The sequence below is a fragment of the Vigna angularis genome, chromosome 1 (genome assembly GCF_016808095.1).
Source record: "Vigna angularis cultivar LongXiaoDou No.4 chromosome 1, ASM1680809v1, whole genome shotgun sequence".
Taxonomy (NCBI): Eukaryota; Viridiplantae; Streptophyta; class Magnoliopsida; order Fabales; family Fabaceae; genus Vigna; species Vigna angularis.
Window position 1 is genome coordinate 7,005,619 of NC_068970.1, and position 72,089 is coordinate 7,077,707.

Sequence of the window (72,089 nt, forward strand, 5' to 3'; positions counted from 1 at the left end):
GACGACAAGAGGAAGGGACACAAGTATAAAGTTGTAAAGGTGTGTGAGGTGCCACAAATACGCCTTTTCTCTTTTTCTCTTTGTTCCATTTTTCAAAAAACTAGACAAAACCAAATGCACCTTTTCTTTTTATTAATTATTATTCTTCTCTTTTTGTATCACTTCGCCACACCATAAACGCAGTACAGAACAACCATATTTTTTTAATGCTCTTAATCTTTTTTCTGTTTCTCTTCTTAATCTTGCATATGCATACAGCGCAACATGTCATGTGAGGGATATCTAGACCCGTCTACAAAAACCTTTTGCATTATTTTACTTTTCAAGTTAACATAACACAACATTTACTGAAACTACCATTCATTGGATTTCATTGAATCTGTCTCTTCAACATCTTCAACAAGTCAAAAATCTTTTACTTCCTTCGATTACAATTTTCTTTTTGTTAATTTATCGATCATATTTCATTTCATCAAATCAATTCTGTTAATCAAAAGTTGAGTTTAGCCTAAAACAGAAAAAAAAAATTCAGTTTTGAAAGTGTACATTTTCAAATAGCATTTTGATAACACTTTTGAATTATGTACTATATATTACTTTAAGTTTTTTCCGTTACAAATATATTCCCATTTGTTTACAAAATAAAAGAATTGTTCAGAATGCTCACAATATTTTTTTCTTTATATCTTTATTGTTTATATCTCTACAAATCTCGTGTTTTAAATCACTGCTTTTAGTTTTTAATATTTATTTTAAGATAAAACATACTTTTAAAAAAATAAATATATCATATGTTAATATTAATATAACATTAATATTTAATTTAAGATAAAACATTTCTTTTTTTAAAAACATATATCATATGTTAAAATATATTAACGAAAACATATAGATTATATCATATGTTTGTTTCTGTAATTAAATAAAAACTTATACAGTGGCTATGGAGTAAAGATTTTTTTTAATAACATTTGATTATTTTATTATTAAAAAAAGTTAAATTATAAATTAATTAATCGAAATTTATTTTATAAAAGTTACATTTACTTTACCAGTTATTTTTTAATTTAGATTTTTGATTTTATTCTCCATTTATTTGAATATTAAAAACTACTAGAGATCTCCCCTAATTAAGAGTATAAGCAACCTAATTAGATTTGTAAATAGATTAAGTTCAAATTGTTTTTTAGTCGATTTTTAAATTTTGACGTTTACTATGTTTGTATTTGCATGTGACTCAAGTGAGTTTAAGATGAATATGAGTCATTGTGTACATTCAAATCATTTATTAAAATTTTGTTTGTATAGATAGAACAATATGTGAGAGTTAGAAAGTTAAAAGCAAAATTGAGTTAGAATCTCCCAACAAAAGTAAGGAAAACTAATATTTTTATTTATTAATGCCTTAATTAAAATAATTTAATGAAAGAGAAAGTGTGATTTCTATTATACTATGTTATAATTTGGTCATCTCTTTTATACTCTCTCACACATTAAGGATTTGAAGCGTAGAGAATGACTAGTAAGTAACATAATAAGTCTAATTAATATTAAGTGGGATAAGATTTTAATAAATGTAATACTATTTTAATGAGAGATGAAAGTCTAAATTAATCTACAAAATTAACTTAATAAAACAAAATTTACATCCAAATATATATTATAATTTAATTATATTTCTAATTTATAGAGATTGTAGTGGAAGAAATTTTCATGTGTATAATCTAAAAAAAACTAATGATAGAGAGACATATTAAAAATGTTAAATGAGAATGTTCTTATAATAGAGAGGACAATTTATTTTTCATTAAAGTTCGCGATTATATTTTGATGGAAGAAATGTCACTAAAAAAATAATTTTAATAGGAGTTTATTCAGAGAGGATTATAACCTCCAAGAGCAAGTATGCATAGTGAAATTTTTCCAAACCCTCGAAAAATGTCAAATGATTTTTTCACGAAGCACGACAAAGTTTCATGTTCTCACCTTATTTTTACCTTTCTTCTTTTCTATTTCTCGCGAAACAAAAACGTTATAAAGTCAAAAGGATTTCAAAATGGAAGGAAGTAGTGGGGGTTTACAAAACCTCTATTAAGTAACAGGGTTTATAAAGTCGGAAGTAATATTTGTTTTTCCGGAGATTAACGACATCGGTTTTACTGAAAAAAGAAAACGTAGGTAATACATTCAGAGTGTGTTTGTTTGAGAAAATGAATTTAGAGAAGTAAATTTGAAGAAAAAAAAGGAGTGAAAATGGTAAAGAATTAATTGACAATAAACATAGCATTAGCGGGGTTAAAACCGTCATAAACACTAGCATAATTCCTTTAAATACAATTTTTGATATATTATGTATCCGGAGCTGTAAAGTATAAAAGTCTTCTATGTCTTCTCAATATTGTATTTGACATGCACACCAAAAAGTTATAAAGATGGTGTGAAAATAATATTTTTCGATTGAAAGGAAATTATATAGACTAAATGAATAATGGTTTGAAATGCGTAAAATTAAATTCATTGCATTAATAAGGATTTAAAATATATTTATGGTAATAAAGATGCAAAATCAAATTTAGTTACAGATCCCAATATGATTGAATTCAACAGAAAACTGGAAGGAGAAGAAAATAAGGAAGTATATTTGTTTTTCTATTAACATTTGCGTTTTTTTATAATAACGTAAATAATTAATACAATATTATTAAGATAAAAATAATAAAAAATTAATAAAATTAATCATATTAATTATCAATATTTTACTTAAATATATTTATTTATTTAATTCAAATATCCTTTTTTCTGACTTTTTCTTTACCGCATTTCAAGCTAAATAAATAAGAGCATCTGACAGCAGAGGCAAAGCATTAGATTATAGATGTTATATGACATAGATATCGATAGTGAAAAAAAGAAAGTAAAGAAAGAGAACAGAAACGATGTTTGATAAATGTGTTACATGGGAATCTACAGCGAGTGTGAATGTGTGAAAAAGGTAGTTTGATGTGTAGTAGACATATGAGGAGGGAGTGGAAGATAAAAGAAAAGTAGGCGATGCTTTTTGAGAACCCCAACTTTATATCTGTCTGAATCCCTTCATAGTGCACGCCTCCTCAAAAAGTAATAACTATCCTTAGAACTTCACAAAAGATTCATTATATATATCTTCTTCACTTTTCACCGTGAAAGGCCACATATAAGATCATCGGAATCTCAGCTACTCTTCTTTCTTACAATCAACTGATTCACCAATCACTCCCTTCTTCCAATTTTTAAATTAATAAATAATAATGTCTCTTTTAAGCCACGTACAATCATACACTTTTAACTTAGCTTTGAAAATCTAATAACCTTCATCATGTTAACTTTTATCAAACACTTATCTCAAACTTTTGTAAAGAACCAATCTTTTACATGTTTGCCACTAAAAAAATAATTTAAAAATCGTTAATATTAGTAAACAACTCTCATAACAACTTTGTTTTTACTTTTTTTAACTTAATATGAATGGCAACATATTTCAGAAATTAACATTTCACAGGAACCACGACTCATTTTAAACAATAAATATATATATATATATATATATATATATATATATATATATATATTAATAGCCAAGTTAAAAATTAATATATTATTTCTTAAAAGTTGTTATACTTTTTATTTGATGATTGTTAAAATATTATCTATTAAAAGTTTCATCGACTAGAAATAAAACCAATTCATAATTTATAATTTAGTTAGACTTAAAATTACTTTCTAATATTATTTTTCTTTCAGAAACAAAAAGAATGATCTAATGAAGAGAATATATTAGTACAACAATACTAACACATTTTGAAATTATGTAATTATTATACTTATAGTATCTATAATCATAGATGACAGCTAAATCTGAAATTAATATTGCTCTTTCCGCCTTAGACTATATAGACTTAAATAGATCTTTATTTGAAAGGAAGGAAATTACAGCAATGTGGGTGACTGCTGGTGAGAGGTAAGACTACAGAGGCGAGCAATTGCTTGATTGGCGGGGAATCATTTCTATTCATTTCAATTTATGTGAAGCTTAATGCATTTAAAATTGGAGTATCTTTCTTGTACATAAAAAGTCAAAACCAAAACCTAAATTGAAAGAGATGAGTGAACAGGAAGGCGTGGTGTTTTCTTTAAAGCAACAGGCTTGAAACAAAGGATGTCAAAGATTGTTTTTATTGCAAAGACGAACAAGTGGATATTGTGGACGGAAACATATATGTCTAAGATTCGTACAACTGTTGTGATGTTAGAAATTATTAAAATGATGTTTATTATTAATGAGCACGATCAAAACGTTTATAACACTTGTTAAATACTTTATAAAAACATAATCTTTTAGTTTCAAATTTATTATTTATTTTATTTTATTTTTAATCTTTGATAATTATAATATTTAGTATGATTTTAAAAAAAATAGAAAAGATCGCAATTAATCCTCCATAATCAATATTTCTAATATTTTTCTTTTTACTTTTCAAATTTACTTATTTATTATATTGATTTGATTCTCACTTAAAATGACGATTTCTTTTAGTTTTGATATTAACTTTAATTTTTTTCTTAACAATTGTTTATAGGTGAAATTCTCAATATTCATGGGAAGACATGCAATAAGAAAATTTAATTTTTCTTGTGAGATTTACTATGCATAGGATCTAAATGTTATGCTGGTATTTAAATTATTTATAAATTTGTAAATAACTAAATCATACATAGTTTTTTCTTAATTTGAAGTATGAACCAAAAAATTATCAAGTAAATTATTAATTAATCTAACAATACGTAGTCTTTTTAATTTTCAACATGAACAAAGAAAAACTAGTACATAATTTAACATATAATCTCATCACACACAACTTATTAGTCTGAAACAAATATACTATCATATATGTTACTAAATTATCTTTAGATTTGTGTTATTTTTTTTAAGAGATTTAAAAGTGAATATGAATGATAAGACTTACAAAACTGTTTAAGCTCAAAAATAAAATAATTATATAATTGATTTTAATTAAAGTTATATTATAATAGATAAAATATACTGATAAAAACTAAAACTAATTTTAGTGATCGGATTTGAACATTAAATTTTTAATTTATGAATAACCCATCCCATTCTATATTTATATTATAATACTATAATTTTTAAATATAAAAGCGTAAAAGAGAAATTTAAAAAGAAGAGAGGTTTATATATAGAAGGAAAAATAAATTTCAATTACTAATGCGTGAAAGCACATGACAAGGATATTATATTATGATGAAAAAAAACTAATTTATATGCAAAATCTCTTTTCTTGACCATATTGTCATTTTACGTATTCGCACTCTCCTTCTCTTTGAAAAGAACATAATTAAATCTCATAAATTTGTACAGTCAAATCTAGGGATATACTAAATTCGTGCAATCTAAATAAATCCTTATTCTCCAAGGAAAAATGAAAAGATATCATAAACTTAACAATTAATTCGACCTTATTTTCATCCAATCACTTGTTATTGAAAAACCTTACTCTTTCAAACTTTAAGAAGCTCCTTTTTGTGAGAAAGAACAATGCCCTTGTTTTTCAGCCTCTTTGATTTCATTTTGTGAGTGGTTTAACTTTTTTCTCGCAAGTATCAATGTCACCTCCCATTTAACAAATAATAGGACATTTTCATCATTTTAATCTCACTAGTAAAAAATGTGGATTCTGACGTCCCATATACGCTTCGGTTATCCAAAAACCGAAGCGTACAAGGTTATATACCTCGGTCACTATTTAACTCGTGCTGGAACAACTATATTGCTTCGGTTAAGACGAAACCCGAGGCCTATACACCTCTGTTGCTTAGTCTGAGAAGTCTGAAAGGGGCTTGAGAAGTCTGACAACTACCTACTGCCTCGGTTTGCGCGGAAACCGATGCCTAAACCCCTTCCTATTGTCTCGGTTAGGATGAGACCGAAGCCTATACACTTTTGTTGCTCACCTGAAAAGTCTGAAAGGGGCTGAGAACTCCCTACTGCCTCGGTTTGTTTGGAAACTAGTGCCTAAACCACTTCCTATTGCTTCGGGCTGTAGGGGAACCGATGCCCACTGCTACACCTGCTCCAACTACTGCTACGCCTGCTCCAGCTGCTACTTGCCTGCTAATAGACCTCGGTTTAGCACTGAACTGAGGTCTATTAGCCACACGTTCTACACTGTTCTTGCTTTTAACCGATGCTATATGAAGCTATTACCTCGCGTGTTTGAGTAACCGAGGTAGTAGCTCAACTTCATATTTTCAAATCTCGCAGAACCTCAATTTACGTCGACAACTTCTTCTTCCTCGTATATGGTCTTCTTCTTCATTTGCGCTTTCGTCCACCAGTGCCACTCCTTGGCTCGTCGCACCACCGCTTTGCTGCCAGTTGTCTCGCCTGCCTCAGTCTTGGTAGTGCCACTACTCGTCGTCGTTCTTGGTCGCGCCTCCTCCCTTCGCCCTCGAGCCATTGGTGCCTCGTCGGTGCTACCTCTGCCACTGCTGCTGCCAGTGGTCTCGCCTGCCTCGGTCTTGCCAGTGCTTGCGCATTCCTGCTCGTCCTCGTTCTTGGCTGCGCCTCGTCCCTTCACCGTCGCGCCACTGTTGCCCTGCCGGTGCTGCCTCCGCCACTGTTGCCTCCGCCGGTACTGCCTCCAACGTTGTTTCAATCTTGCTGTCTGCATTGAGGTTGGTTGATTGTGTTTTTGCTGATAATAACTGGTGGAGGCCGAAAGAGAAACAAATTGTATGTATTGGTTGTTTTGATTTTTTTAATATTGTTGGCAGTGTATTGGCTGTTTGGCAATTGGATTGTTAGGATAAGTATTTTTGAAGGCTGAGTATTTTTCAAGGAATTGATTCAAAGAGTGTAACTCAAGGTAGTTAACAAAATATAAGACATAAAAAAATAACAAGATAGATAGATTTTGAGACCAATTGAACGCATTTGGTGTAGATAAAAATAAGGAAAAGTAGACAAAAAAGAGAGAGTTAATTTTGGATAGTTTAGTTTAGAAGAAATAACAAGAAAGAAATTTAAAAAAAAAAGACTTGTTGGGTTTTAGATGGAAGGAAGGGAGATACGTTAATTTAAACAATATTCAAATAAGGTTTGAGAAACATGTTGTAAACAAGTGAAATAAACTCAAGTATCTAAACCCTAAAGTTAATTGAAATGACATTATTTACTCTTGGTTGAATATATTGTTTGGTTGAATATATTACATGTTGCATATGTAATTATTTGTTTGCTTGAATATATATTGTTGTTGTGAATTAGCCTTAGTTTCCCGTTTGAGATTCAATACAAAAATTATTTACTATCTCCAGATTTTTTGAACAAACATACTTTTTACAAATGAAAATAGAGGAGATGGTAATAATAATTTACAAGTATTGAATCTTGAATTGTCGGGTTGGACAGTTTAAGAAGAGTAATAACTTTTTCATAGTTTATTATAACATATCAATTTTAATATACATGTCTTAAATTTCACGAAAATTTTTCGTTGTCTTTTGTATTGATCTTCGGGTGCATATTTGATTGTGATTTATAATCACTTTCATTTCGTGTAACCTGAAGACCAATGCGAAATGCTCGCAAAATTTCGTGAAATTTAAGATATGTTGTTTAAAATTGATATGTTTAATAAACTAAAAAAAGTGAATCTTCTTGAATGGGATAGAGTCACACCTTGAATACAAACACGATCAAAGTGATCATCCAAGATTATTGAAATTGTGTAAACAATTTCAGTAAACATGCGTACGAATAGAGGGTGGATTAATTTACCACGCATCAGCACTGAGTACGAGAGAGGGGTAGAAGAATTTATAGAGTTTGCGCAACGTAATGCGAGTACAAGTGGTGATGATGAAATCAAGTTCAGATGTCCTTGTGTGAACTGTTTGAATGGGAGGAAGTTGAACGCAACTGATATTAGGGAACATCTTATCTGTGATGGTTTCATACGAAGTTATACAACATGGATATGGCACGGCGAATTAACAAACTTTCCAACTATCTCTCCAACTGAAAATGTTGATGATTCCACAATGGAAATGGAAGATCAAGCAGAAGAAGACAACTTAGAGGACATGATCCGCGATGTTGGCGTAGAAGCTTTTGCCCAAGCGCATGTGTATGAAACGATGTCCACTAATGGGGAGACTCCTTTGTATGCGGGTTCAACTAAGTTCACACGGTTGTCAGCGGTGTTAAGACTCATGAATTTAAAGGTAAGCAATGGATGGAGTGATAAGAGTTTTACAGAATTGTTATCGTTATTGAATGAAATGCTGCCAGATAGAAATATGTTACCCAATCGTAATTATGATGCAAAAGAAATTCTATCAAACCTATGTCACCACTTATCAAAATATGAATCCTTTGACTGGGTAGAGAAAAATAAATTAAACATATCTTTTATCATATCAAACTTCACGACAAACTTTATGTTTTAAGATGACGGAGATGGTTTTATTTTTTCTTTTCACCTCTAAAGAAACGCGAGACAAATGAAAATCATAAATTATGTTACTTGCACTATCAAACCCATGTCACCACTTATCAAAATATGAATGTTTTTAGCACGGATGTTTTTATTGATTAGTTTTCTAAATAATGACAATAAAAATATTTATCAATTTATCATTAATTATTTTTAAAATAATTAAATAAATGAATGACATGATTTATTAAGACCGTGATAAAATATTTTAATAAAATATTTTATAATTTCCGATTTATTTTAAAACAAATGTTTGTATATAAAAGAATTATTAAATTACAATAGAGTAATTATAGCTAATTTGAAGTTAAAAAAGACAGTAAAATAGAAACAAAAGTTTTCTTATAATGAAATTTATTTTTTATTGGACTATTAATTAACTCGTTAATATAATAATTGAAATAAAGTGCATATAACTATGACAAATTTAGATAACTGAAATTTCTACCATTTAAAGTGACTATAGTTGATACATAACACAAGAATAAGAGGTGTAGAAAAGATCAATTAGTTCTAATTGAAAAATATAACGTTAGTAGAAAAACTCATTCACACATAGAACACTCCTAAAAAAAATAAAACACAAAAAATAGTTCTAAATATATAAAGAAAAAAGGATTAATATAGTACAATATAACCTCTAGGAAAATAGTAGTTTGGTACACATATATTGGTGATGTACTTATTTTTAATTTAACAAGTTCATTAATTTTTAAAATGTTTTATTAATAATTAGGTCTTTAAGAAGATTCTTAAAAAAGTTTGTTGATTCAACAGGTTGCTCTAGTTATTGCAAATCTCTTCGTGTATTCAGTTTTTTCTTTTTTATAAATCAAAAGTATATTTAAAAATTTTAAAATAAATATTTATACCATGAAAATGTGTAAAAAATAAATTTCAACATACAAAATGTAAATATTAGTATCAAATAGTATATATATATATATATATATATATATATATATATATATATATATATATATATATATATATAAAGATTGTGCATTTATGTAATAGTTAGTTAGTTTAAAAGTATGTATAAAATACTTTTTATTAAATTATTGTGTAAACATTTTGCACTAGTTTTATACAAAAAAAAAAATAAATTCAGATATATAGACCTAGCATAAAAAATAATTAGTCAAACCAATATTAAATTGACATCAAAAGTATCTTTACTCTTTAATTACGGCACGGCAGCCGGTATTTGGAAGAGTACTTTAATCATATATTCAGATTTTAAAATAAGTTTAAATGTAAATAACACTATTATATATATATATATATATTGATTAAATGTTTTAAAATAAAAGTTTTCATTACTTAAGAAGAAATCAAACATGCATATAGATATAAACTCTATATCGCATTATCACTTGTGAGCATCTTCAGTTCATATACTTTGCTTTTGTAGAATATATAATTAATTTCAAATAATAAAAACAATAAAATTGGATAAGTTAGTCTTTATAAAAGTTTAAATATATTTTAATTTTTTAAATTTTGATGCAAAATTAAAATTTATTTTTTTCAAAATTTTAATACATTTTAGTTATTAAACTTTAAAAATAAATTAATATTGTTTTTTTAACCAACTACGTTAAATAGCATATCAAATACATTTCACCTTATTATTTAAAATATTTACACTGTTTAACATGTTTTCGTTTTGAGAAACATATTTAACACGTCTAAAAAATTTAAAGTATTAAATTAAAAGAATATATTCAACAATTTATATAAATTTAAAAAATTTATAGGTATATCAAAATTTCAAATTAGTTCCAACCGAGTTTTTTTATGATCATGTCAAACCAACCAAACTAATATTATATCTCCAAATTATTAATGAGAAGAGTTGAATTAAAAACCTTTCATACCTTCCCTTCTAACTTTACAGTTATCCACCCCACAATTTAGTTTGTTGTTAGAGGAAAAATTGCTAAATCTAGAATGCATTAGTAATGAGTGATTTTTTTTTTTAAATCTTAAAATATCTAGACTTCAAAATTATAATTTGAAAAATAAAAATCTAATTTTTATAAGTGAAATTGATCTTGAGTTATTTTTCTTGAAAATAGAGAAAAGAAAAGGCTAGAAGCGTCATATGTGACAGATATTGAAATAAAGTTATAAAGATAAATTCTAAAAGAAAATAGTGAAGTTGGTAGAATGAAAAATGTCATAGAATTATTTTTAAATGAACATATGTAAATGAAAAGAGTATTATTAGACGTAATTAGTTTTGAAAAGTAGGAAGTGAGAAGAAAATGGTGAGATATGGACAAAAATGATTGGAAAGCATGGAGAGAGAGAGAGAGAGAGAGCAGACAAGACAAAAGAATGGAGCGAATGAAGCGGTGTTAGTATTAGTTAAGCATATGCTTTTAACCTGCTTCAATTATGCTAAGCTTTTGTAATGTTCTATAAAGTAGAAGATCAAAGTCCATTCTAAAAAAGCACTCAAAGGCACCAACCAACCCAATTAACCATCATAACACTCACTCACACTCCTCCAATCATGTGCATCTCTATCTTTTCATTCTTTACCTAAACCCTTTAAAAGGCAAAGGATTGTCTTCCAAGGAATGACGTATGAATCAACTTTTTCTGTTACCTTTTAAAAGCAGATGCTGACATCTGAAGCTTTCTTTCTTCTTATTATTATTATTATTTTATTTTCGAAGATAAAAGGTCTGCAACTCAGGTTCCTCAAATATTCCTCTCTCCTCCCTATTAATAATTATCAACCAATATGCTTTTATCTATTTATGTTATGTAATATTATAATATAATATAATATAATATAGGTGATGGAATAATTGGTGGGGGTGATAATAAATAGATATTGTGTTGTGTGGCATGGATGACGGAAGAAGTAGCCGACTAAGCAAAACATGCCTTTTTGGATTGGTCATCTTTTGGTAGATATGCAGGCTTTTAGAGCACCATGCTTACCTGTTCCCTCCTCTCACTCTGTTTAGAATAACATTTTAATAAACTTTTTGATTTGGGTGGACCCCTTCTCCACCATCACCTTTGCAGTTTTAGCTACATTGCCACCATTCTTTTCTCATCTTAATTAAAACTGCTCCTCCTCCTTTCATAATTCCCCATTCAACAACCACTTTCTATAAAGTTAACCATTCACATTTCTCTCTGGTAGGTATCTGATGCCTATCATTTGCATATCCATCACTCCCTAATTCTTTTTAATTATCTTCTCCCTACAAAATCATCTAACCAACATCTTCTCTCTCTTCCTTCCATTTCACATAATTTCGCCATATCCAACATCCAATTTAATAATCCTCAAAAGCTGCAAGGATAATGTGTGCACCTAATTCATAAAAAATAAAACTACATCTATTATTATTAAACACAGGAAATATTCAGTAGCAGCTGGAACGAACTTCCTTCTACTAACCTTTCACATCATCTTCGTCACCTTCATCTTCTACGTGAAACTTCCACATCGATTAATATAAAATTAATTTAATGATTTATCTTAATTTTTTTTCCTAAAATTAAATTAGACTTAAGATCGTTACCTTAAATTTTATAGACTATATATGGTTATCTTCTTCTTTTTTCACTCACGTTATTATTCATAAGAAACATCCATCAGTTTCGTAATATATTATAACATTATTACGTGTCAAATCCTAATGAAGAAAAGATAGTTAAATAGAAAAGGTTAACATGTCTGAAGACATAATTAGCAAAACCAAGTTTAACTTTCGAAGAATTTCTTTTTCGACTATATTTTAGAAGTTGTGAACGTAGTTATCTAAAAAGCAGCGTGTGCTTGACTTATGATTCGAAAAAGGTGAATTATATATACGTAGAAAAATTGCTGAGGAATAGTAACCGTGTAATGAGACATTAATATTGAACCTAACATATGAATGGATAGTTAAGTTGATGGGAAAATAAGGATAAGAGGTGCCCATAACCACACTGGGACAGTGACGGTCTAATACTTCAAATGTTGTATAATGATGCATGTCAGTGTCCATGGGTCTGGAACAACCTGGCAATTTTATCTTATTATGTCATCTGCTTATCTACAAAGATTTTATTACCTATTAAATTCATTTTTGCCTAAGATATCTTCTATTAATGCATGCTCCGTTTATATATAAAACAGCCCATCTCTGTTTCACCCAACCTACCATGTTGCAGTGGGCCAACAATTGTTGCCGTAATCCAACTTTAGGAATTACTATTTACACTCCCTTCTTATTTACTCATACCAATTCTCTTTTTCCTAAACTATTGTTAATTCTTTCTGTCTCGTTTATCCTCCTCATTCTTCACCACAGACATTACCAAGCGGAATACTTGTGAAATATGCGTTAATGTTTCAGTGAAAATAATATATTTTGTGAAAAGGAAAGATTAGGCATTAGAAATAATTGAGGATACGGGGATGGGAAGAAGAAGAAAGGCAGTATAAATAGTACTATTTTAAATTTTTGTTAAATACTACCCTAAATAGTATAAAATTTCATCACGAAAGGAGGGTTACTTCCTACACCACCTCACATTACTCCCTGCACCATCACATTTTTTTTAAATTCCAAAACTATCATTTATATTTTAAAATATCCTACATCCCACCTCTTTTCTTAAGCCGATGTCGATACCGTTGAAAAAAAAATTCTTCAAAGGATGTGCCACATCCGTTGAGGTTTTTTTTTAGTTTTTAATTTTTTAATTTATTGTATTTTAAATTAATATATAAATATTATTTATTTTTTTAAAATTATTACTTAATTAATTATAAATTAATTTTATTTTATTTAATAAAATAATTATTATTAATATAATTTATGTATTATTATTTAAATAATAATTAAAATATTTTTTAAAAATTTATTAAAACAGATGTGGCACATCCGTTGAAGTTCTTTTTTTTTTCTTTTTAGTTTTTAGTTTTTTAATTTATTGTATTTTAAATTAATATATAAATATTATTTAATTCTTTTAAATTATTACTTAATTATTTTTAAATTAATATCATTTTATTTAATAAAATAATTATTATTAATTTAATTTATGTATTATTATTTAAATAATAATTAAAATATTTTTTAAAAATCTATTAAACGGATGTATTTAAACGGATGTCAACATTCGTTAAAAGTGAAACAGATGTTGACATTCATTTTATAACAAGGGCAAATTAGGTATAGAATGGTGCAAAGAGTATTTGATGGTGGTGGAAGGAGCAACAATCTCATTGAAGGTCTAATACTACTTTCCTTAGAAACCCATCATTCTGTGGGCCGTTTGTCTTGTTAGAATATACGTTTGACACAGGAGAGCTTCTTTCTGCACCTCCTTATATTTCTCTTTACACCTCCAATGTATACAAAAAAATATCTGTTTCTATTTTTTGAATTTTGTAATCCAGAAGTTTTTTTTTTTGTGTGTGTAATTTATAATTTAAAAATAACTTTCAAAAGGTTGAAGATGTTTAAAAAAATGGCTTTGAATTGCATAATCTAAAAGTTATTTAGCTTTTAAAAATTATTTTTGATTTCTAAACTCTATAATCTAGAATTTTTTTAAAATCATTTTCGAATTGTATAATTGGTTAAAAATTTAATGGACGAGAAATCGGTGATACTATAAATGCTTTAATTTACAAAAAGAAATAAAATTAGTGAAAGAGGTTATCCGATAAGGGTATAAAAGAAGAAGATTTTAAAAAATTCACTACAAAAATAACAATCTCTTAGATTGATTGGAGTGGAAAACTATTAAAAGCCTACATTAAAAAAAAATACTATGGAGTTTTTTAATATTTTTTTTTACTTCTCCAAACAAACATTTGTTTTAAGATTGTGCCAATAATTAGGAAAATATTAAACTGACATAAAGTAGTTAAAAATTTTGTGTGTCATTAAATTCAAGTAACTTGTTAAGCTATTTATATTGCAAAGGTGATGACATAGAATTTTAATGTACTTTTTGTGAGCCTAATGAGTTTGTTTTATTAGTCTATACAAAATTTTTCTTAATATATACAACTTATTAAGCTCATCTTTCTTCTCAAAGACTCTCGATTGCTCAACATGTAGAAATTTTGATATACTTTCCATCATTTGTAAGCTACTACTTCAGACTTAAACTTTTCTACTTCATCATGTTTTTATAGTTTTGTTTTATAAACCTATTTGACCTCAATTTGATTTAGAGTGGAGGTAAGTCAATAGGAAATTACATATAATTTGGTGTCTTATTACCTTAATTAATACAATACTTTATAATATAAAAATTTCCAATAAGAGAAAAATATTTCCTCTAATTTGTAAACATTATTTTTTTTCCGTCTATAGTATAATATATTTTTTCACCTAATCTATTTACAGATCATTACATTTGTAACCATAACAAAGACAAATGATAAGTTTAAAATCAAATGCAAAAAACAGAAACAAATTACAAGCTATTTAATAAATCAATTAACCTATCGATTTTTAGAAAACTAAAATTTATATTTGTTAGATTTGTAGGAGCAATATATCTCAGTCAAGAGGCAGTGAATTAGTTTAAAAATAATTTTATTCATTTTTGAAAAATTTCTAATGTATTAAAACAATTTTGAACGAAATTTTCAACCTTTTAAAGAATTAAATATTATCAAACAAAATTAATAAAAAAAATCACATAAAATTTTATATTAGTTCAACTCTTCAAGAGTTTACATTTTTTTTTTTTTAACAATTAGAGCATAAAGGAAATCTATTATAAGAGAATGTTAAGATTATAAACTTATAAGATTCTCCTAAATAATTTAAATCTCTAACCAAAACCATAATTAACTCTTAAATGTGAGCTATACACACTCATTCTAGGAATAATGCAAGTGGGAGAATGGTGAAACAATAAGACTGCTTGTGGTTTTTTTAGAGAAAGTAATATATAATATTGTTTATTGTATAGATCTCCTAGTTAATGAAGTATTAATTATTTTTCAAAAATTTAATTTTATTTCTTTATGAAAGATTTGTAAATACATTTTATATAATTATATGTTAGTTTATGTTTTTTATCAATTATATAATATTTTTAATTAATAGGTAAATCCTAACAAATTAGGATGTTACACAAATCATAATAACATATATTCAATATATATAATTTATAACGAATGTTACAACTTACAAATATAATACTAAGTGCATAAACTTTAACAAATAAAAATTTCATATTATTCTACTTTTCAAAATTGAAAGACATGATTGAATTCTGAAAATTTCATATTATCACATTTTAAAATTGAATACTTTTTATCAATATTTTTTATTAATAGGAGGAGTAAAATTAACAAAAATAAATAAATAATAGAGAAAAATGTAATTAAGCTTTAAAAAAATTGTACACACTGCATGATTGAATTCAGATGAATTCGAATTAAATCCATTCATACCGTTTGAGATATAATAAATTAAAATTTGAGTGAAACTCATCTAATCAGTCTAAACCACAAATTTCCACAGTTCTAAATGCCGTGGCAGATAATGCTAGATTAATCAATGATACGTGACACATGAAGGACAGGATGAGTCACCATTCTGATCTAGTATGTGTTGGAAAAATTGAAACCTTCCGGCTAACGGTTCCTTAACACATGTCATCGTTTGAAACAGTTCTATCTTTGACACGCAGCTCGCGTATCTATTGACATATGTAACATCAACGTCGACTACTCCTAGATTGATTGATCATATTCCAAATTTATGAACGAAAAGAAGCATAAGAAGTTTCAGGACAAAAAGTTATCGCACATGTTTCACTGACTTTGACCTCCTTTTTGTATTGAATTGGGATATCCAAGGGAACCATCATTTGTGGTTGAATTTTGTTCAATTATAAGATAACTTCATCTACTACTTCAGGGTACATTGTTTTCACAGCTCATCAGCTCCTTGTGAAGAAACAAGTGATGCCCAAGAATGGGTCACATGACATAAGTAAGATAATTCCATTTGGTTTCTTGCCAAGTGTCAACATAACATAGGATTCTTAGGATATAACTTTTATGTGATTGATCAATTTCATGATACTTAGGTACATGAATTGAATATGCTAGCCAAGTCTTTGTCTCCATGGCTCAGAATGCTAGTTTACTTGGATAAATCTTATTGGATCATTAGGCTTCAAGATAACTCATCATCTACTGAACTTTCAAGTCAATCAATAAAATTAGTTTTAGGTACGAAAATTGTTCATTTACATGGAAAAGTTTGAGCAAGTAGTTGGATATTGTATAAGAAACTTCTGTCGACACATTGAAATTTCAAAACAAAAATTATCAGCATGTACTACCACTCAAGGTGTTCTAAAATAAGTGGTTCTTCCATTTGAGCAAGGACTTACAAAATAAAGTAATACATATAAAGTTTTAGGTATGAAGAATAAGAACATACTTCATTCACACTGCATCTTATCTTCCTCTTAACTAACAATTGTTACCGTTATTCATATAATTCTTATAGGAGTACTATTTTACTATAATTATCTGCTTACGAGTTTGATAGTATATCTAGACATCAATTCAGAGACTTCAAAAATACTCTAACTTCCCAAACAATACACTTTTCTTTATTTATTTTGTGTTTTATAGTTCAATATGTGCATTAGAATTTTTAAAAGGACGTTCCTAACTTTTATCCAATTACGGTCTTAATAGTACGTGAGTACCTAAAAAAGTTAGTAATTTCTGGCTCGACAAGATAAGGCAGAGAGGTTTGAAAATCTGGTGATTTTATTCTGATTATGGTTGGTGATAATTTCATTTATCAAAATTTACTGTTAACATTGATTCCTGGTTCTTATTATGATGTACATTGGTAAAAAGATTCAAGTAGATGGTTCACAATTAACTCTTCCGCACAACGTAGCATCTATGACAAGTTCTTTGCAAGGTAAAACAAGTTTGCCAGCCTGTTACGAATTAATAGTACTTCTAATCTGACAACAGCTGCATGATCTGAGCCCTCATCATATGAACCTCGTGCCTAAATTTAATTAAACTCCAAAAGCTGTACCTTTTTCCTTACAATTTGCAACATCAAAGCAACTACCACCCAACCATTAAAAAAAAAGAAGGAAGTTCAGTATTGCAAGTTCCGGTTTTCGTTCAGAAACCAAGGAAACTTCCGCAGCCAGTCAACGAAAATAATTGGGTAATGGTAAAATTTTACTTCGTAAAATGGACATCCACTGCCCAAGACCTAATCAACCTACCCATTTTGGTCATTGTCAAGAAAATTAGTTGTCTCCTCAAAACTTTATCTTATTGTTGAACAAAACCTTATTTTATTGTTGAAAGAGTGCTGTTAGGCATGTTTTTTATTGAACCGTGAAGAAACTCAATCCTTGTTTCATACAAAAACGAAAAAAAATTTACTGCGAGTTATGTGAAGAACATGAATCAGCTAAACTGTGAATTTCTAAGTATTGACCTTTTAAAATCATCCTATGAAAGTATCATTCTGTACAAAGATTGTTTTCTGTATCACTTTCTATAATGTTCCTCACAATGCCTGAGAAGTTATTGTGGATGAGGATGTTGTTGATGGGCACGCAAGTCCTTCAAGCAAATTGATTACTTCGTTAGTATCATCCAAATAGTATTTTGCCATACTTGGTTTTTGTCCAACAGTGCATGCAAACACTTTGGCTATGGTTGGCAGAGCTGGATTAGACACTGAACGAGCAATACTTTCGAACATATCTTCATCTGAGCGATCATCTCCTATGCATAGTAGAAAATCAGGTGACTTTCCCTTACTTCTCATGGTTGAAATAATGTCTTCCACCACTTTACCCTTGCTCACACCCTGCATTTCATACAACAAATAATTCAACGAATCACCATCACAAACATCACCTCGATAAACAACTTTCATCCCATATAAAGAAGGAAAACCTTTTCTCCGTCTTTCCTAACAAAACAAACTATTGTGTAAGCAAACATATACGCATTTAGGCCCTAAGTTAAGTACTACCTGAGGTTTAACTTCAACTATATGTTGTCCCCTTGTAACCACCACTGACTCATTGGCCAGCACACTCTCCAAGTGATCAAGAAGCTCTTTTGCTTGGCATGATCCAAAATAAGGATCTGCTTCTTGATGATGCCACACCATTGCGCTTTCCTTGTGTTCAATGAAGGAACCATCCGTTGCTTCTGTATAAAGCGCCATCACAGGTTCTGCAATCATTTTCCATTCACAATCGATTGCCAATCCGCAAGTCTCCCAAGGAGAATTCATACTCCACCTGCAAACAAATGAAAAACGAAAAGATGATATCACATCAAGAAACATCAAAACCGAACATTTACCAATCTTCGACAACATGAAAATTCAATGTACCTAGTGAAGTAACCGTGCTCAGCAGAGAGACCCAATTTCTCACAGGGAGAAAACCATTTGCTCAAGCAATCCTTATCCCTGCCGCTCACAATGAACACCATATTTTCGGGGTCACTGCATAAGTAATTCAAGACAGAAATAACTTCCACGCTTGGAGTCTTGTTTATTGAGGCCTGTGGCATCATGGTGCCATCGTAGTCCAAAAGGATCAACCGACTGTGTGTATCTCTATACGCAGAGGCAATGTGATCTACAGAGAGCTTCCTAAAGGTAGGATCCAGAGCAACAATTCTAAACCCCAATCCGAACCCAACACCCCAGTACCTCTTGGAATAATGCTCCCTACATGCTCTATCTAAATCTTGATCAAAACTCCTTGCCCAGTAAGCCACGTCATGAGAGCTAATGTACTTGTAATGCTTCTCATGGCGCAAATGCTTCTCTGCCTCCGACATTGTTACAGCTGAATTCATTGCCTCAGCGACTTCATCAATGTTCCACGGATTAACCCTGATGGCTCCACTGAGAGAAGGGGAACACCCTATGAACTCAGACACAATTATAACGCTCTGTTTAAGGGATTTTTTATCCTCGCCTTCAACCCCAAGAGCTTTATCCAAAGCAACAGTCCCCTGCCTACACACAGTGTATTCGTAAGGCACCAAATTCATCCCATCCCTCACAGCATTCACGACGCAACACTCGGCAATGGAGTAATAAGCTGCCTTCTCCTGCGTGGAAATTGGTCCATTCACAAAAACAATAGGCTTGTACCCCGGTTGCGAATACTTCTCATTGATATCCCTCGCAATAGCCTCGCTCTCGCTCTTCACGTCCTGAATATCCTTCCCTCTGCTCCTGGCAGCGTTCAGAATCTGAACCAACACAACACGACCCCGCAATCCTTCGTCCACTTCCAAAAGCTTCCCCAAAGCCAGGAACTTCAAACTAATCCCCTTGAACAAGTCCATGTCATCCACCCCCAATATCACAACCTTCCCCTCGTACTCCTTCTTCAATTCTTTCACCCTTTTTGCGGTCTGCGGCAACGACAACACCGACTCCAAGAGGCCCATGTGGATCCCCGCGGGGAGGATCTTAATCGTCACGGTCCTACCATAGTAATCCAAACCAATGTAACCCCTCTTGGACTCGTAATCCAGCCCCAACATTCTGCTGCAACACGACAAAAAATGCCGCGCGTAGTCGAAGGTGTGGAAGCCGACCAAATCGCAGTTGAGAAACGCCCGGAGAATGTCCTCGCGCACCGGCAAAGTCCTGTATATCTCCGAGGACGGAAACGTGTTGTGCAAGAAGAACCCCAGCTTCACGCGGTGGAACCGCTTCCGGAGAAAAGTGGGGAGGATCATGAGGTGGTAATCGTGGACCCAGACATAATCCTCGTCTGGGTTGATAACCTCGGTGACCTTGTCGGCGAAGATCTTGTTGGCCAGGACGTAGGCCTTCCACTGGTCGCGGTCGAAGTGCGCGCCCTGACTCGGCGACATGGGTAGCATGTAGTGGAAGAGAGGCCACAGGTAATGCTTGCAGAAACCATGGTAGAATTTGTTGTGAACCTCTGGGGGTATAAACGTTGGGACGCAGCGGAACCTTTCGAGGAGCAACTGAGCCACTTCTTCTTGTTCGCTCGCTTCGATCTCTGCTTTCAATGAACCAACGTACAACACTTCCACATCCGAAGGGAACCCATCTTTAAGCTGAAGGACCAGGCTGTCTCTGTCCCACTCGAACCTCCATTTCTTCCCCTCACGAAATGCGCGTATCGGTAACTGATTCGCCACCACGACCCGCCTCTCGCGCGGCACCGGCGAAACTACCTCGTCCAATCCAGAATTCTCCATGCCGTTCATGTCCAACTCCGCCACGTCTCCAGCAACCGTGGTCACCACCCGCGGAACCCGAGCCAGCGCTTGGTAATCATCCACCGATACCAAATTTAACAGCCCCAAGCAAGATCTTGACAGCATTGTCCGGAAAGAAACGAATATAGCAACGAAAAGAAAAGAGGATTTTTGTTGAAGGGGGGGTGACGCTTCTTCTGTTGTTGTGATTGAGATGATGGTGTTATTAGAGAAAGATGGATCTTTGAGTGATGGAAATCCCAGATACTGATGCACCTGCCATGGTGGAAGAGCGTGGGTGGCGTTTTTGTCTGCAAGAAGACTATGAAACCAGCGAGGATAAGAACCAAGTGAAGGAAAACTCAACCGGTTTTTTTTGAGTAAACACCTTCATCCAACGGTTCGCGTTTCTTGTTCTCTCATCTCAGTTTCCTAATTCACGATTCTTCTCTCTGCTCATTGCTGACTGTAACCGACTACTCTCTCTCTCTTCCCTATGATGGCGTTATCCTTCATTTATTACCTTACTGTGCTATAGTTTTGTTTACGGGGGTGGGAAGTTTACGGGTTATAGCCGGTAGAAGCGGATAAGGATGTAGCTGTATTAAAAGATGAAAAAAGGGAAATATGAATTGAATGCCAATTCATAGGATCACGTGGTCTTTACGGCAACGTAAGAGAAACAACGTCTCCATTCTTATTACCATATACAGATTTTATTCAATAATTATTTTTATTGATTTTGAATATAATTGTCGACAGCACGTTCCAAAAGTTAATTAATATAAGACCAATGTTAGAATTAGAGATGAAAGACTTTTTTAATGTGGCGGTTTCTCAGTCAGAACTAAGGATAGATCAATATGAAATACTACTAAAGATTATTTTTTTACTAATATAAACTTTCTTACACACATGAATATGAAATCATGCATATCTGCACATTAGTAAAGAGATTACTACACATGAGAGGATAACGTTATTTATGGCATTGACTATTTTACCTACTACCACTACTATTTAAATTGCAATAACGTACAGGTCAGTTAAAAATGGTTTCATAAATTGTAGAGATAGAATGTATAATATAATTAATTAATTTAATAATTAAAAGTGATGAGAATAATCGTAGATAAGTGTGGTTGAATGCAGGAGTCGGAAAGTGGATAGAAATGAGGGATATGATGGACAGGTGGGAAAAATGGAAACGTTTAAAAGAGAAAAAGCAAAATCGATTCCTGGGTCGCCAACAACATCCTAATCCATGTTCACACGGATGCTTTCTACTTTTATCACTTCTCTTTCGTTTCAACGCAACAACTTTGCTCCATGTTTAATTTTTATAGTTATTCAAAAATTACATCCATAAATAATTATGATGTCTCTTTAAAACATATTTATTTTTTCTTAATTCATTATTATTTTTCATGTTTTTGTATAAAAAATCGAATTTTATCTTATCTTTTTTCTTTTTCTCTACATATCTAGTAATTCAAATAAAACCCATCTTCCACTTCTATATAATACCTGTTTTCATTAGCTGTTACAAATGAAGCGTTAGTTGGGAAGATTTTTTTTTTTGCAATTTTTGTTTTGGGTGTGGGTGGCGAGAAATGACGTTGATATTTGGTGAGATGGAAAGGTAAAAGGAGTTCCTAGAAGTGGCCACGTGGATGTGTGCTCAAAGAACGTGGCGTGTGGGTGTCGTCTTTCGTTCACGGACAACTTTTGACTGCTGACTTGGCACCCACGCCTTTTTTTTTATATTAAGACTAATCTTTTAATTCCACATTAACCCTTCACTCCCTCGAAACCAAACATCGCACGTTCTTCTTCACACACTCCTTCATCATAACACCTCTTTTTCAAAATACAAGTGTACCGTACTCATGGGACGCCGAAGGTTAACATTTAGTACCGTTTGGTCTATCCACTCAAGTTAAAAATTGAATCGTAATTAGGTAAGCGTTTAAGCTATCGTTGGGCCAACAGTCTAGCTATTGTTGGGCCAACAGTCCAGCAGATGATAAAATAATCAAAGAATATTTAATTAAAGATATTGATAAACATGTTATAAACAACCAACCGAATTTTCAGGTAATCTGTTTATATCTTATTTTGTTTATATTTTATTGGGCTTGTATCAACAAAGGATCCATGAGGTAAATTATAAATACAAAGTCAGGACCGAAATCCAGGTACATTTTCACTTAAGCATTATACATTCTCCCATACTCTCCAAATATTCAAACAGTGTCAATCAAGCACTAATTGTCTTATTAAGAGTAAATACTCTTCAACCACAAGCCTAACTTGAGCGTCAGAGTGTCTTTTGCAGGTACATCCTCTCTCGTCAAGAAGAAGACCGATCGATCGGTGCCAATATCGGTCGGCCAATAGCAGGAGTTTGGAAGCGAGCGAGCGGTCCAGACACATCAGCAGGCCAGTCTCTCAGTCCCGAAAATATTTGTAGAAACATTTGGCGCCCACCGTGAAGCCAGGGGGCATCCTACTGAAACCGCAAGGAACCAGACAAGGACGCAGCCTCAACATCAACGTCAACAAGCTTCTACGGCTTTACAGATAATTATTTCGATATAAATTCACTTTATTATATGATTTAATTGAATATTATAATATTGTTTAAAGATTTAATGACACACTTACCACCTAGCCAAATTTGGCATCAAGTGTTCAACCGTGCAACAGCTCGGCCATTCGGCCTCACTAGTATTCAGCCGTTCGGCTTCACAATGCAGGTGTCAGGACCATACAAACCACTCGTCGAAGAGGAGGGCAAGAACCGCGAGGTAAATCCCTCTCATCCATTAGGAAATTCTCCAGCGATTCCTAGGTCAAAGACCGAGAGGTAAATCCCTCTCGTCAACAATCTGAAGTCGAAAATCGAGAGGTAAATCCCTCTCGGCCGAGAGGTAAATCCCGCTCGCCAACAATATGAAGCTCAAAGAAGAGAGGAAAAGCTCTCTCAAAGCCGAACGATAAAGCTCGTTCACTAGGAAGCACTCCTAGATCAAAGCAGAGAGGTAAAGCCCTCTTAAAGTCGAACAGTAAAGCCCGTTCACTAGGAAGCACTCCTAGATCAAAGCAGAGAGGTAAAGTCCTCTCAAAGTCGAACGGTAAAGCTCGTTCACTAGGAAGCACTCCTAGCTCAAAGTAGAGAGGTAAAGCCCTCTCTAAGCCGAACGGTAAAGCCCGTTCACTAGGAAGCACTCCTAGCTCAAAGCAAAGAGGTAAAGCGCTCTCAAAGCTGAACGGTAAAGCTCGTCCACTAGGAAGAACTCCTAGCTCAAAGTAGAGAGGTAAAGCCTTTTCAAAGCCGAACGGTAAAGCTCGTTCCCTAGGATGAACTCCTAGGTCAAAATCAAAGACCGAGAGGTAAATCCCTTTCAGCCGAGAGTAAATCCCTCTCGTCAACAATCTGAAGTCAAAGACCAAGAGGTAAATCGATCCCTCTCGGCCGAGAGGTAAAACCCTTTCGCCAACCAACTAAAGTTATAAATCGAACGGTGAAGACAGTCCCCCGTGTACTATAAATCGAACGGTAAAACCCGCTCCCTAGGAGGAACTCCTAGGTCAAAGTCAAAGACCGAGAGGTAAATCCCTCTCGGTTCATGTTGAAGGTTGAGAGATAAATCCCTCTCGGTTCATGTTGAAGGTCGAGAGGTAAATCCCTCTCGGTTTATGTTGAAGGCCGAGAGGTAAATCCCTCTCGGTTCATGTTGAAGGCCGGAAGGTAAATCCTTCTCGTTTCATGTTTACATGGAAAGCGAGCTCCTCACTATAGGAAAAACAGTCTTCCTCAAACTCATAAGTCCTATAGTTAACCACGGCTAAAGCCGAACGCTTAACTCGGACTTGGGGGGCATAATGTATCGTACCCAGTGGAGGCCGAACGGTTAACATTCAGCACCGTTCGGTCCATCCACTCAAGTCAAAGATTGGACTGCAATTGGGTTAGAGCTTAAGCTATCGTTGGGCCAACAATCCAGCAGATGATAAAATAATAAAAAAATATCTAATTAAAGATATTGATAAGCAGGTTATAAACAACCAACCAGATTTTCATGTAATATGTTTATATCTTATTCTGTTTATATTTTATTGGGCTTGTATCAGCTCAGGATCCATGAGATAAATTATAAATACAAAGTCACGGCCGAAATTCAAGTACGTTTTCACTTAAGCATTATACACTCTCCCCTACTCTCCAAATATTCAAACAGTGTCTATCAAGCACTGATTGTCTTATTAAGAGTAAATACTCTTCAACCACACACCTAACTTGAGCGTTGAAGTGCTTTTCTTAGATACATCTTTCATCGTTAGAAAGAAGACCGATTGATCGGTACCAATACCGATCAGCTAATAACAAGAGTTTGAAAACAAGCGAGCGATCCAGACATGTCAGCATGTCAGTCTCTCGATCCCGGAAATATTTGCAAAAACAACAGGTAAAGCATGAAATTTTAAAAAAATAATAATAGTCAACCTAAAATAAAATAAGCCAGTCGTAAATCCTTAATTAATTTGGATGTTCATAATTTTCTCTTTCACCGATCCCTTCGACTCACGCTTACCTTCATAAATGATAAAGTAAAAGCACCGACAAATACACCTTTTAATCATTATTTATTCATAAAGACTATATAACCGTTTATTAAAACTCTTTTAAACGTTCTAAAAAATAATAATTTCTATGGAAGCTTTTCAAAATATCTAATAGACGTGGTAATAGGAGAGTATTGTAAAAATATTTATTGGTTTTTAAAAACCTCCTTTTCTAAATATGGAAAAAAAAGAAATAGATTTTGGTTTTATGGGCAAAGACTTATATAACTAAAAAAGAGTTTGTTGTGTAGTGGATGAGTTGACTTGGGGAGAGGGTTATCCTGAGAGGAGAGAGGTGAAAAGAAGGTGCGACACGTGTGAGAATAGGGGCGTTACTGTTGATGATTTCAGAGCGAAGATGTCAGTGGGCCCGCGCCTGTGACTTGTGAGAATTAGTAAAAAGGATAGAGATGCAACTTTGAACATATGGATAGAGTGGGCCCCACCTCTCCCTCACATTGTACGTGGCTCTGTGGACCCCACTTTATCTACAACCTCTTTTATTTTTTTTTCTTTTTTTAGTTTACCCATTCACGTGGCCGGCATCTTCTGCTGTAACTTCAATTTTTTGCCTCCGAACTTCGGACCCACCATTCCCCGCTTTTTCATCTTTTCCTTCTTTTCTTATTAAATCCTTATCGTTTTATTTTTTTTATTTTTCATAGATCTTTTCGTTAGGCACAGACCACCCATGATTCAACAACATTCTCACCCTCCACCTTCTGTAACCTTTCATATAATCTTATTTTAAACTCATTAATAATGTAAACAATTAATACACCCTAACTAATAAGGAATTAATTAAACGTACAAATCTTTTATTAGGAATGCACCAAGTAACTTGATTAGTGAAATATTGAACTAAATTTCAAAAAGAGACAGACTTTCAAATTACGAGTCTGTAGTTAAATGATGATTCTGAGGTTACAAGAAACCGCATATCACTTTTTAACATGACATACTATACATAAAAAAAATGTTCTAATTTTATATAAAATATGATTTTCTTATAAGTCGTTCCAAACATATTGAGAGCTACAAAATATTTCATATGGGTTTAGTAGATATACTTTTTAAAATTATTTTAAGGAAATTTTGGTTAAATATACGTTTGTTATATTTTTCAGTTTAGTGGCATAATTACCCTTTCACTTATTTTATATGAAAATTGATAACAATCTGAAATATTTTAATAAACTTTAAAATAAATATTTTAATAAACTTTAAAATAAATATTTTAATAATAGATTTTAAAATAAATAAGAAATAAATTTTATTATATAAAAGTTAGATGTTTATTTCTTAGTTTATATTAAAATTTTCAGTTTTATAAACTTTTTCTCTTTTAACATATTCTTTCTTTAATATGAAAAAACAAATTAAATATCTTTGTAGTTTCTAAAATTGGATTTCGTTTTTTCTTAAATTTAAATAGATTTTAACTTTTGAACTTTAAAAGTAAATAACTATAATATTTTTAATTCAAATTTGACGTGTTATATATATATATATATATATATATATATATATATATATATATATATATATATATATATATATATAAAAGTATGTAAAGAACTTTCTTTTGTGTTTATTTTGTTTTTGCTTTTAACCTTCAAGCTGTTTTATTTAAATTTAACTAATTTTTTAAATCTAGCCTTTTTTAATTTAACTATTTTTCTTAATTAAATAATTAAAAATCATATAGTAAGTAAATAAAAATCATCTACAAAATGTATAATTAATTTGTAAAAATTATTTATATTTATTTCTATAATTATAATTTTATTATTTTTTGTTTTGTGTTTAAATAAAATTATTTATTACTTTATTATATAAAGATGATACACTTCTGTAATGCCTATTTTGTTTTTTTAGATTTTATTCTCTTAGTTATTACTTTTTAAATTTAAATAATTATTCATAATAAAAAATTATGTTTCAGTTTTATCATTGTATAACTACTTCGAATAATTATTTATTGTAAAAAAAATGATTTACTTTTGTATTATGATAACTACTTTTTTAAACTTAAATTATTATTCACAATAAAAAAAATTTACACAATATTACTTGTAATATTTTTTTCAATAACTAAATTTTATTTTATTATATTAATGAGGAATAAAAGATCCTAAAAATTAACGTGCAAAAGGAGAAAGTAAAGATAAAATGAACTTTGAATCAGAATTTGTTTTAGTCCGTCACCTAAATTAGAAAGATTTAATAAATGGCAATAACGACCAGGTTGGATGCCCACTAAAAATTAGGTAATAGAAATTGTCAAAAGGGGATTTAAACAATGAATATGGAAAAATGAGAAAGTTTGAGTAAAGATTTGGACAAAACCAACTTTCAAACGTTTTCTTTGACTCCATCAATTAAATCAGAAATTTCAATAAATGAAAATAACAACGAAGTTGGATGTTGAATCAAGATTTCGACAAACCACTTAACCAGTTGCCCATTCAAAGATCACGTTACATGTTTAAAGAAAAATATAATGATACTTTCATAACATTTTTTTTAGAATAATTTTTTGACAATATTTACGTGTTATTCTGAAATTGATCCATGTTGATGTTTAGAATTATTGTTATTGATTATAAAATAGTTTTGAACCAGAATAACAATAACATGTAAATGATATTAAAATATTGTCAAACAAAATATTGTCAAAATATTATTATCGTAATGAAAATTAGCTCAATGAAACAACCAATTTAAAAATTAATCCTCGAATCAATATGTAAAAACAATAAAAAAAATTAGATCATTAACTCCCATTTTCAAGATAAAAAAAAATTCTCCCTCATATAAGTTTAGAGCTTGAAAAGCATCTTAAAATATCAAGTTTTTAATAAAAATTAAACTTGCAACAAAATTATTATTATATTAATGGCTATACAAAAATAAAGTTGACATAAAGTATTTTATCAATTATGATAATGTTAATTTATTGAAAAATATGAAATAAAAATAATCATAAAACCTGATTGATGATTACAATTTTGAAATTTTTAATATAATAGTATAGTATAACTTTTAACATTTGTATATGGAACTCTTATGGGTTCTACAAAGTTAAGATCCATTAGTGTAAAGAGTTATTAAGACACATTTTTTTAAAATTTGAAGTTTGAACTGTTTAAAACAAGAATATAGTTGCAATTAAAAGGAATTCATTCATAACTAAATTAAAAATATCAAACACAAAAATGTACTCACATAAATTCTAAAGCAAAATACAAATAAATTTTATTTTAAAATATCGTTAATACAATAATATTTTATATTTGTATAAAACTTTAACGGTATTTCCACACATGGATAAAATGCTAATAATAAAAATATGTCAAATAAAAAACTTTGGTTTAAGATTATTTAATACTTACAAAAAAAGTCGAATGACTAGTATATAGTTATCAGCACCAAGGAGTGACACAAATCTTGTTTTGAGCTAACAAATACAAACATTCGTTTCACGCTCTCAATCTTTTTATATTTTAAAATAAACCAACTTAGTCAAGAGATATTACTTTAGTGACAAGTTTAAATTAATTAAACAAAAATATATAAAAAATGAATTTATGAGAATTATAAGTAATTGATTTTAAAAAAAAAACTTTTAATACGTGTAAACTGAACGAAAGGATCTTGTATGGTAGCCAGCTTGATTGATACATTAAATTAATAATCCAACCTAACGTAGGTTGTTGGTGACTGCTAATGTGAGAAATAATAATAGATGTTAAATTGAAAATATCTGATTATATAAGTTAGAGTAGTTACCTATGAAGCTAATTGGTAAGTTTTCAAATGTTATTAAATGGACCAGCTAATTAAGTTCAGAATTATTCTTTTTGAACTTTTTTTTTCAATCGGTCTGTCATAGGCATTTTTTATCTATAATAAAATAAAGGTGATTATTTTATTTTAGGTATATAATTTTCTTTTTCCAAAGTAATCTTAAGATATAATTTTTTTTTATTAATGCAAATTTTTTCATTATAATATTTTATGAAGAGAGGTATCTGGTTGAAAAAATATAATCATAAGCTATTACATCAGTTATAACCCATAAAAAATATAATGTGTATTTTTTTTAATGCAAAATCTTCATTTAGTACAATATTTAATTATCAATCAGAAGCATTCTAGTACACTAGAATCCATCTTATCAACATGTTCAAGAATTAATTTTGCTCATTCATAAAGATTTTTTACATCCAATGTGGATGAATTAGTGTATTTAGGTGCAAAAAGATTTAGAAAGTGAGCATAAACTTATGTATTCTACATTGTCAAAATCATACATGTTAAAAAAAAAGCTATATGCATAAACTTTGCTCAAAAGGGTTTTGCTATAATTTATAGTTTATAATACTAAATGATTTCCTGCAGTAGAAAAAGTATACAAAGAATCTTGTAAGAAATGTGCTTTACTCAAAAACTTCCTCATGACATAGTTCATTTTATTAATAATGAAGATTAAAGTTATTTATCTCCTATTTTACATTAGATGAAAAAGATATCAAGCTCCTTCAGTTCATTAATACTATAACACTAAAAGTTCCAATTTTCAACAATAAATTTAATCAACAAATTATTATTCCAGAGACCTCTCATATGAAGAAAACACATATTAACATCATATATAACATAGCATAGCTACATTTATGTTTCAAAATTACTCAATTACCCTAACATTAGAGGAGAAGTTTGTGACTATGTTCTTGTAACCTGATTTCTTCAAATGAAAATTCATCCACCTTAAAAAAATATTTTTTAGTGTTAGACTCATAAACTCGTTCGTACCCTATTATTTCATTTCATAAAATTGAAGATAACAAATATAACAATATAAAAGGTATGAAAAAAAATTATGAAAACAAATATTTACCTCACTATTACTAACCAACTCCACAAGCTGTGATGTTTTCTTTTAAGTTCAGATTCGTCAATTGTATTTAATTTAGCAACCAATATTAAAAATATTAATCAAAATGATCAAATAAATTGAAGTGTCAAATATGTTTTAGTGATGAACAATGTCATCAATTATTTTGTATTATGTGTTGCATATAAGTAATGTGTGGATTAAAGTTAAAAAAGGCAAAACTTATACGACATGGTTATGAAAATATTTTAACAAATTTTACAAATTATTTTAAGAATATTTTAATAATTTGTTTTTTAACCATTAATTAAATATCTTTAGTATTAATCAATTATTAACAAGACAATACATTATTTTTAAAAGTTCTTGATTGTTGATTTACTCTTGTTTATTACTTAACATGATTTGTTATCCTTATAATATTTTTTTATGTTTTTTTGCAAATAATTGATTAAGTGAAGCATTAATTAATTATATTGTTTTTAGTTCTGTTTCCAAAAATAACTAAGAACAAGATAATTTATCATCACTTAAATTAATGAATTAAATCAAAGCTTTTTGTCAACAATTTTCATGATCTTTTTTAAACCAAAAATAGTTTTACAAAGTTGATACACTTTAAGATATTAATAAACATTGTCAAGAAAATTTTAAAGAACATCATATTTCATGAGAAATCATTGAAAAATACTAGAAAAGGATGTAGACTTAATATTTTGCTTGGTCTTGGCTAATTTAATCCTTAGTATTCATCATAAAAACATGACATTTTCTTTTGTTGATTTGTATTTCATCTTGTATTGATGTGCTTGTAAAAATGTTTGTATATCTTTAGAGGTTCAATAGATTGTAAGTGCATTATTTAAAAGTGTGATTGCCCTTTTTATAAGTTTGTTGTGGCTATAATATCAATATTTTCAAGTGATTAACATTGGATGTGAAATAGGAAAGATTTGAATCAATATAAAATATTTAGTACAATCTTTCTATCTTTTATCTTTCTTGTTTCTTTAATTTGCAAAAAAAGCATACTCTCTCATCAAATATTTAAAGAAAGATATTCAAAATAATATGTTAATAACTAAAAAGATATCCAAATACTTTTTCACTTTATATATGAATAAATCTTTGATATTTTGCAACAATTATCCATGACACGCTTATTTGATAAAGAAAATAGTATTATTACACATAAGGAAAGACATCAATATTTTTTACAATTATAACATATCAGAGCATTAATTTACCATAAACATTCTAATTTATAGTTTTAAAAAAAATCGTTCATTTTATAATTAATATTCTAGACTGATTCACCAATTGACTCAACCTTTTAAGCCACCTTCTTGAAGTCCTTATGTTGAAGCCAATAATAAAATATTTGAAAATATTTTTTTTTTAGTTTTGAAATTTATTTTTAAGTAGGACAAAATTAGGTGAGAAAGTGATGAATGTGATTTATAACAATCTTGTTTGGACTAAAACATGAGATATGCTTTCCAACTCCACATTGACCTCATCATCTCCTCTACTCTCACCACATTGAACTCACCATCACCTGTACTTAAAAAATATATTGGGAATATAAAAAAAATAGCATGATTTAAAATTCACATAAATGAGAATGTAACTTACTATTAACATGTCACCTATAGCTGCAAAGATAACATGATGAATAACTTTGAACATTATCTTCCAATCATTTACATAAATGGGAAATTGAGATTAATTTATATTTATATAGGACACCTAACAAACTGGTTTTAAATACTGCCAAATAAAAAATTCCATGAAATGAATTTGTGTGAGTAGGCCAGCCAGCAAAGAAGGTCTCTTTCCACCTTATACACAAAAGTTCACGATCTGTACTAACAAATATCGGACTTTAACTAATACAATGCATAGATAATTGAGACGAAACTTTTGAATATTAGGAAGAGTGGAATATTCAAAGTATAAGGCATTATCTAATTTCTTATGCTTTGTATACCAAAGAATATTATTACTAATAACTAATCTATATTAAGATTCTTTGTCTTTTAGGCCTTAGTGTTCCCCTTGGACAGGCTAGAATGCAACTTTTTGGTCTTTGAGCAAGAAAAGAAAAAAATTGGGAGATAAGGCGAATGACAAAGACTTTGATATCTTATTTCCACGCTAACACTAACAAAGGCCTTATCTATACTAAGCAATTTCAAAAGCACAAGACACAAATTGACAACCTTCATCATTTGTAGTTATCGTTAACTTCAACAAACCATTAAAATAAGCAGCGTGATCAAGTGCATCATCTGCTTCGCTTTTTATTTCAAATATAAGTGAACAACTAATATTCTAAAACCCAATATTCCAATTCATCTTTCTTTCTACCGTCCTTTCTGTCCAACCAAAAATAAAACATCTCAATCATTATCGTAATGTGTATCATACATTTATTGCCCTTTCCTTCCAAGGAATTTTTGCACTAACTAACTATGAACTTTTTCATCATATTATAAAATTACTAAATAATTCCGTGTGTGAAATTTTGATTGCACCAGATTTTATCATCAAGAAAGCTTGAGCCAGGGACTGGCCTTTTCTATCAATCTGCTACTGTGTTTTATTTTTTATTTTTTTATTTGTTTGGTTTCTTTGACGAGTACATACATCACTTCTTTTTAAATTGTCGTCTGGTATAATGCTGAGACTCGCATGGTACCTATAATTATATTATATTACTTGTGACCCTTTTAATATTCGGTGGTTGATAATTTCATTCTAAACATTTGTGAAATTTATCAAATATTAATAAATAATACGTGTTATAAGACTAACTTGAGTATATGATGTTTCGAATTAGGAAAATTAAGGGGAGTAATAGAATAGTACCACATCGGAACTCAAAAATGTGTTGCTTATTTTGACTAACTTTCTTGAGCAAAACTAGCAACTTTCTATGGCATTGGCGGACAGTTTCCTCGTTATTTCCGGTTGTGAGAACAAAAGTTAATGAGTATAGGGTCTTCAGATTATCATGCTGACATTACATTCTTATCCAAGACACACATTTTTGTCTGAAAGGGACCCAACTATGTTTAAAATTTAAAAACTGAATAATTGGTCTTGGTGGAGGAAACCTTTTGAGGTTTGCAACAAATCAAACTAGAAGGAACAAAATCTTGTATTTTTGGTGATTTTCTTCTTCTCTAAAAACAGCATTATTTGGTGTAAAAGTTTTTGCAGTAAAGTTGTTACAAATTTAATAATCAATTATGAATATATTTTACCAGACATCTTTTGTTCTTTCCCATTATTAAGAATCATATATCTCCAACAATAATTAAACCGTGTCATTAAAGTACCAACACAGGATCGAATTAAAGTACCAACACAGGATCAAATGGGCTTTTCTATCTTTGAAAAGATGATATTTGGATTGTTTTAGGTCCATTGGCTTTTTTTCTCTTTGAAAAGATGATATTTGGATTGTTTTAGGTCCATTGGCGATGACACGAAAGAAAAAAAAAATCGAATTTACCTCACTACACTGTGTAGTTTTCCACAATTAATTTTAACTCAATTTTTTGTGGTTTTTAGAGGTTTATATCCAATTGCAGCCCGTACCAATTTGTGCTTTTCAATTATTAATTCAGAAATTTCTTTTTTGAACAGCTTTAATTTTTTTGGGACAGAATACTTTGACTGATGTCAACTTGAACTGGTTAGAATTAATCGATTGGTTTGAACACAATCTTACAACTTTGATGAAATACGATGCTCTAACCTATTTTTCGATAATCATAACTGAACAGTGATTGGGAATAAAAACAGTTATGTTCTAAAGTCTTTCCCAAAGCAGTATTGGATACGGATAAAGAAAAGTATGGTAATTGGCATTTTAATAAGATGAAATGTTTTATTCATTGAAAACCCCTCGTTCAAGCTTGCTCAAAGAATAACATGTTCTCGTTCACCTTATATGAGTAAAAGTAGTATAAAAGTTCAGCGGTACTGCTGTGTGATATCCTATAACTCTTTTCAAAGTTGGGAATTCAAAATATCACAGGCATAACTACATAGCCTTTTTGTGCAGCAGACAGAATAGGGGATTCATCCTAATATCTTGATTATAGTCTTGTATAAAATAATAACCACTCGTAGAGTTTTGGTAGTTATGAGGTATCAAACTGACGTAACTAAAACTGGATGTACCTGACTTTCTTCTATTTTAATTAATCTTGAGATCAGATAAAGGAGCTGTGTCCGTGTGGTATTATAAGTAAGCAAAGGAAAATGTGCCAAGAATTTAACAATAAATAGAAATCCAGGGAAAAACAATCAGTACACAAGTTGCTTAGCAGTTTAATTCTTCTGTATAGAAGACCTGGGAAAAACAATTGTATGTTACATACCCTTACCAGGTAACAACGAAAATTGAATAGTGAAAGTGTGAAGAAAAAACATCCTTGGCATACTTTTAAGTTTAATGATATGAAGTCAAAAGATATAATTACAAAGAATGTGAGAAAGAATTCTGGAGTTCTCCATTTGTATCCACGAACATCTTGGAAAAAGTCTACCTTACAAAGAAACTAACAATTGCACCTAAGTAGTCTTGCAGCTGAAAAGAGAAATTTAAACAAAAAAAAAAACAGTAAATAATAATTGTTCAGTCAAATGAATTTAATAAAATTCATATATCAAATATCTAACATTTGAAAAGTATAAAACTTTGATCAAGCAAAACATTGACAAGTATGCATCTTCTAAAAATATAAAACACTTTTTTAATAGGGCTATTTTTGTTGGAAAAACAGTCTAAATGTTATTTGTTTGATTTGAGAACTTTATGGTGGAGATATATCAAATTTGAACCAATTCTTGTCTTTGAATTTAGTAGGTTAAAAATGCACGAAAACTGAATTAGGTAGGATACACCCTTACTAGCTCATATTAGAGACAAATTCACTTTAAAAGGAAGGCCCTTAGGTGTATGTGACGGGTATGTGCATGTGTTTATTTGAACTCATGTTTTTTCTTGGACATGAAGCACATGTTAAAGAAACATTTCCAAATTTCACCTGAGTCAGAATACTTTTTCCAGTTTGACCTTCAATAACTAGGCCAGCCGTGAGACCGATCATTGCCCATGCTCCATTAATTGCCTCAATTTGGCGTCTTCTCTACAATCAGAGAACATTAAGTTGGCCAATTTTTTAGTGAATTGAGAAACAGAGTTTCATCAGAGCATAATCAGTTGCCTTCTGCCCAAACTGACAATTATATGGAAGAAAAATGACTTTCAAACTTTTCATATGCTTCTATACTAATTGACAACAACCCCGAATAGGTGATTCAAATTCAACCATAGTTCACCTTGAGTTTCTCTTTTGCTTTGATTCTTTCCATTTGTTTGGCAGCCAATCGCTTGGCTTCAACGGGATCAACCATGACTGTATCACCCTTTCCTGAAGCTACCTGTATAATTATAAAACTTGCAGACCTTATTACACTGATACAAATTGAAATATCAAATATAGAAGGGATACAGAAGTAGAAAAAAGAAATCTAACTGGAAACATATGACTCATGAACGTAAGCTAAATATTCAAAAGAAGTAAGAGTTTAGCAAAAAGTGGACGTGACTAATAATAATTGGTTTATTGCATTAAAAGGACAAAAGAACCATAAAAGTGTACTGAAAATCATAAATCTCCAATGAATAATCACTAGTTTAGACAATGAAGAATTTCCACAATAAACAGTTCAGGATAAAGTTCAAGATATCATGTCACAAGAAGATTCCATCCCTTGTTTTCTCCCAGAGACAAAAGATAGCAATGAAGCGAAATTTCGATTATACACATACAACTGGTAATGATTTTTTCAATTAAACCACATTCAAACACAGGTAAACAAATAAGAACATCAGATATTGTCAAGTGAAGTAAATAAACATCATATTAAGATTTAGCAATGTCTTCTATATAAGAATAATGTTTTGTTATGTATTCTTGAACATGAACTGATTATATGTGGAATAAAACAGGTATACTAAGAAGTCATCATGCATTATTTTGTATATCTAATGTAGGTTTTCCCTCACTATTTAGATTTGTCCTACCTATAACTCCAGCAAATTTTCCAAATGTGTCATTCCTCAAAGTGATTTGACTTTCTACCTGTTATATACCTAGACATCCCTGTCGAGTTTTAAAATTTCTATCAAATTTCTATCTCCGCAATTGTATTTTTACATCAGTACATGTCTAGACTATAAGATAGATTCACTGAAAAAAGAATATATATGGAATGCGCAAAAAGCAACACAAATTAATAGCAATTTGAGAAGACCATACCAATAACTTAAAAGCTCCAACTAACAGTATTATATAAACTCAAAATTAAAAAAACAAGCATCCCATTTTACAAGTCATTTTCAACCAACAATGAACAAGGACTCTTCACTTAATGCATAATTAGAGTTTACCAGGACTCTAACCGCTTGACCTCGAGTTCTATTGGCAACTATGCTTACATCTTGCTCTTTAATCTGTCCCCACCTAAAACAAGGAGTATAATCTCGTTAAGCAGCAATAAAAAAACAAGGTTCTTATTCCATATGTTCTGTAGAATCTCTTTCAATATGGCAAAAGTTCAACAATTACATGTTAGAATAGGTCAATCTCAGCCTACATGAAGATAAATCTCTCTTCCTATGCACAATTTGTTAACTATATCACATCATTGCTATGTTACTTTACTCATAAAGATAACTTAATATTTAAATCAACTTTATGCCAATTCTCCAAATCCTTTACAGTGTTCTTTTAATGTCAAAAAATTCCAGTGGATTCTATGGGGAAATACATCATAGATAAAAAATTATCTATGAAAATTGAAGTTTAATGAGATGAAAATACAATTCTTAATTCTTAATAGAGCACAAAACCAAAAGCATCTATGAAGTATGATCTAAGTTTTGTCCATAAATCAACTGTTGGTAAACAAAACATTTGGAAATTCTTAATTCCTAATACTTTCCATAAGATCAAACAATTTTTTTTATAACATCGTCGGCATAACCTAGAAGCAAGTAAGATGGTTCTAGCAAGCAAGTAAGATGGATATCTGATGTCCAAGCAAGCAAGTAATCAGCGAGACTAATCAGGAAATCTGCTGGAAAGAAAGTGAGGAAAAGAAGTGAACTTACTTGAGAAAAGTGGAAGAGTTGCGGGGAGCGGTGAAGGAGAGAAAGTGAGGGTTAGATGAAGGTAGAATGGTGGCCATTGCCCTTCAGTACCCCTAGCTACACATTCTCTTTATCCACCTTTTCTCGCTTCATAAAATAAAAACATATATTTTTCATTTTCAATATTTTTTCACCTTTTCTCTCTCAATAAATAAATTGACTCATACATTCATGTGAGGAAACTCTTAAAATGAAAATAAGATAGATCATTCTAATTCTTATAATAAGATTAAAAATAATAAAAGATTAAACTTAAAAATCATTAAAATAAAATTACCGGCATTTCTTCTACTTGTTACTAGTACAAAAACATCCACATACACATGTGTATCTGTTTTTCTCTAAAAAAGAAATAACTTTTATAATCATTATTTTTAAAATTAGATACAAAATAATAACTTTTTGTAATTTTATTATGGATAATTTTTTTACTAAAAGTAATTTTTTATTATTAAAAATAATTATACAATTTAAAATATAAAATAATTTCTATCAATGGAGTAAACCTGGTTGTAGAGAAAAATATTATAAAACACGTTAAAACTAATCACATATAACTACATCTCTCTCTTTTTTTTAATTATAAATATTCTCATACTTCTCATATTTCATTTTTATATATTATAGTTTTTATATTATTAAGGCGTTTTAAGAGAATCTTTTAAAATTAATATACGAGGAAAATGGACAAAAATATTCTTTTGTATAGATATTTTATACACAAAAACAACTTTGATTCTAAGACTTATTTACCAAATCCAGTTTAACTTGAAGTAATCACTTGCTAGTAACATAGAATAAAAGTTATAAAAATTTCTAATAATACTTTGGTGCAAATAAAAATTTATTGTTCAAACTCAAGGTTAATTTTAAGTAAATTTTTAAAAATATTTTAAAGAGATCTAAAAATGTGAATATAATTCAAAAACAGGTTTCAATAGAATAAATTTAAGTACTTTTTAGGATACACACAATAAATTATTATGAACTTGTAAACTCCTGAATCCAGTTATAAAATTATCTATTTATAACAAAAAAAAATTATTTATTGTGATTGAAAACATAGTTAATAAAATAATAGTGACATTTTTCTCATTTTTAAATATATATTTAGCTTCACTACCAATAAATAACTCTTTTAGAGTGTGTTCTTTTGGAAATATTTGAGGGAGATGATTTGGGGAAGATGATTTGTGTGGATTTGAGGGTAATTTTTTAGTTGTTTTTTTGAGTAGATTTGTGGGTAATTGAGAGTGGATTTGAAAGTAAAGTTTGTAAAAATTAGTGTAGGATTTGATTGATGTAATAGTTTTAAAAAATTTGTTTAATTGATAAAAATTAAATATTACCAAAATGTCCCTAGTTATTAAAGTAATATAAAATGATATTTATTAATAAATGATAAAAGTAATATAAAATTATATTTATGATTAATATATTTTTTGTAAAAATTATTTGAAATAGTAAAATTAAAAACAAATTAATTTACAATACTTTTTTTAGGATACATTTTAAAAAATAATAGAAAAATAAAATATTATATTTTTATCCTTAGTTATAAAAGTAATTTAAAATAAATTAGTATTAATTATATTAAATTAATTGTTAATTATTATTATTAAATTTAAGGTTTTAACAATTAAATAATTAAATATAAAGTGGACTCTTTTCTCATAAGAATAAAAAACTATTAATGTAAAATCAATTCTGCCACCCATAACATATCCATATACACTAAGTTGCACCACCATATCTTCAATTTCATGCATATCCTTATTTTAAAAATACATAAAGAGTACTCTAGTAAAACTATGTGAATCTCCTCAAATCTCTTTAACTGTACGAAGATTCATTTTCTCTTGTAACCCGCAAATCCATTTTCTCAAATCAATGCAAATCTTCTAAAGTAAACAGGATAAATCTCGTAAATTTTCGCTCTCATTTCTTCGCGAACTGTCAAATCAGCCCAAGCGAACAGAGGTTTAGTCACTCTCTCTTTTATTATGATTAAAAATATTATATTAATTAAACATAAGTTAAAATTTAAGAGTTTTAAATATAAAAGTTAAGTATTTTTAAAAAATTGAAAGATCTAATCAATTTATCAAATGTGCTAATAGTTTTTATGTCCTTTTGTAAGTCAACATTATACATGGGTATAAATATTATACATGGGTATAATTATCCTCACTCTTTGGGCAAACTTGTAAGCCCAATATCATAGTATGTAGGCAGGATTAACTTTTATGATAAAACATAAGATAAAAACACATGACATGCTCTAATTCTAAAATTGATATTTACCCTTACTTTTGTATTATTAAAACAACACATATACTACTTGTTTTTATTTATACTTAAGTTAAGATCATATATTTTATATGAACATGATAATAAGTTAAAATATTTAATTATATATTTTATTATTATTTAATTATTTTACATTAAATATTATTTTATCAAAAACATAATTTTTTTTATAATTTTATAAGATAATTGTAACTTAGTGACAAAACATTTTATTATGTTTTAATATAATAATCATATTAAATTTTGATATAAAGTTCTTAAAATTTTAATTTTTAAGTTAAATGTTGGTCAATGTAATATTCGTAAACAGAGGAAAAATAAGTACAACTTTATTAGAAATACAATAAATGTAAATGTCATTTATAAAATAAAAAATGAACAACGTTTATTTAAGAATTAAATAATATAGGATTATCATTTTATTATGGAAATGAGCATCAATTTTTTTTTAAAAATGTAATATGAATGTCATTTAACATAATTTTCAAAGAGATTGTTGTTATTTTTTCTTATAATTGTTAAAAAAAGATAAAATTTATTAATTTCTTTATATCACAATCAATTTTCATGATCATGGATCACCTGTAAACTGATACAAACCATCTCCTCCATTACTTTTGAAAAAATAAAATTAATTATTCTTTTATTATTTGTATTCTCATATTTCGTCTAATTTTTAATTAATTTACATGTATTTATCTATTGCAATGTGGAAATAAAAGGGTGAAAAAAAATCCTCTCAAAAAACTAAGGCCCTGTTCTTTTGAGTGGATTTGAGAGGATGGATTTGAGGGGATTTGAGAGGATTTGAAGATAATTTTTTATGTCGTTTATTTGAGTGAATTTGAAGGTAAATAAAAGTGAATTTGAAAATAATTTTTTTTAATTTGTCATGTCCATACAATTCTATACTAATTCTCACAAATTTTATTTTCAAATTCACTTTCATTTACCTCCAAATTCACTCAAATAAACGACAAAAAAAATTATCTTCAAATCATCTCAAATCCCCTCAAATCCATCCTCTCAAATCCACTCAAAAGAACAGGGCCTAAAAGAACTATATTCATTAAATTATGATAAACATGATAGTCTAATAAAAAGCTTAATTAGTAACTTAGTTTCTCTATGATCAATTTTTATATCAATATTTGTTTTTTTTACTTTATAGAGTCCAACATTATTTAAATAGAATCAACTTAGTCTCTTTCATGAATGAACATTAACATTATTAGAAATTATCACTTCAAACTCTCTTTTTTTTTTCTCTCCGATCCCTTCTTCTTTAATGACTTTCTCTTTTCTCTCTCCAATCCCTTCTTTTTTTAGGATGTTTTCACTTGAGGAGTGAATTTGAAGAGGTGTGTAAATGGATTTAAGAGGATTGTGAGTAAATTGTGGGTTGTTTTTCTTTTAAGAGATTTGAAGGTGATTAAGAGTGAATTTGAAAGTAAAGTTTGTAAAAATTTGTGTATGATTTGAGTTATGTGATAATTAAAAAAAATTAATAAATAGAAAATAAAGATTATCAAATTATTCTTAATGATAATAGTAATATAAAATTATATTTTGAGTAAAAAAAATTGATTAAAATTATTTCAAATATTATATTTTAATATTATTACTATGTATTATTTATTATAATAATAATTATTATTATTATGTGTTATTTATAATAATTATTATTTAATATCATTGTTATGTGTTGCTTTTATTTTTTGAAAACATGAATACTCTTCAAACCATCTTCTCCTTGCTAATCCATGCTTACTTCACCAGATCCACTACCCATCCACCACACAAAAATATCTGCATTACACATAATGATTTAGGACAACCCATTTAGACAGATGCAAAGCATTTTGGGGCTAGGAGATGTCATGTCCCCTCCAACTTTTAATTTATAAACATTGTAACAATGGACATGAAAGAGTGTTAAATTAAATGGATTTTTTTTTAACAAAACAAGTCATTTAATATTAATAAATAAAATAGTAAAAAATAAAAAAGTTGATTAAGATATATTCTTAATTTTCTCTCTTCTTGCTTTTTAAATTTCACATTGTTTCTATTCATCTTTCATTTTCATCTCTCTTTTAAAAAAAAGGATAATTAAATACAAATTTATTATTTATGTTCTCATTTCTCATTTTTTTTTCATTTTTAAAGAAAATAAAATTTTCACAATTGATATATTATTTATGTTCTCCTTTCTATTTTTTTTTCATTTTTACAGAAGATAAAATTTTCACAACTGATATTGTTTTATCTCATGAATCCTTCCTTTTGTAATATTGTTATATAAACATAAAAGGGGAAATGGCTCGTAGGTATCTTTTAATGATTTGTGTTTAATTGTATCTTATTAGAACTGTCAAAATGGGTCACAACCTGCGCACCAATCCGGCTCATCACGGGTTTGAGCCAGATTGGGTTTGAAAAAATTGTCTTTTTTTTTATGCGGATCAGATTTCAACCCGACTCATTTAAACCCGGTTCATGCAGGTTGAATTTGTGGTAGACCAGGTTGACCCACCAATCCACCTACTTTATTTTATTAAAGTTTAATTTTAATTTTATAAAAAAATATTTATTATTTTGTTTTTGCTTGAAAAAATTATTTAAGTTTCTTATTTTCAAAATTAATTAAACACCCATGTGTTGGGAGTGAAATTTGTTTAGATTTGAATTATAGAAAGTTTGTAATTTTATTTTATTTTAAAAAAATTATAATGAAGTAAGCCACTGAGTCAATCCGTTTACCCACCAACCCGTGGTGGGTCAGGCCGGGTTTAAATTTTTCTGACTTACTAATAAATGAGTCGGGTTAGATTGACTCACTAAGTGACCAACTCGTGGTGGGCCGGGTCGAGTCAGACCAGATGACCCGTTTTGACAACTCTATTAATTGAACGTGACAGACCCATCGACTCTGACCCGTTTTGCCACCACTGCCACTGTTACTCACATAGAGGAACCTTATATTTACCTTAATCCATGCCAAGAAAGTAGTAATTCAATAGCAAATCAGCAAATAAAATTAGCACATTTTTTTTGTCCTAAAATTAGCCGTGTTCCAAAAAATAAAAAATAAAGCTTCCTCGAAGAGGTTGGTAACCAAGTTCTCTGTCGTGACAAAAACTTGTTCATCAAACAAAGGTGAGAAAGCACCACATTACCAATTGAGCATTACAGATAGACCAAATAATCTGACAAAAATATGGCTTATCAGTTAATAAAGTAAGAAGATAGATTACCTTTTTTTTTATAGATTATTGAATAAAGAATAAATTAACCCTTTGTTCTTTTGAATGGATTTGGGAGAGAGTGATTGAGTGGATTTGAAGATAAATTTTGTTTGTTATTTGTTTGAGTGAATTTGGAGGTAAATAAGAGTGAATTTGAAAACAACATTTGTGAGAATTAGTGTAGGATTTGATTGATGTGACAGATTAAAAAAATTTACTTCCAAATTTACTCTCACTTCCTTTCAAATTCACTCAAATAAACAACAAAAAAATTTATCTTCAAATCTTCTCAAATCCACTCAATCACTCTCTTCCAAATCCATTCAAGTGAACAAAGCTTAAGAAACTGTTTTTTTAGAAAGTAATTTAAAGATAGTTGGATATTCTTTTCTCTTTTAACTAGTATATCTCTTAAATTATAAGTTTTCTTTATACAGCGATTCTTAATTTTTAAATTAAAATAAGAATATCAAATTCTTAAAGATGTTGGTTTGGGAGAGTTTAATCCAACTTGACTTTGCTATACGTGGATTAAATATAGCTTAGCTTGGAAACAAAATATACTTCAAGTTGACGAGTTTTGTTTATTTCAAGGCTATGCATTTGCAAATAATTTGAGTTTAAACAGGTCTCGTGTGTTTAAAATTCAAAATTTAAGTATGATTTGTTACGAATTTATGTTAAGATTTGACTGATCTATTTTAAAATTAAAAAAAAATGTTGTTATTCACGATATGACCAAAATAGTTTTCTTTTAACTGGTCCAGACGATGTTTATTTAATATTTATTTTAAGATCTAATTTAACTTTTATTAATATCTTATTGCATAAAAGACCTTTAACTAAGACGTGGATATATCTTTTATATGTTTGATGACTATTTAGGTATATACATCTTTAAATAAGACATAGACATATCTTTGATATCTTCTACACTACATATTTGTAAAAGTTAAAGCAATATATAATTTTGATGTACTATAACAAAATTAATAAATAATAACACAAAAATACATTTTATATAAAACAACATACTCAAACATGATATATTTCCATCCTTTACTTTATCAGGAAATATGAACATCTTATCCACTCATATCTGACATAACGTCAGTTGTTTATTAGCTTCATTCACTGTATTTATCATCCGTAGTACTCCTTTAAAAAAAATCAAATGTTCTGCGATTTTGTCTTTAACTCAATTGGTGACCTGAACAAGTCCAATCTGATACACAATACTACATAACCTTTCCATGATAAATAGTCCACTGGACTACTGATTTCAGAATTAAAGGATTTTCGTCCAACGATAATGTAATTGTTAAAAAATTAAAAATACCTTAAAATCGTATTTAAATTTGAGTCACTAGAAGATATTTATAAAAACAACTATTCATAAAAAGTTGTTACATCTCTAATAATAATGCTCATAAAAAAATTTAAGACGTTCTATTCAGCCAGCTGCCTAATCATGGAATCTAGTTCGAGACATACTCTACACTAAACCATATTTTTTCATTATCTGAAAGTATTAAACTTAAACGCATTTCTTAAATATTTTTAATGATTATATATATTTCAAATGGTACCTGAACGTGGAGTTTTCAAATGGTACCTGAATGTGGATGCTTCAACTCCACGGAAAAAAATTTGTTAAGTTTGCGGGCTTCCGTTAGTTACTGGTGTACTCCACAGTAAAGACCAAAACAACCTCCTTATCTGCTGTTAAGACCAAAACAACTTCCTTCGTTATTCATTCCTTCTACCAGCATCTCCTCAAGATTACTTAAAAGAGATAAAAGTATCAACAAAGAAACAAACCTAATCAAGTAAAGAACAATAGGATGGCTACACATGATAAAATCATATTTTGGATTATATATTGCTTTATGGTAAAGAATTGTACATGAAAAATATAATATTAAAAAATTGTAAATACAAAGAATGAGGTTGGATTAGATTAGTTTGATTACATTACAGATAGTTGCAGATCCTCTGGTTGGGGTTCCCTAATCGGACGGCGTTTTCTACAATCACAGCACTAACAAACCGTACCCAACTATCACATCGGCTTTATCCTCAACCCTGATCCAATCTTCGGCCTCCATCAACCGCTCCACCTTCGACCCGATCAGGCTCGACCCCAGTACGGACAGACCCGACAGGGCCCACCCGCATGCCCGGCTCCCCTCCATCAGAGCGGATCCGACCCGAATGGCGTCCCAGCCGAACCTCTCTTCGGCGACGGAGACCACAAGAGCGACGCTCATGACGGCCATGAGGTAAATCTCGAGGGCGGACCCGGTGGCGAGGAGGAGGATCCTGGCGGCCGTGGAGGAGGCGAGGGCAGCGAGGAAGCGCGGGATGGGGGAGAAGGCGAAGAGGATGGCGTAGACGAAGATGGTGGTGGCGAAGAGGCGGAGGGCCGCGGAGAGGAGGGAGAGGGTGGTGTTGGCGTGGAGCGCTAGGCGGGTGGAGTGGACGGCGGAGAGGGCTGCGGTGAGGGAGAGGAGGTAGGAGGGGAGGGAGAAGAGGGCTTTGGTGCGGAGGAGGGAAAGTGCGTCGTGGCGGGACTGGCGCCAGACATGTCGGGCCTCGAAGCGTGTGGGAGCGTAGCGTGCGAGGGCCTCGAGATGGTGAATTTGCGAGGTGAGGGAGTGGGTGGAGATGGATTGGGAAATTAGAAGCGTGAAGAGAGGGAGGGTGGTGAGAAGCATGATTGATGCGAACACAAGTTTGTTGCAGGCTATAATCTTTATCGACTCCATTATCATCTTTACTGCCGAAATGCACCACCACTCGCCACCCGATTCCTCCATTCTTCTCTTACTCTCACTCTCACTCTACTGCTCCTGTTGGATCACCAAATCAAACCCTTCCAATTATTTCTCTGTCCTCCGCGATCTTTGCTTCCAAGTTACGTCTTCTACATCCTCCTAAAACTTACTAAAAAACAAATGTGAAACAATTATCTTAATAAATTGCATGTAAAAGGTTATTTTAATCCTGTGCCTTTTCTGTATAAAACTGTTTTACAGGTATATTGTATTTTTTTTTTCAAAACATCAAAATAAAATGAAATTAAAGTAACAAATAATTATAAAAAAAACATTTTATAAAAAAAATAGTAAAATAATAAAAGGTTATTGTTAATAGATTAATAATAAATTCAACTTTAATTTACCTAATTTTTTCAAACATAATACAACATGAACTCATGATAAATTCAAGTTGGCTCACGCGTTTAAATTTATTTTGACATCACTATAAATAATTAGAAAACTTTTCTTAGTCAAAATAATTAGAATTTTTTTCATTTTGAGTATGAATTATAATTTGACTTAAGATTAAGTTTTCTGTGAATCAAATAGTATACAAATACTACAGGGGCAATTCTTAAAGAGCGTTAAAGATGTATTATATCTTTTAGTATTACAGAAAATACAAAGTGAGAAGGAAAGGTGGTGGACGTTTATGAAGTTGTACCTCTTATTTAGACTTTTTTTGTGAACATTTAATTTTATTATCATGATGCTCCTCCGTTTTTGTAATAGAAAGATTTAGGTTATTTTTAACATTTTATTTTATTCATTTATTTTTCTTATCTTTAGTTAATATAAACCTTAAAACTTTATTTGGATTCCCTTTTTTTTTAGTTATGTAAATACTAAGATTGTTTACACTCTACCTCTTATTATTGGATGTTATTTATTAGGATGTTGACAATTACACTTCTATGTGAATATTGCCTTCTTTTTCTCTTATAATGTTCCACATCTTCTGTAACCTAACAAGGATTGTATTGTATGATCATTCAAGTCAAACCTTTTTTCTTTATAAAATATATGCCTTTTCTTTCCTGTGAAAAACAAATCTTCAATCAGTCTTTTCTTATATACTCTAAGGTCTGAGTTGCTATAAGAAAAAACAAAACAAAAAAAAAGTTATGATTTTTAATAAGACTCAATCCAATAAAAAGTTTTATTCATATTATAGCAGAATATCATAGCATATATGAGTGTATGAGTTGTATACAAATACAACTAATGTGTATAGATATAGATTACCATTATAATATGAAACAATAAATTGATATTTTATTGTAATATGTTATTTTATTAACAAAAGTAATTACACATATAATTAATGTTGTTGATGAACAATAATCTATAATTTTTCTAATATGAAATGCAATGGAAAAAAGAACATGAGCATGGTCTGTAAATTTACTCAATTAAACTTTGTTTAATACTGTTTTCTGTTAACTTTTTTGGCAAGTATACCAAATCGTTACAAGTAATATAGAGTAAGTTCAAAGTATCGTTTTCCCAAGGGACTTGTGCAACACATGACAATTCTTCCTTTTATAATTCAATTAGACATCAAAGTGTACAAAAAACACAAGAAACTCTTTTTGGTATTTTTATCAAACAGTTGGTGTGCAAGGAATTATATTTAAAAGAAACTTTGTTGGAATTGGGTTTCATGAATCATATGAATATAAAACTCTCTTCAATATTTCATTACTTCATTCAAACATTCACATCAAGACATACTAGTCCTAATTCCTTAGCAACTAGTTCTAAATTAATATATTAAAATGATAATTCCTTAGTCAATTTAATATACAATTTGCATTAAGTCCGATGTTAAGAATGATCAAGTTATTGAATCTATCCCTAGATCCCAAATCACTTAAGTGCTCTATCTACGTTCGTTCATGTTCAAAGTTACTTTCCACTAATCAAAGACATTCAAATAACATTATATTTTCATACAATGATAATAAATTCAAGAAAGAGCATATGAACAAACAACAATATATTGAGCAGGAAAATTACAGTGAGTTCATTACATCCAATCCCAACGAAAGAGAAATTTAACTACTCCTAGTCATCTAAAACGTACACATTTGAAGCAATCCCTTGCAACAATGGTGTCTTGATGCCTTGAAGTAGTCTCTAGAAGTTCCTGAGATTTTCGTTTCTTTCTTTTGTCCGGAACTTCTCTCCGCAGCATATGTTCTGTCTCTCTGTCACGTCTTTTAAAGCCACTCAAATTTATTAATTCGCTCAGCGCACATGTACTGGTGCGCTATGCGAATTTTCTTAACTGATGCACTTTAACTGATGTTATTCGCTCAGCGCACAGGTACTGGCGCGCTATGCGAATTTCCTTCTTCTGGCAATGCGAATTTTGGCTTTCGCTTTGCGAAAATTGGCTGACAGAGTCTAAATAATACACCATTTCATGTACAATATTTTACATAACAATCTACTACCTATTACAACTTTTCAATGAGGAATAACATGAATAATTACAAGATTGAGCTCATTTATAAGTATAAAAATAACTCTTTTTCACACTTATCAACTCCCCCAAACTTGAACTATTTCATGCCCTCAAGAAATCACATAAGAAAATGAACATCACAACAGACATTTGACATTTTGATAAAATGACTCTGCACATCAGAATAATCATATGCATTCCCAAAGATTTCAAACAAGTATGACATGGTGCATCACTCATAAAATCATCTGTGCATAAAATATGAACAACCAGATCAACATTTATCATTACTCACACTCAAGTGTTTGTCCTCACATGACAGTAGAATTGACATAGAACTTCCTCAGCTTTTGCATTTCATTTGATTCACACACTTCACACACTATTGGTTAAGTCCAAAGGTCTTTTCAGGTTAAGGCTTGGCTTGGCTAGAAAAAGAATCATGGTTTTTCTTGGATTCAAAGACACCTATTAAGAAGAGAACAACTTCAATTCCCAATCCAGTACTCAAATCCCAAAATATATCATTCATCACATACCATTTTCTTTCACAACTCAACCTTTTTTTTCATTTTGAGCTTTGTTTTTTTATCATATTTTCTTTTATTGATCTTTTCTTCCCACAAACATGAATTCAACCGTAACCTCTTTTAAAGCATAATACATGTTCTCTTCTAAGGTGTGAGGTAGGATATCATCTAATAAGCTCAAGGTGGAAGGAAAACATTTTCAAGGCTCAAAAGGGTTCACAAATGTATCATGATGTGTTAAGGTTGGCTGTTTGACCAAGTAGCTGTATAATCAATATCAAACAATGCCTCTCTCATCCTTAACCACACAAGTGTGTATGTATGTAGAATCACAATCATGCAAAAGTAAACTCCATATCTAGACAACTCATCATATTTCTTATTCTCAACACATGCTCTCAAAACTCAACAGATCTGGTCATACATACTCACACACAGATAAAAATATATGAAGCACATTGCAACCGCAGTCATATGTGTTATCATTTTCAAGAATCACATCAACTTAATCAAGACAATGCATAACCATTAAATCAAAAAGTCACATGTCTTTACAACTAACACATAGTTCAAAACATATTACAAAACATAAATAACATAACTAAACATTGAAGATAACTCCATCTGCACCTGCATAATCATCATCTGCATATAAAGCACTTGCAAAAAGTAACATATAGAGAAGTGAAATAGAAAAATAAAATAAAAACACAAACAAAGAAATAAGGAAAAGAAGAAAGAAAAAAAAATTGCAGAACGTGAGCACACCAACCAAACAACAATTCCAATATGCAAAATGATTGAAATGGATTTCCTAAATAAACTCACTCAGATCCCTCTTGTTGCAAGATCACTTAGTACTCCCCTTTCAGCTGTTGAAATCCCATCCCTAGAATCTTCCAACAACTAGAAACATCTGTAGGCATACTGCATAAAAGAAATTCAAACAAAAGAGACATACAATTGGCAAAGAATTCCACTTTCCCTGTTTTCTGAAGTTAGAACACTCAGATCCCTCTTGTTGTGCCTACCTAAGTATGACAAACCCTCACCCAATCCCTTGGTGTAAGAAGTCCACCAAACTTGCCTTAAGTTCCAAAACAGTAATCCAAACACACAACCCCATCCCTGGTGATTTGCACATCTGGTTTGATTTAGTTAGTTCCGCTACTGAAATCTCATTCCTAAGAACTTTCAATAACAACATCAAGCTCTAAAGCGTACCCCGAGACAGACATTAAGTTCAAACTAAATTAATGGAAAGTCTGAAAATACTAAGCCAACTGCATACCCAACAACATTAAAAAGGAAAATTCACAACAAAGTCTAAAAGAGTCATAAATGTCCAAAATGCCTTGTGTTGGAACACAAGTCCCCGGCAACGGCGCCAAAAACTTGTTAACTTTTTTGGCAAGTATACCAAATCGTTACAAGTAATATAGAGTAAGTTCAAAGTATCGTTCTCCCAAGGGACTTGTGCAACACATGACAATTCTTCCTTTTATAATTCAATTAGACATCAAAGTGTACAAAAAACACAAGAAACTCTTTTTGGTATTTTTATCAAACAGTTGGTGTGCAAGGAATTATATTTAAAAGAAACTTTGTTGGAATTGGGTTTCATGAATCATATGAATATAAAACTCTCTTCAATATTTCATTACTTCATTCAAACATTCACATCAAGACATACTAGTCCTAATTCCTTAGCAACTAGTTCTAAATTAATATATTAAAATGATAATTCCTTAGTCAATTTAATATACAATTTGCATTAAGTCCGATGTTAAGAATGATCAAGTTATTGAGTCTATCCCTAGATCCCAAATCACTTAAGTGCTCTATCTACGTTCGTTCATGTTCAAAGTTACTTTTCACTAATCAAAGACATTCAAATAACATTATATTTTCATACAATGATAATAAATTCAAGAAAGAGCATATGAACGAACAACAATATATTGAGCAGGAAAATTACAGTGAGTTCATTACATCCAATCCCAACGAAAGAGAAATTTAACTACTCCTAGTCATCTAAAACGTACACATTTGAAGCAATCCCTTGCAACAATGGTGTCTTGATGCCTTGAAGTAGTCTCCAGAAGTTCCTGAGATTTTCGTTTCTTTCTTTTGTCCGGAACTTCTCTCCGCAGTATATGTTATGTCTCTCTGTCACGTCTTTTAAAGCCACTCAAATTTATTAATTCGCTCAGCGCACATGTACTGGTGCGCTATGCGAATTTTCTTAACGCACTTTAACTGATGTTATTCGCTCAGCGCATAGGTACTGGTGCGCTATGCGAATTTCCTTCTTCTGGCAATGCGAATTTTGGCTTTGGCTTTGCGAAAATTGGCTGATAGAGTCTAAATAATACACCATTTCCTGTACAATATTTTACATAACAATTTACTAGCTATTACAACTTTTCAATGAGGAACAACATGAATAATTACAAGATTGAGCTCATTTATAAGTATAAAAATAACTCTTTTTCACACTTATCATTTTCCTTCTCTTTTTTTTTTCTAGAATGATTATTTAACACAATTCTCTTGATAATGAATAAAAAAATTATTTTATAACCACTTCAAACTAATTTTCCTTTTGACAAAAAAAAACTAATTTTCTTTTTGTGGATTCTACACTTGCTTTCTTTAATACCGTCCAGTGCTTTAAATTTATTATTTTTTATGTATAAATTAAATTTCATTACTAGTAACAAATTATCAGTAGTTTAAAATAATATTATATTTAAATTTAAAATTTTGTTATAAATATAAAATCATATACACACTTTAAACACATATCTTCAGCACATCTTATACTTATAGAATTATTTAAATAGTAAAAAATATTTATGTTTTTTAAGTTTTGGTTGTAAAAATGTTAATTAATATATGGAAAGAAACAGATTGGCAATAAATATTTTCCGTGCCAAAACTTTGGACATAAAAAGCTATCACTTCCTATAAGTTTAATTTAAAAAATATTATAGTAATTTAATTTTACTTATAAAAAATATACCCCCTCTAAGTTCCATCTCTCAGATTAGTCTAACCCAAAGCTTACAAACTTTGCATTCATCTTCATGTAACCACCACCATAGACTGATAGAACCATGTCAACAAAGTAACCACCTCTGTATTTTGCAAAATAAAGCACAACAAGCCTAACCTACAAATTGAAATCGTCACAGTTCATTTGACACTGAATTTTTAAGCTAACATCTGATGCCATTGTTCATTAACTAAAAATACGAGTACACCTTTATTTTGTTAATACAATGGAAATTTACATCCTTCACACACACAAATTATAATGTCTAGAGTAACTCTTTTTTTTTTTTTAGAAAAGGCAAAAAAACATTTTTCCCCCAAAAATCAGGCATAGTTCAAACAATGTTGTAACCACTAAAATTTGAATAAAAAAATAAATCAAGTCCTTAATTTTTTTTTTCTTATTTTGGTCATACAAATTAAAAATTTGGTTTCTTAACTACAAAAGTGATGTCAACAAACTCAACATAATTAATTCTCTAGTTCTATTTGTTACACGTGAAACGAGAAAACAAAATCTCGTTAATTTAGAAGAGATGGGGAAAAATGGCAAAACAAGTATGCTCTTTGTTAAAACAAAGAAAGCATATTCCTGTTGTTTTTCAATATGCATCTGAAGAGTAAGGAAGTGTCGGAATTTAGTGGACTTCAAATAAATAAAGATTAAAAACTAACAGTACGAATAAAAAAATAAAAATACAATTAAAGCATTTAACAATTTTCTTCCGCTACATCATTCTATTAATTTTCTGTGTTTTTGTTAACAATAATAAATGGAGGCCAGGTTTTAAAGGTATGTAGAAATAGTTTTAAAGAATAACATCACATTTACTACTCGAATGCAGCGAGGCTGAGGCATCCGTATAAGTTTATCTGTGTCGAAGATTAATTGGTCGGAAACATAATCTTTATGAGCGTTTATAGTTTATTATATGAGAGCCCTACCCCCAATATATACCTCCGAAGACAATCAAAACATAATACTAATTTTACATGCACTAATTTATCTTCTCAATCCAATCAAAGAACTATAAAAAATTATTTCTTCATAATTTTTCAATTATTTTACTTCAATCAAACATAGATTTAAGGAGCCAACCATCTAGAAAGATCAACAATGTCTTGTGCGAGTTCTCTGGTGCTCCCCTGAGCTATCTATCATCAACTTCTTGTGCTTGTGTCAAAGACCACACAGCCAATAAAACAGCCCAACTGGATGTACCGCTCCACCATTACTAATTAATACTACTCCGATGAAAAATGTTTTATGAATGCAGAGTATTTAAGGAATCAAACTACAGAAAATAAAATAAAACCTATTACTGTTATACGGTGAAATGAAAACTACATACACGGGATGTTATATGTAAAAGCTTCAAAAACAAACCACTGATAATTTATAAAAAATGCAGCAAAAACACAGAAGGATTTGATCAACTTCACATTTTTTTCAAATATTCATACACACCCCCACCCAATCGAAGCCAACCAAGAATAACGAAGCAAGAAAGACCTTCAATCACCCTCCCCAAGCCAGCAATGTATGTCATCTTCCAATCAACCACCCATTCAGAGACCAGGGGATGTTTTATTAACTCCATCATGCCATACCCATAATTGCATGATCTTTTGTTGTAGTCGTGTAAACAAACTATCCATTGTCAGCAAAATCACGATTTCATCATACACCCCATCCATCCAGCACAAAAATTCCAGGACAAAATCCAATTAACCCTTGTAGTTCTTTAAAATTTCACACTAAACCCTTGTTTTATCAAAGCCCGTGATAATGTTCCCTTAAATATATGGAACACTATACAAATTTCAAGAAAACGTAAGAAAAGTCTGTAAATTGCCCAATATTTAAGCACACATAAGTTCGCTGTTCTTCGGTCATTGGACTATGGAGCTAGGCTCACTCAACCCTAAATACTAGCAGAAAAGAATGCAGCTAGTGACACGACAATGTTGCAGACACCTTCACAAAAATTAACAAACGGCAATTTAAATCATTCGTCGATGACAATCCACTTTTGTGGAGCGATAACATGTAAAACACCGTCACGTTTCCTGCACACCATTAATACTTATTCTATCTCTATTTCAATCACGTTATATCACCATTCATACACACACTTGTCTCTCTATCCCACATAAAGTAGTCTGGAACTCCTTATTTTTTAGAAATCAATGGCCACAATAACTTTGTAAAAATAACGAATACTTAAAATGTACTGACACTAGAGGCAACCATGAAAAAGTAATCTACTTCGGTATATGGGCATCAATCTATACACTATAAAAATTCTCTAAGCATCAATCTGTCAAGAACAAGAAAATTTACTTCCCGAATTTTATCGAAGATGAAGTTGCGACCACACGGTTGAAAAAACAAGGAACGCGATCAACTATCAAATTCAAATTCACAAGTAAAAATATGAAGACATATCCAGGATCTTGAATTTATAACTGTGAAACATTCAGTGGAAAAATCATTTGGCAAATAGGTGATGATGATCAGAGCAACAGAGTTAGATTTTAAGGCAATTTCCTATTTTTCTTCACTTCTTTCCAATACTTTCAAAATGACAAAACTAAATAAAACTATTGCTACTGTTCATATACGATAAGGAAACTATACATGTGGTAAAGACAATAAAAATAACCTTATATGTTCTTCAAGCGGCATAAAACCGATAACTTACAAGCTATAAAAGGGTGACAGCATTGGAGTCAGTTTCGCAGGCTCGAAACTGGGCAAAAGTAGAACCTAGTGCCGAGTCTTGTACTGGAGGCCCGGCATTAAATCGCACGGATGTACGGCACGTGGGGCATGCGGCGACTTTGAGGAGCCACGTGTCGACGCACCTGCGGTGAAAGACGTGACCGCAGGCGGTGAGTTTCCGGCACCACTGGCCGCTGCGAAAGGCGTCTAAACAGACAACGCAGTGGGTGTCGGCTAGCATTTGGGATCCATGGGAGAGGCGGAAGCGAGGTAGCTTGTTGATTTCGCGAGGAAGGAGGGCGTTGGAAGCAGAGGCAGTGGCGGCGGAGGGGCGGAAGCGAAGACGGTGGAAGGCGCCGCCAAGGAGGAAGAGGTGGAGGAGGAGAAAGGCGGCGAAGCCAATGAAGAGGAAGAAAAGGGAGGTGAGAAGAAGCATAATGATGGGTTTGAGGAAGAGAGAGAGAAGGTTGGGATTAGGTTTTGGTTGGGGTTGGGGTTGGGGTTGGGGGTGGGGCGTGGGATGAGGCATGGCTATTGGAATTGAGGCCTCGGAGGTAAGAAGATGAAGAAGAAGAAGAAAGATTGTAAGAGAGACGGAGCGTGAATGATGGTGTGTTACAGAATAAAATGGATTTTATGGGATCCAATCCCACATCGAAAACGGGAGAGGGAGCAAGACCGTGTGCGTACCATCATAATATAATCTGTGTGGCCACTCAGTTTTCAACTAAGAACCTTTGAAATTTTAAATAAATCAAATAAAGTATGGAAAACAAGTTTTCCTAAATTTAAATTATTCCAAGAAATATATATTAAATAGATAAATTATTTTTTCTAATTAATTAAAATTTTAAAATTTGTAAATTAATATGATTAAACAATATATTATTCAATTTTTTTGCATGCAAAATCTAATATATTATATCATGTAACTATTTTGAAAATATCACTATGTTCTAATAAACAATACAAAACTATATATATATATATATATATATATATATATATCCTACACAATCATATATTTGTATTGAATGTATCAATAACTAGTAATTATTTTCTTATATTGTTTCTTATATAATCTGATTGATTTTATGGTATAATACATTATTTTAAATATATTTTATATTATACCAAATAAATATAAAAATCAAGAAAAATAAACAAATAGATTATTTGTTAAAAGTATATTTATATCTGTGAAATTATAAGAAGTCTACGAATATCTTAATTTTTTTTCTTTACACAATTTGATTCTTTTGAATATTTTATTTTATGAAATGTTTATTTACTAAGAGCAATTAATAAAATGTAAAAACCGAATCAGTAAAAACTATTAAATAAATTTTATAAAATATTTTATATTACATGATGCAAATAGAAAAAAAAAATAAGTCACGTAAAAAATAAACGAATTATCATTTGATTTACAGTATATATATATATATATATATATATATATATATATATATATATATATATATATATATATATTAGTCAGGTTCTAATTAATCTAAAAATTATCTTGAAGGAATATATTTTATTTATCCTTCTTTCAAAATCTATTATCCATGCTAATCTTTATATAGAAAAATAACAAAATTCTTAACTCTTTTAATATAGTTGAAACAAAATAATGTACTGAATATTTTATTTTAAGTGGTTTCTAATACGGTATTTAATATTTTGAATGAAAAATATTATCTTAACTTTTATTAACTGATATATCATTAACTGACAATTTAATTATAGAATGATAATTTTTATGTATTCGTACAGTATTAAACAGAGGCTTATGTAGGAATCTTTTAAATATCAATCATTTTTTAAATTTTAAAAGTCTTAATGAAAAGGATAAAATTAAAAAACCAAAAAAGTGTTTGTAGTTATAAATATAATTATAGATAAAATAAATTTAAGTTATTGAAATAAAAAAATGTTAGTAATATTGTGTAAATAAGAATAGTTACTAAAATAATACAAGAATATATAATTCTTTCATGATGAGTGATGATTTGAATTACAAAATTAGTTACTAAAATGATAAAATTAAAAATTATATTTTTATTATAAATAATTATTTAAATTAAAAATTTAATTATTTAAGAAAGTAAAATTGAAAAAACATAAAAAGACATAAGAAAAGTGTATCCTCTTTATATATATATATATATATATATATATATATATATATATATATATATATATATATATATATATATATATATTGTAAACTCAAAAGTTATTACGCTGTATATGTACACATTTTTAAATATTTATAATTATTTAAATTTTAAAAGTTGCAATTCAAATGATAAAATTAAAAAAACTAAACGTATAAATAAATATAGATATAGTTATAGATAAAATAAATTTTATTTATTGAAATAAAAATATTATAAGTAATATTATGTAAATAATTTTGTATTATGAATAATTATTTAAATTTGAATAAGTGGTTACTAAAATGACAAAAGAGTAGATAAGTTTTTTACAATGAGTAATTATTTGAATTCAAAAAAGTAATTTTCTAATTATAAATTATTATTTAAATTTTAAAAATAGTAATTAAGAAGATAAAATCAAATAAAAAAAAGAAAAAAAAGTTTATAATCTTTACACATAATTATAAATATCTTTATACTCATAACAGGATGTTATTTTATAAATACATTTAATTTGTTTTATTAAATCGTGGTATACTAAATAGAATTTTGATAACAAGATATTCTATTATATCCCGTCCTTATTTTTCCTTTTTATATTAAATGATAATTTGATATTAAACTATGTATTAAATGATAATTTAATAACACGGGGGTGCTGCCTTCTACTGGAGTAGATGAATCTGTAAACAAATCTTGTAATTGGAGAAACCTGGACATAAATCCATAAACCTAATTTTTTTAGACCCTTGGTGCTTAGTGACATATCTTTATACATACATAATGTCAAACTACTCAACTCAATCAGATCATATCAGCAGCATCTTGGACGGTGGAGATGTTCTCAACTCCACCTTCTGCAATAGAATGTCAAACTTTTCTTCCAAAAGCCATCATGATTTTAACTTGTTTAAATTTAAGCTTATAAGAACATATATAAGATTAATACTTATTTATCTTCTATAGTGTAAGATACAACTAAAAACAGTGATAGAATTTGAGGATGTAGTGTTAAAGCCAGCAGAGCGTGTAAATGTTATATTACAAAATATAACATTTACAAAATGATTTTTCCAAAGCAGGATGTAGTGAAATAACTTTTGAAACACCTATTATAAAATTTCTTTTATATTACAAAATGATTTTTCCAAAGGTGTTTATAGATTTGGAAATAAATTTTGAACTCATAAATATAATCCAAAATACAAAAGAAAATCTGAAATAAGTATTCTAGAATATATTTTTTCAGATTCGAAAATGACTTCTAAAATATCCATTTTTGATCTTTTTTTGTATTTTAGAAAATATATTTTCAGGTTTTAATTTGAAATGTATTTTTTTATATTTTCCAGATTGAATGTTCCTAAAACCATTTTCTAAATTTTAAAATACCTTTCCGAATATCCAATGCATGTAAAATTAAGTAGGTGTAAAGATTTTTATTATAATTTTAATAAGATGTGTTTTGGAGATTACGTTTTTTATGAGGGGTACAGGAAGAAAAAAAGGGTTGTGGAGGAAGACATACCCTAACTTATTATTGAATTTCTCAGCAGCGTGACCTTGAAAAGTCTAAAAGCCCAATAATTGAATTGGATCATTGAGAATTAATAATCTACTATTCACAGCTATACTATGAAAGTTCAACAATTTTTTCATAACAAAAGTTTGAAATGGTGTTTATATAAATAAGGTTTAATAGTCTATTTTGTCCCAGTTTTGCTGAGTAATATCAATTCAGTCCTTCATTTTAAAAGTACGTGAAATTAATCCTCACTTAATAAATTTTACCCAACGTCATCTCTTCCATTAAGTACGTACAAACGGTGTTAGTTTTTTTTTCTCTCTCTCCTCTTCTGCTCTTCTAAATTTCTCTGAACACAATAACTTTTTCTATTTGTTAAACACATTTTAAATTTAAAAATCATTGTTAAACACATTTTAAATTTAAAAATCAAATTGTATTGGTTCATCATACTGTTATCAGTTTAATATGAAAAACTATTTTTTTTATAAGTACTATTGTTTTGATAACCCGTTGGTGGTGTAAAAAAATATTTTTCTTTTTTAAATATGAAAAAAGTTAAAAACTAAAATATAAGAAAAATATATTATGTTTTTCAACTATTAAATCATTAACGGCAAAAATCTTAAACTTTTTCGGTTGTCTAACATGAAATAAAATTAAAAAGTATATATATACAGTAGCCATAAATATTCAAATACTTATTTATGTAAATATAAAGGTTGATTAAACTAACAAATACAAAAATTATACTATAAATATATTTGAACAAACTTTTCTATAAATATTTGTAGGATAAAAGAGTAATATTATCTTTTATATAAAATAATTTACAAAACGATTTTATTATTTTAAATTCTTTTAGGTTATGTATAAACTAGTTTTATTTAATAAAAGCTATTTTTATTTTCTCCTTTAGAAGTATTAATTAATGAAAATGCTTATCCAAACATGTTTCATACAATACTAAGTTCTCATTTGTAAGAACTAGCTTAAATATAAGTTTTACTCTAAAAACAGTATAACTTTAAGGTAGGTCATTAATTTGACTCAAAATTAAGTCAAACACAATTTCATGATGTTAAAATCAATTTAAATTATTTATATTTTTTATATATGAAATGTAAACTATACTTAAATCATTAAACACATATATAAATAGTTTTTGTTAGAATAATATACCATTAAATACTTCAATTATTTACCTAAGGCTGTTTTAACTTAATCATGTCATCTAATTTCAAGACAGCTTTATAGAATTGTGTTAAATATTGAAGAAAAAAAGTTATTGTTGACAATAGTGTTAAGTATTAAATATTCAAATCTAATGTTACTCATAGCAAAGAATGTTTATGCTCTATATAAGAAAAAACAAACATGATTATGATTTTGAAAAGACTAAATTAAGTTTTAAGTAAATTATAAATTTGATAATTTTAATTAAGTTGTTATTGAATAACAGAATATTTTAGACAAAGAAATCTTTAAACATTTAATAAAATTAAAAACTAAACTAAAAATTTTTAAATTTGTGATACTTAAAAGTTAATTAAATATTTTTAAAAAGTCAAATTAAGTTTAATATAAAATTAAGAAAGATACAATATTTTTCTAACAAAAACTCTACGATTAAATAACTCTTGAGAATAATTTGATTTTTAAATTTAAAATGTGTTTAACACATAGAAAAAATTGTTGTGTTCAGAGGAGCAGTAGAGAGAGAAAGAAAAAACTAATGTCGTTGGTGTGTATTTAACGGAAGAAACGATATTAACGCAAAATTTACTAAACGAAGACCAATTTCACACACTTTTAAAACGATGGACTGAATTGACATTATCAGCAAAACTGGAGACAAAATAGGATATTAAACCTATAAATAATTAACTTTAAATTTTCTAAGTATGTTTAAAATGGGTTTTATTATGGTCCATCACATTTAAACATTATATTCGTGCACTTGTTTTCGTTTTAATATCAAAACATTATATTTGTTTAATCTAAATTTCTAAATTAGGGCACTTGTTTCCGTTTTAATATCAAAACATGTATTAATGTTATCATTCAATGAGTGACACATTATAATTTTGAAAACATTTTTTAAAATAATTTTGTATTTTTAAAATATCAAATCATTTGTGAGCACCATTGACAGACATGCATATAACAAAATTACAAAACCTATACTCATGTGCTTTACATGAATGATTAGGTTTTTGAGGTTTGAACAAACTTTCTTTAACTATAAACCTCAATCTTTATAGTTAACAAGACTTTTTTTTTTTATAAACGCTGTGTTCAGGCCTTTTAATAAGTATTTTTAACTAACAACTATAGGTTTAATGTTTTACAATTGTCCATTCGTTTTGAAAAATTGACTTTTACATAATAATATTAATAAGATTTAATCATTTAGATAGTTCTTATTTTCGGTGATTTTCTTAGGTTATTCACTCTTTTTTTTGTTTCAATTAGATTCATATTTCTGAAAAATTGAAACAATTAAGTTTCTGTTGTTAGTTATGGACTAATATTTTTTATTTTTTTAAATAAAAAAATTGTCACGTGTTAAGTTAACATTGTCTCACATGTGTCCTGACAATATAGGAACCAAATTGAGACAAATGAAAGCTGACAGTACCACGTCACACTTTAATTTTCAATTTCAGCCTGACACATGACAAAAAATTTAAAATAAAAATAATTAATAAATATTTAAAAAAACATAAGATAACATGTGACACCCTAGTACCGAACTAACAACAAAGACCTAATTACTTCAATTTTTCAAAAATAAAAACTTAATTGGGACAAAAAAAAAAGAAGGACCCACTTGAAAAAAATCACCGAAAATATGAACTATGTTAATGATTAAACCTATTAATAATAATTATAAATTTTAGTATCACGTTTAATGATAAAAGCAATGTAATTTTCAACTTTCTAAAAGTATTTCACACATTAATTCAAACAAGAACAAAAATAATGTAAAAATAAATAATATAAGTTGAATAAATATCATAGTTTTACATAATGATTTAATTATAATTAAAAGTAATAGATATTATGTATGTACTTAAAATAATAGATAGTACGTAAAAACTTGATCAAATGGATATTTTTTTAAAAGTTTATTTTTAATCTTTAAATTTTGACAAAATTAAAATTCATGTTTATTTTAATTTTTTGACTGTTTAATTATCAAACTTTAAAAATAAATAAATAAACTTTATTCTAACCAATTGTATTCGATATATTTTGTGTCAAACATGTTTTACGTTGATGTTTAAATTATTTGCGTATATCATAGTTTAAATATCAATTTGAAAGATAATTTAATATGTAAATTGATTTAAAATAATTTTATTTATTTATTTTTAAAAGTTAGAAAACAAAAATACATTAAAATTTAAAACTAAAACAAATACCAATTTTATGTTTAAAAACTACGAATATATTTAATAAAAATTTTAATAGATATATTTTCAGTTCATCGTAAACAGATCTAAAATAATTGAATATGGATCATACTCTCATTAAAATGTGTAAAATTTAATAAGTCAAAATACAGTAAGTCAACAAACATTATTATGTATAAAAATAAAATAAAAAATGTACTTTTATTTATTAAACTATAATAATGACGCAACTTTTAAAATTGGAATTGAAAGTTTTAGTGTCGTGGCTGTTAAGTGTAAAAGATACAAAAAGTAATATATTTTTAAATTTTTGAAAATCTTAGTTGAAGATGACTACATGTTGCAGTGTTAAAAAATGTTGATTGAATACAACCTTGCATTAAATATGTCATCAATAATCATCCATAACAATGCATTTAAGCAAGGATTAAATCCAACTCAAACTTTATGCTTCAGTAAATGTGTAATTATTTTATGTTGCATTTAATTAATTTCTTGGACCGCCTCTCTCATTTTGAAATAGGCTTGTGGGAATGTAAAGTATACGATCCAAAAAGTAATTTCAAAATAAAAGAAAAAATTTGGTACATTGGAAAAAGAAGAGTTAAAGCCTGAATATATGTCGGGAGAGAGTCCAAGATTGGACCATGTTTCATTACATAAAGAAGACAAATAGAAGAAGTATAAAATAGAGAACCAACTTAGCTTTCACCCAAACTAAAGTGAAAATACTTTGTAAGTTGTTTTACTTTATACAGTGACAGATTTATTAGTTTTATACTTTTATTATGTCCATCTGAATAATTAGAGATTTGAAGTTGATAGTCTCACTTGAGTCGAGGAATAAAGGTTGTAAAATTATCAAATTTTGAGTAACAAATATAACTTATTACAATATTAGCTGGTGTAATGTGAAATTAATTCTTGATTTCAAAATAAATTCATGTTAAGTATTATTATATATATTGACATCTTAATTAGACTAATATTTTAAAATACATAAATTATTTATCATCATATAATTTTTTTATTAAAATATAAAATATAAAATAAAAGATATAATAAATATAAATTATGGAAAGAACACACCAAATCCATAATAAAGAAATACGTCATAAAATTGTAAAAAAAAAATTAAACTAATAATTATATGCATGACATGTGATACAGGTCTTATTATTCGTACCAGGATTAGTAAACTTTTCCATACAAATTGAAACTTTAAACAGAATTTTACTGCAAATATATAAACGCATACTCCATTTGTCTTTAAGAGTTCAAGACAATATCCATTGAATAGGAAAAACTTAACAAACTAAAGAATAGTTAAATTTCAATTAAAGCCTCATAAAGTCCAAGGGTTAAATATGTTCAAATAGAATTTTGATAATAAAAAGTGAAAAAAAAACTTCTAATATATTCACTTTTATTACCTCTTGAAACTCATAGTATAATTCAACAGTAAATTATTAGGAAACTTATTTGCTTATGTTTTCGTTTATAACAGAATTTGTTTTCAAATATCAAGTACAATTATTTCAATTAATATATATAAGAAAACATTAAAAAATGAAGTATTGAAAACGAAATATAAAACCATCATCATGTATATACAATTTTACTTATCATTATTAAATACATCATTAATCATATAATTTATTTGTCATGTATATGAATGCGAATGAACATATATTTAGTCACATATTATGTGAAACATCCTAAGACTCTAAATCATTACAATATGTACACATTAACACATACGCCATCTTACACCACATTTAAGTTCAAAATCATGATAAGTCATATCTTTGAAGTATCCAATGAAATACTTGAACAACATATTTTGAAGAAGAAAGAATTGTTTTATTCTTTCTTTCACTCACCTTATAAGTCAATATTTGAGTTATACATATTGTTGTTTGAATAATATAATTAAGGCAATGTGCATTATTTAAGTCTTGCTTAAGCAACACATCTCATTTTGAGAAATGCATAACCTAACTCAACTTTTTCAAAGAAAAACACAACAATGCCACCCATCCATCCTTGTCGGGTTCAACATAAATGAATCTAATATATATATTACCACACAAATCTCTTACTACATCACTACCTCAACATTTGATTAACACATCAAAATTCATAGAACTAATACAAGCATCACTATGCAAAGATTTGTCATTGAACCTCCTTAATTGAAGTGTATTTGTTTATCCTTCAATCTTGTAAGGACGGACAAAAGCTTGATTGAAACTTTTAAGACAACCAAAAATTTGAAATATTTCAAGTAAGGGTATAAATTAATGTGTGTATATACACACTTAAAAAGTTTAAAGAGAAAGGTTTAAAAAATCATTATCTTTTTTTTAACTCTTATAAGATTTGTCATTGTTTATAATAATTCTTTTCAACAGTTCTAGAATCAAGTAAACTTTTTAAAAACTAATTATACACTGATAACATCTCCTTTTAACCTCTCTTCAGAAAAGGATGAAAGAAGTGTATTAAAACATTAGTATTAATCCATCTGAATTAATATAACTTTTAAAAACTTTATAATCTAATATAAATTTAATGGTAAGAAACTCGTCCATGAAAATAAAAGAAATTAAAAAATTAATTAAAAAATTTAGAATGAATTGAAAAATAAGTATCTAATTTCTATTTATAAATGTTATTTTCAATTTATTTTTATTATAATATCATGAGCCAAATTATTCTATTAGCATCTTAAAACAATATGATTCTAACTGGATGAAGTATTTATTTATTTTCATCAATACTAAATGTTTTCTGAGAGACAATTAAAAAAGGTTAGAGTATGGAATTTAATTCAAGATACACGTTTTAAAAAAAAAAAAAACCCCAGCAATTTAAGATTAACTAATGGGGAGAGAATATCCCCATAACTAAAAATTTACCTAAAATGTTATATTGTGTTTTTATGACTGTATAAAAGTTGTATAATTTTGCTCTTTGTCAGAGCAAGAAATAACTTCTCATATAATAAGTTGACCTACTAGCATAGCTTGAGAGAACTAGCGTACAAAGCTTTATGAATTTCAATTAATGAAACATTTTATACCTAATAATTTTGTCATATGTTAAAACAATTAGCCAAAATTTCAAAAGTACTTCATTAATTTGCATATAAACATATAATCCGATATAACATATCCACATATAGAAAATAGTCCAAAAAAATCTATTATATAAAATACACGTTGAACATTTTTGTATAAACATAATAAAGATAGTCTAATTAAAAATCACATGTTTGAACACTTCTATGTAGAACCATATATGGGATGTCTAACTTGACAACTCTTATTTCAAAGCAATTTTTTAAAACTCTAAATCTTTTTATCATTGTATATCTACATAGATGAATGAATATGAGACGTGCTAATATCATTATAACATTACAAAATTGATGTTTTTTTAACATGCTTTGACAGTAAATTAATATGTTCGGAATTGTGGGAGAATTTTTTTTTTCTTTTAAATAAACAGGTAAGTAATGGGAAACTGATACTAATTTAAACATCACAATATTTTTATATATTTTTATATGTACATGATTGGAACAATAAAAGAACTTTTGTAATTAAGAGAAAGAAGGATTCAAACGGATCCTGTAAAACAGTTAATTACTAAAGTTTTAGAACTTAACACAGTTTAATTTAGATATTCATTTCCCAACAAAAAAAAATTAAATACTTCTGTGGTTTTTATCCACCCTCCTCGCTCTTACATCAAATTGGAATACTAAAAAAGCAACAAAGTATATTCAAATTCTTTAACATTCAAAGTTATTATTTTGGATTGACCTGATAGGGAAGTAGATTAAAATAAATAGATGCTATTTGATTTCAAGATCAGAACGTCACAAAAACACATTAAAAAAAATGAAAATACAATAAAATGTAATGATATAAAACATATAGATTCAAATATTAATTAACACGGGTGTTGGACATGGATTACTATATGCTAATGTCACCTTAAATCTGAAGAAGATAAAATGACCCATTTGTTTAGAACAGTTTTGTACAACGTTTTCTTTTCAAATTGTAAATCGATATTTTCAACTTTAATTTGTTACAATAACATATTGTTTAAAGATAATGTATGTTTTTAAATCACATCATTATTATATTATTTGTTAATTTTTTTTAAAAAATATTAATAAAAGAATCCTAAGCGTGTGGCGCGGATCTCATTTAATCAAAATAATAGTGTTCTAGGGTTTAAATATTGTGCTAGATCACAACAATTCACGGTCGAAAAAAAAAACAATTATGTTTTTAGTTTATATAACTGAAGCATCAAATAAAACAAGAAATGACAAAAACATGATTATGTGTACGACACCACCATTTGTGACTCATCAAGTGCTGGTCCAATCCAACTTATTGACACCATATGCTTATGTTTCTGGTTTCTGTTAGGTAATCTCTCCATCCTTTCAATGTTTGTGGTTGCGGATAATGTTTTTGCTCTTTCGTATAATATCCCTATATCTACCAAAACTAAAGTTAAACTAATCATGCACCATTACAGTGCAAAGATAAGTATCATGGCTCCTTTCATTATCCTAAACATGCATCACAATCAATGAAAGGAAGAGACAAGTTATAAATATTTAAGAGAGTCAAAGTTGTCGTTTTTGTGGATTTAAACATAAATTTATTCTTATAATTTACTTTGATTTGGATAGCAGTATTTTGAAAGTTCAACTTATGGTTTCAATATATTTAAAATTAAAAAACAAGCTTTCACCTATAACAAGATGCCAAAAGAGTATGATGTACACTGTGTAAGAATTTGATGAATGTCCACAAAGAGTAAAACTTAAATAAAATAGAATCATAGATTAAATTATATCAAAATTATGCATTTATATTTTAGTTTTTTCATTGCATCTTTACCATTTTATGTTTTGTACTTAAGTGCTTTAATTAAGAGTTGTTTGAACTCTTGTTTCCCTTATGGCTTGTCTCTTTCTGTCTATAATTTTAATTCTACCTTTCCCAATCTCTTTATATATATTTAAGTTCAAACCAAATTCAAAAGCAAGTAGGTAATATTAGAGTTGCTTGTGAAACTTAAATTTTAAAAATAATCCAAAATACAGTACAACTACCTTTGCAATTCAGAACTCCGTCTTCCTGCATAGAAGTTTTTTCGTCCTCCGAGGAAAATATAACTGTGTATGAATTTGTTTGTTTTGTTACCTATGATCTGAGGAATTTGAAGTTTGAATTAAAGAGGATGGTACGTGAGGAGAAGGGTTAGGTGGAAAAATTACAGCAGATAGCGGCATCCAACCGTTATCGTGACCTTATTAACACCACCCATCAATGAATTGCAATTAGACCAGTCACTGACCCTTTTTCATTCAATACTCACTCCTTCTATTTAATGCAAACACTTTTATGCATCCACGAGTCTCTTGCCTCCCAAATTTCCCTATCTTTTCCAAATCAATACCTCCAAGAAAGGAAGAACCATTCCGATTTGAATTTGAATTTTCATTTCACCCATTATGAAGGTTACATAAATAAGGTCCCAGATATGCATTCAATACAGGACCTAAACAACTGTTCACTGCTTTTCCATAAAGATACATTCATGGCCTTTTTAAAAGTTCACATTATTTCCCCACGTCATCTTCTTCCCAAGACTGTCCTCGGGGTTAAGTCACATACACTTTCCTACTTCCTAACAATTAATTGATAACATTTTCTAGGCCCAACATGTGAAAACATAGACTGGATTTTCAGTCAGTAATTTTGGTATCAACTCAGAAGGAAGGACCTAATATTTTCAAAGAAATTATATTATGTTTGACCTTCCAATTGCTCATTTCATGTATCACTAAAAATGGTTCCATCCTTACATTAGAATTCAACAACAAAAAGCGGTTCTGGTCTGCAACAACACTACAGGTGCTAGTATGAATAAGAGAATCGCAGAAAATTTACAAAATATTACAAGATTGCAGTATCAAGTGAAAGCTGAAATGTAAGATGTTTGACTGAACATCACCGAAGGGGAAAGCCAAAGAATCTTTCTTCTACATCGTTTACCCTCAACGGTGAACTAATAATCAATGGAACAGCAACAAACTCAAAGCAGAAATACTGTATTCGGATCTCCCGACTCATTTCACTTTTTCCATTTTTCTTGCACCTTTCTACCACTAACATTCTATTTTAAACAAATTTAGATTCCAGAACTATAAGATCCAAGCAAAAAAATGGTTCTCAAATAAGGAGATAAACGGATGAGAGAAATTAGAGGTTGGAAGCGGAGTGAACAACCTTGTTCTGTCTTCCTCCTGAGAGCCAAAGCAAAGTCCTTCTAGCAAAAGATGGCGCCCTAGCTTGAGAAGAATCCATACTATAACAACTCTGGTTTTCCTCATCGAAATCGAACTCGCTTCCTCCTCCATTTTCCCACTTCCCAATATCCATCACAGAAATGGTACTCCTTGTATCAAACTTAGAATTCCTTCCTTTCAAATCATCATCAGCACTGACCGAAGCAGCGACAACACTGGACTTAGCCGGAAAACGAAATGAAACAGCCCTTCTAGACGAATCCGCCACAGCATTTGGCTTATCCTTCTTCCCCCTGAGCCAAATCTTTGATATGGACAAACTTTCCTTTCTATTTCTTCCAATTGCAGCACTATTCCCATTACAAGTTGTCCTTTCAGTTGCAGCCCCACCACTAGCATCATCATCCTCAACTATAGTTGCATCAAAGACTGCAAACTTGAAATCCCTTCTGGATTCACAGTCACATTCTGACATTGCAGGCCTGTGTCCTGGAGTCAAAGGCAAACCAGACTTCTTCTTACTCGATTGCTTCTTGATTGGGGTTCGTATGGGCACTTGGAGTGAGGAACTTTCGTCCATAACATAGGCAAATGACCCCATGGAAAAACACCTTCTAGAATCCACATTGTTGGTAGTACTACTCCCTTCCCCACCATCACCTCCACCATCCACACTTTTAAACTTTCCCAGCTTAACAGTAACCACTTTTTCCACACCATTTGGTACTGTTGGATCAGGAGCTTCACTTAATAACTCACCTGATTTCAAATCCACACGGGTTGATCCAAATTCACTATCTCCATGGCATCCAAGACGGGAATTTGAAGTCATAACCGAACTAGACCTTCCCACGACAGCCTCTCTTTCAGGAACAATCTCCCTGGAACTCTCACTCCCAGATTCAAGGACAAGAACATAGGGAGAACACGAGTTGCCCACAGAGAATTCGGGGAGTAAGCTGGCTCTACAAAGAGGACAAGTAGAGTGAGACAAGAGCCAGGTGTCAATACACTCCATGTGAAAAGCGTGGCTACATTTTGGAAGCAACCTGAGCTTGTCCTCAGGCTCAAACTCACACAAACAAACGGCACAGTCAAAGGGGTTCTTGAGTCCTATGATGGCCTTGTAGAGGAAGACAGGGAGGGTGTCAATGAATGACTGGTCGACCCCAGCATCATGCAGGTGGAAGAGTTGCTGTAATTGGCCTTGAAGAGCAGTGGCATTGTCTAAATCATCGGGCTCTCTAGTTTGGGGTCTCCACAGAAATCTAACCAGCAGGTGTAGCAGACCGGAAATGAAGAAAACAATAGCCAGAATTATAATGATCAGAAGGATGCTCGGACTGACCTTCAACGCCCTATCGTTCAAACTGAAACTATCAGATCGAGCAGTGGGAGAAAAAGGTGAGTTTGGCTGTGAGAGAAAATATGGTGGCTGTTCTGGTTGAGACACAAAGGCGTCACCCCCACCCATTTTGTGGAGTCAGAAAACTCACAAAAAAGGTTGCAACTTTTTTCAAGTGCAAACAGGATCGCACAGTTTTATGACACCATTTGGTGCCATGGATAAAGGGGAAGTGAGAGTTGTTTTTCCGGTTGGATGAAAAAAGAAGAAGTAGCAGGGCAAGGCACTCTGTAAGAGCAGTGCTTTTGCTGGAGACAAATGTTTTGCTCACTTTTGTTTTTTTGTTTTGCTTTAGATTTATGCTGGAAGTCAAAAGAGAAGAAGTGGGAGCAGGAGTTCCATCCTTTAGCCGGGATTTTAAAGGGGTTCTCAACAAAGAATCTCATAATGATTTGAAAGTCTTGATGAACAATTTTTTAATGATAATGACACACAAATCTGTCACCGTGTGTAATTTATTGAGATTAGGTTGGACCATTGAACAAAACTCACTTTCCTGCATAACTAGCGCTTGCTTCCTGTTCTAAAATTTTCAAATCAATAGATTTGCAAACTACTTGTAAAACAGCAATTAATAAACTTTTACTATCATAAATAAAACTATTAAATTTAAAGAGTTAAAACATGATAATACATTTAATTAAACATTTAATAGAGATGTTAGCAAATAAAAATGTTAGACAAACACAATTAATATTTTATATTCTATTTTTTCAATCACTGTGAACCAAAAATCTGCAATAGTAAACGCTCCCTGCAACTTGACTTATAGGAAGAGCCTTCCCCGGCATCAACCCCAATGTCCAATTAATGCCCCCAAATTAAGATACTACTACTAATTAAATTAATGGATGTCAGAAGAAAATGATACTTTTATTTATTTGTTTTGTTTTGGAAATGTGAACCGACTAATATTTTTTTTTTCCTTATTTCTGTGTAACTCAAGGTTTGTAATGACTGATTCACATTCTCTTGGGGTTCTTCTATTCCTTTTCCATTCTGAAATCCAAGGGGGAAGTCAAAACAAAAGCATATGGGAGAGAGAGAGAGGCAGGAGACATGTGGAAAGAAAGGTAGGAGACATAAGATATGGTAAAGTAAATAAAACAAATAAATAGATAAGGGGAGAGGTTTCTGGAATCCATAATCTGGGAAAGTGCCTTCTTTTTATTTTATGGTTTCGATTTGTCTTTATGGGGATTTCTTACCCAGTTTCCCTGCTGCATAAAGCGGAACCAAACACCAAAGCTCCTTCCTTTTTTCACATTTCTATTTTCTTTTCAGAACACAGTAAACGACACTCAACCCAGTATAACAAAATGAACCCACTGCATTTGGGGATGAAAATGGGTGTCACCACAAGTACTTTTCTTTCCTATGTTTTTATTTTCTTCCCTTTGTATTCTTTTCGTCTTTACTCTCCGTTATTCTTACACTGGGTACAAGTTTATTAAATCGCCACCTGCATTGGTCAAAGTTTACAGTAAAACTAGTAAATAACCAATTAATACAGGAAGGCAAGCAGTAGATGAAATCATTACTTACATTTTTATTGACGAATAATTGAACTTTTTTTGTCAACTATTAACTTCTAAATAAACCAATGGAACACTTCAATTCTCATCACTTTTTTTTTTTCATTCCATTTGCTATAAATGGCTCATTTCAAAATTAAATTCTTTTTGATAAGTTATTTTATTTAAGTTATACGTATTTTTTGAAATTGAAATTCATCTCTATTTTAAGATAGCTTGATCCTCAAATTTTAAAAAATAAATTAGATACAGTTTTTCAATTTAATTTTGTTAAAAAAATACGTGTTTCAATCTAGTGTTTGAAGTTGATACCTTAGTTTAAAACATTATTTGATATATAAAAAATATATATGAAGTTTGATTAAAAAATTATATGTTTTTTAAAGTTTAGAAATCAAAATAAATTGAAATTTGAGACAGAAAAAAAATTAATTTAATTCAGTTTATTTTTAATAAACTCGTTATTAAAATATTATTTTTTTAATAATAATAGTTTATAATCATGTTTCAGTAAAGGAAAAAATATTCTTAAATGAGATTTAAGAATATTTATTCCTCTGTCTTATAACGTTTTGTAGGTGCTTGAATTTATAATTTATATTTACCATTATTATTTAATATGTCATAAACTAATTAATAAAACTCTCAATTCGTATACCTCCTCTTTAATGCGGTATCATTTTTTCAAATACTTTTTGTTTTAATTATTTTTAACAAAACATTTCTCCACCAACAATTTTTTTATTCTCTTTATTATTACCAAAAATTATATTTATATATAAAGTCATAAATACATATTTCACTACGTCTTTTAATATTTTTTTAGTGGATGAGGTAACAATTTACAACTTACTTCTATTAAAGTTAAGTGAATATAAACTTGTGGTTAAAATTTAGTTTTGCATTTTGCGGTTACTTTATTACTATTATTTTGTATTATACTAAAACAACTCAATTA

At 29.6% G+C, this 72,089-nt stretch overlaps 5 protein-coding genes across 14 annotated transcripts; all 5 read right to left on the reverse strand.

Annotated features, from left to right (window-relative positions):
• Positions 1-18,003: 18,003 nt before the first annotated feature.
• On the reverse strand, positions 18,004-21,353 carry LOC108321567 (probable alpha,alpha-trehalose-phosphate synthase [UDP-forming] 11). The gene is made up of 3 exons (XM_017553356.2): positions 18,950-21,353; positions 18,581-18,854; positions 18,004-18,412 (listed from the first exon to the last, which is right to left on the reverse strand). Exons 1-3 carry the CDS (start codon positions 20,935-20,937, stop codon positions 18,107-18,109), a joined length of 2,568 nt encoding a protein of 855 aa, XP_017408845.1. The 5' UTR covers positions 20,938-21,353; the 3' UTR covers positions 18,004-18,106.
• Positions 21,354-34,653: 13,300 nt separating this feature from the next.
• On the reverse strand, positions 34,654-37,667 carry LOC108321555 (uncharacterized). Of its 2 annotated transcripts, none has more exons than XM_017553336.2 (5): positions 37,536-37,667; positions 36,813-36,885; positions 35,699-35,800; positions 35,404-35,505; positions 34,654-34,943 (listed from the first exon to the last, which is right to left on the reverse strand). In XM_017553336.2, exons 1-5 carry the CDS (start codon positions 37,610-37,612, stop codon positions 34,899-34,901), a joined length of 399 nt encoding a protein of 132 aa, XP_017408825.1. In that variant the 5' UTR covers positions 37,613-37,667; the 3' UTR covers positions 34,654-34,898. The 2 variants fall into 2 exon arrangements, with proteins under 2 accessions (XP_017408825.1, XP_017408827.1); XM_017553338.2 differs by having other exon boundaries at positions 36,825-36,885; positions 37,536-37,660.
• A 6,801-nt stretch (positions 37,668-44,468) lies between these two features.
• Positions 44,469-46,173, reverse strand: LOC108321558 (uncharacterized). Of its 3 annotated transcripts, none has more exons than XM_017553343.2 (2): positions 45,106-46,173; positions 44,469-44,851 (listed from the first exon to the last, which is right to left on the reverse strand). In XM_017553343.2, exon 1 carries the CDS (start codon positions 45,949-45,951, stop codon positions 45,166-45,168), a length of 786 nt encoding a protein of 261 aa, XP_017408832.1. In that variant the 5' UTR covers positions 45,952-46,173; the 3' UTR covers positions 44,469-44,851; positions 45,106-45,165. The 3 variants fall into 3 exon arrangements, with proteins under 3 accessions (XP_017408832.1, XP_017408830.1, XP_017408831.1); XM_017553341.2 differs by having other exon boundaries at positions 44,469-44,854; XM_017553342.2 differs by having other exon boundaries at positions 44,469-44,917.
• Positions 46,174-51,318: 5,145 nt separating this feature from the next.
• LOC108321550 (RING-H2 finger protein ATL56) lies at positions 51,319-55,422 on the reverse strand. Of its 7 annotated transcripts, none has more exons than XM_052871999.1 (2): positions 54,717-55,422; positions 51,319-51,337 (listed from the first exon to the last, which is right to left on the reverse strand). In XM_052871999.1, the coding sequence occupies exon 1, from the start codon at positions 55,263-55,265 to the stop codon at positions 54,720-54,722; it is 546 nt and encodes a 181-aa protein (XP_052727959.1). In that variant the 5' UTR covers positions 55,266-55,422; the 3' UTR covers positions 51,319-51,337; positions 54,717-54,719. The 7 variants fall into 7 exon arrangements, with proteins under 7 accessions (XP_052727959.1, XP_052727962.1, XP_052727958.1 ...); XM_052872002.1 differs by lacking the exon at positions 51,319-51,337 and adding an exon at positions 52,113-52,129; XM_052871998.1 differs by lacking the exon at positions 51,319-51,337 and adding an exon at positions 52,981-53,223.
• A 12,300-nt stretch (positions 55,423-67,722) lies between these two features.
• On the reverse strand, positions 67,723-70,078 carry LOC108321551 (RING-H2 finger protein ATL13). The gene has a single exon (XM_017553332.2). The coding sequence runs from the start codon at positions 69,663-69,665 to the stop codon at positions 68,145-68,147; it is 1,521 nt and encodes a 506-aa protein (XP_017408821.1). The 5' UTR covers positions 69,666-70,078; the 3' UTR covers positions 67,723-68,144.
• Positions 70,079-72,089: the final 2,011 nt, after the last annotated feature.

Bases quoted from the DNA above. Each gene is read 5' to 3' on its own strand.
- LOC108321567 (XM_017553356.2), bottom strand. From the start codon at position 20,937: ATGCTGTCAAGATCTTGCTTGGGGCTGTTAAATTTGGTATCGGTGGAT. The intron at 18,855-18,949 runs GTACATTGAATT...ATTTGTTTGCAG, and splicing joins GAGCACGGTTACTTCACTAG to GTGGAGTATGAATTCTCCTT. The intron at 18,413-18,580 runs GTAGTACTTAAC...TATGAAATGCAG, and splicing joins TAGTTGAAGTTAAACCTCAG to GGTGTGAGCAAGGGTAAAGT.
- LOC108321555 (XM_017553336.2), bottom strand. From the start codon at position 37,612: ATGGCCACCATTCTACCTTCATCTAACCCTCACTTTCTCTCCTTCACC. The intron at 36,886-37,535 runs GTAAGTTCACTT...TCCTTGTTTTAG, and splicing joins AACTCTTCCACTTTTCTCAA to GTGGGGACAGATTAAAGAGC. The intron at 34,944-35,403 runs GTGAAATTTGGA...TTCTCTTTTCAG, and splicing joins GAAAAAGTATTCTGACTCAG to CTGCAAGACTACTTAGGTGC.
- LOC108321558 (XM_017553343.2), bottom strand. From the start codon at position 45,951: ATGGAGGAATCGGGTGGCGAGTGGTGGTGCATTTCGGCAGTAAAGATG.
- LOC108321550 (XM_052871999.1), bottom strand. From the start codon at position 55,265: ATGCCTCATCCCACGCCCCACCCCCAACCCCAACCCCAACCCCAACCA.
- LOC108321551 (XM_017553332.2), bottom strand. From the start codon at position 69,665: ATGGGTGGGGGTGACGCCTTTGTGTCTCAACCAGAACAGCCACCATAT.